The sequence below is a fragment of the Paramisgurnus dabryanus genome, chromosome 24 (genome assembly GCF_030506205.2).
Source record: "Paramisgurnus dabryanus chromosome 24, PD_genome_1.1, whole genome shotgun sequence".
Lineage (NCBI taxonomy): Eukaryota > Metazoa > Chordata > Actinopteri > Cypriniformes > Cobitidae > Paramisgurnus > Paramisgurnus dabryanus.
This window is the reverse complement of record NC_133360.1, coordinates 14,795,806-14,849,526: the sequence shown is the minus strand read 5'-3', so window position 1 is coordinate 14,849,526 and position 53,721 is coordinate 14,795,806. Positions and strand designations below refer to the sequence as shown.

The window sequence follows — 53,721 nt, the reverse complement described above, 5'->3', positions numbered from 1 at the left end:
TCAGAGGGACAGTATCCCATCTCAGGGTATCACTCACAACATATCAGGACAATCTGATATGGAGTTTGTAAAATACAGCTGTTCAAAATAATTTAAATACACATTTTATTTTAAAAACTCTGCATCAGATTGACTTGATATTGTGTGAGTGACACCTTGAGGTGGTATACTGTCATTCTGAAGTGAAATTATTCTCTGCAAACAGGTAGTTTCCTTTAAAAATCTATTTGATCTTATAGAAATAAACATGTATTTAGGTTATTTTGGAGAGCTGTATTTTACTAACTCCATATCAGATTGTCTTGATATTGTGTGAGTGACACCTTGAGGTGATATACTGTCACTCTAAAGTGAAATTATTATGTGCAAACAGGTAGTTTCCTTTAAGCATCTATTTGATCTTATAGAAATAATTGAATATTATGCTATTTTGGAGAGCTATATTTTACAAACTCCATATCAGATTGGCCTGATACGGTGTAAGTGACACCCTCAGATGGTATACTGTCACTCTGAGGTAAAATCATTCTGTGCAAACAGGTAGTTTTCTTTAAGCACCTATCTGATCTTATAGAAATAAACATGTTTTTAGGTTATTTGGAGAGCTGTATTTTACAAAATCTATATCAGATTGTCCTGATATGTTGTGACTGATACCCTGAGATTGGATACTGTCCCTCTGAAGTGAAATTATTCTGTGCAAACAGGTATTTCCTATAAGCACCTATTTGATCTCATAGAAATAAACATGTATTTAGGTTATTTTGGAGAGCTGTATTTTACAAACTTTATATCAGATTGGCCTGATACAGTGTGAGTGACACATTGAGGTGGTATACTGTCACTCTGAAGTGAAATTATTTTATGCAAACTGGTAGTTTCCTTTAAACAGGTATTTGATCTTATAGAAATAAACGTGTATTTAGGTTATTTTGGAGAGCTATATTTTATAAAGTGCATATCAGATTGGCCTGATACGGTGTAGGTGACACCCTCAGATGGTATACTGTCACTCTGAGGTAAAACCATTCTGTGCAAACAGGTAGTTTCCTTTAAGCACCTATTTGATCTTATAGAAATAATCAAGTATTTATGATATTTTGGAGAGCTGTATTTTACAAACTCTATATCAGTTTGTCCTGATATGTTGTGACTGATACCCTGAGATGGGATACTGTCCCTCTGAAGTGAAATTATTCTGTGCAAACAGGTAGTTTCCTTTAAGCACCTATATGATCTCATAGAAATAAACATGTATTTAGGTTATTTTGGAGAGCTATATTTTACAAACTCTATATCAGATTGGCATGATACAGTGTAAGTGACACCCTCAGATGGTATACTGTCACTCTGAGGGTAAAATCATTATGTGCAAACAGGTAGTTTCCCTTAGGCACCTATTTGATCTTATAGAAACAATCAAGTATTTATGATATTTTGGAGAGCTGTATTTTACAAACCCCATATCGCATTGGCCTGATACGGTGTGAGTGACACATTAAGGTGGTATACTGTCACTCTGAAGTGAAATTATTTTGTGCAAACAGGTAGTTTCCATTAAACAGGTATTTGATCTTATAGAAATAAACGTGTATTTAGGTTATTTTGGAGAGCTGTATTTTACAAACTCCATATCAGATTGGCCTGATACGGTGTGAGTGACACATTAAGGTGGTATACTGTCACTCTGAGGTAAAATCATTCTGTGCAAACAGGTAGTTTCCATTAGGCACCTATTTGATCTTATAGAAACAATCAAGTATTTATGATATTTTGGAGAGCTGTATTTTACAAACTCCATATGAGATTGGCCTGATACGGTGTGAGTGACACCCTCAGATGGTATACTGTCACTCTGAGGTAAAATCATTCTGTGCAAACAGGTAGTTTCCTTTAAGCACCTATTTGATCTTATAGAAATAAACGTGTATTTAGATTATTTTGGAGAGCTATATTTTACAAAGTGCATATCAGATTGGCCTGATACGGTGTAAGTGACACCCTCAGATGGTATACTGTCACTCTGAGGTAAAATCATTCTGTGCAAACAGGTAGTTTCCTTTAAGCACCTATTTGATCTTATAGAAATAATCAAGTATTTATGATATTTTGGAGAGCTGTATTTTAAAAACTCTATATCAGATTGTCCTGATATGTTGTGACTGATACCCTGAGATGGGATACTGTCCCTCTGAAGTGAAATTATTCTGTGCAAACAGGTAGTTTCATTTAAACATCTATTTGATCTTATAAAAATAAACGTGTATTTATGCTATTTTGGAGAGCTGTATTTTACAAACTCTATATCAGATTGGCCTGATACAGTGTGAGTGACACATTGAGGTGGTGTACTGTCACTCTGAAGTGAAATTATTTTGTGCAAACAGGTAGTTTCCTTTAAACATCTATTTGATCTTATAAAAATAAATGTGTATTTGGGTTATTTTGGAGAGCTATATTTTACAAACTCTATATCAGATTGGCCTGATACAGTGTGAGTGACATATTGAGGTGGTATACTGTCACTCTGAAGTGAAATTATTCTGTGCAAACAGGTAGTTTCCTTTAAACATCTATTTGATCTTATAAAAATAAATGTGTATTTGGGTTATTTTGGAGAGCTATACTTTACAAACTCTATATCAGATTGGCCTGATACAATGTAAGTGACACATTGAGGTGGTATACTGTCACTCTGAGGTAAAATAATTCTGTGCAAACAGGTAGTTTCCTTTAAGCACCTCTTTTATCTTATAGAAACAATCAAGTATTTATGCTATTTTGGAGAGCTGTATTTTACAAACTCTATATCAGATTGGCCTGATACAGTGTGAGTGACACAATGAGGTGGTATACTGTCACTCTGAAGTGAAATTATTCTGTGCAAACAGGTAGTTTCCTTTAACTCTTTCACCGCCAGCATTTTTAAAAAAAGTTGCCAGCCAGCGCCAGCGTTTTTCATGATTTTCACCAAAGTTTAATGCCTTCCAGAAAATGTTCTTCTTTAAATATATAAACATACAATATACCAAATGAAAGAACAGACCCTCTGCTTTCAAACAAAAAAAACCGTTTCATCCTACCTTTAGTGGTTCTTTTGCAATCAGCTTTTGAATATGGGTAGGTTTTTGCAAAAACACCATATTTTGAGCAAAAAGCAGAGATAATTCCATTTTTATGACGGACTTTTCATAGAGATCATATTCAGAGCGATCTTTAAAACAGACACGGACATGCAGCAGCTTGCCATAGGGCAATACTTCCGGTTTTAAAAAGTTGCGGAAGGGCACCACCTGGTGGATAATAGCGGTATTGCGGAAAGACGGAAAATCTCGTCATTGGCGGGGAAGCGTTTTCTCTTAATTGACGAGATATCTCGTCAATGGCGGGGAAAGAGTTAAACATCTATTTGATCTTATAAAAATAAATGTGTATTTGGGTTATTTTGGAGAGCTATATTTTACAAACTCCATATCAGATTGGCCTGATACGGTGTTAGTGACATATTGAGGTGGTATACTGTCACTCTGAAGTGAAATTATTTTGTGCAAACAGATAGTTTCCTTTAAACATCTATTTGATCTTATAAAAATAAACGTGTATTTGGGTTTTTTGGAGAGCTATATTTTACAAACTCTATATCAGATTGGCCTGATACAATGTAAGTGACACATTGAGGTGGTATACTGTCACTCTGAGGTAAAATAATTCTGTGCAAACAGGTAGTTTCCTTTAAGCACCTCTTTTATCTTATAGAAACAATCAAGTATTTATGCTATTTTGGAGAGCTGTATTTTACAAACTCTATATCAGATTGGCCTGATACAGTGTGAGTGACACAATGAGGTGGTATACTGTCACTCTGAAGTGAAATTATTCTGTGCAAACAGGTAGTTTCCTTCAAACATCTATTTGATCTTATAAAAATAAATGTGTATTTGGGTTATTTTGGAGAGCTATATTTTACAAACTCCATATCAGATTGGCCTGATACGGTGTGAGTGACATATGGAGGTGGTATACTGTCACTCTGAAGTGAAATTATTTTGTGCAAACAGATAGTTTCCTTTAAACATCTATTTGATTTAATAGAAATAAACATGTATTTAGGTTATTTCAGAGAGCTGTATTTTACAAACTCCATATCAGATTGGCCTGATATGTTGTGAGTGACACCTTGGGGTGGTACACTGTCACTCTGAAGTAAAATCATTCTGTGCCAACAGGTAGTTTCCTTTGCACATGTATTTGATCTTATAGAAATAAACATGTATTTGATCTTATAGAAATAAATATGTATTTAGGTTATGTTGGAGAGCTATATTTTACAAACTCCATATCAGATTGGTCTGATATGTTGTCTGTGACACCTTGAGGTAGGATACTGTCACTCTGAGGTGAAATTATTCTGCGCAAACAGGTGGTTTCCCTTAAACGTCTAACTGAATGTATAGGACATTTTCGAACTCTCTATTTTAAAAACAGCATATCAGACTGTGATGATACTGCAGGGGTGACAACCTGAGATGGTGTACTATCATTCAGAAGTAGAATGATTCTGTGGAAACAGGTAGTTTTCTTTTAATATCTAACTGAATGTACAGAAAATACAGAGTGTATAGGACATCTTAGAGGTGTCTATTTTAAAAACAGCATATCAGACTGTGTTGATACTGCATGAGTGACAACCTGAGATGGTGTACCATCATTCAGAGATGGAATGATTCTTTGGAAACATGTAGTTCCTTTAACATCTAACTAAATATATAAAAATAATACAGCATGTGTTGGATATTTTAGAGCCTTCTCATTTAAATACCCTATCAACTATATAGCAATGCTCTGTCAATCCCCTGAACAACCCAGCATCTAGTAACACTAACAGCCACCCATAATGCTGTATCAACTACCAATCATTCACTCACTGACTCTCTATTATATGCATAACAGTTCTGTGTTAACTACCCTGAACAGCCTAGCAATTTAATAAACCACCTAAAATACCCTAGCAAAGGCCTATCAATCATTTAGAAAGACACAGCCTCAACGTCGCAATTACCAAGAAAACATAATATCCTAGCAACCAATTTAAATACCGTAGCCTAGCAACAGCCCAGCAATCACATAGAATGTCACAGCAACAGCCTAACAACCACCCTTAATATGCTAGCAACTTTATAGTAATCCACCATAATATCTCAACAACAGCCTAGCAATAACCAATAAAACCCTATCAACAGTCTAGCAATCACCCAGAAAACAAGAGCAATAGCATAGCAACCAACCAGAATTCCACGACAACAACCTAGAAACCAGAAAGAATGCCAGAACAGCAGCCTAGCAACCACCCATATAGCCTAACAACAGTCTAGCAATCACAGAGAAAACCATTTAAAAAAACCTTAGTAACAGCCTAGCAACCACACATAATGCAATAGAAATAGCCTAGCAAACAACCACAATACCTTAGCAATGATTTAAAAGAGACACAGAATGCAACAGAAACAGCCTAGCAACCACCCATAAATCCCTAGCTACGATTTAAAACAGACACAGAATGCAATAGAAACAGCCTAGCAACCACCTATAATACCCTAGCAATGACTTTAAACTGACACAGAATGCAATAGAAACAGCCTAGCAACCACCCACAATACCCTAGCAACGACTTAGAATGCAATAGAAATAGCCTAGCAATGATTTAAAACAGACACAGAATGTAACAGAAACATCATAGCAACCACCCATAATACCCTAGCAACGGCTTAAACAGACACATAATGCAACAGAATAGCCTAGCAACCACCCATAATACCCTAGCAATGAATTAAAACAGACCCAGAATGCAATAGAAACAGCCTAGCAACCATGCAAAATGCAACAGATAAAGCCCTGCAACCACCCATAATACCCTAGCAATGACTTTTAACAGACACAGAATGCAATAGAAACAGCCTAGCAGCCACCAATAATACCCTAGCAACGACTTAAACAGACACAGAATGCAACAAAAACAGACTAGCAACCACCCATATACCCTAGCAACAGTCTAGCAATCATATAGAAAACCAAAGCTATACCCTAGCAACCACTTAAAAAGCCCTAACAATAGCACAGCATCAACCAGAATGCAACAAAAACAACCTAGCAACCACGCATAAAACCCTAGTAACAGCCTAGCAACCACACAGAATGCAAGAGAAACAACCTAGCAACCACCCATAATACCCTAGCAACAATTTAAAGAACCCTAGCAACAGCCTAGCAACCACACAGAATGCAAGAGAGACCGCCTAGCAACCACCCATAATACCCTAGCAATGACTTAAAACAGACACAGAATGCAACAGAAAAAGCCTAGCAACCAAACAGAATGCTACAGAAACAGCCTAGCAACCACTTATAGAACCCTAGCAACCACATAGAATGCAAGAGAAACCGCCTAGCAACCACCCATAATACCCTGGCAATGACTTAAAACAGACACATAATGCAACAGAAACAGCCTAGCAACCACTTATAGAACCCTAGCAACCACACAGAATGCAATAGAAACAGCCTAGCAACCACCCATAATACCCTAGCAACAGTCTAGCAATCGCATAGAAAACCAAAGCTATACCCTAGCAACCACTTAAAAAGCCCTAACAATAGCACAGCATCAACCAGAATGCAACAATAACAACCTAGCAACCACACAGAATGCAAGAGAAGCAACCTAGCAACCACCCATAATACCCTAGCAACAACTTAAAGAACCTTAGCAACAGCCTAACAACCACACAGAATGCAAGAGAGACCGCCTAGCAACCACCCATAACACCCTAGCAATGACTTAAAACAGACACAGAATGCAACAGAAACAGCCTAGCAACCAAACAGAATGCAACAGAAACACCCTAGCAACCACTTATAGAACCCTAGCAACCACACAGAATGCAAGAGAAACAGCCTAGCAACCACCCATAATACCCTAGCAATTACTTAAAACAGACACATAATGCAACAAAAACAGCCTAGCAACCATTTATAGAACCCTAGCAACCACACAGAATGCAAGAGAAACAGCCTAGCAACCACCCGTAATACCCTAGCAATGACTTAAAACAGACACATAATGCAACAAAAACAGCCTAGCAACCATTTATAGAACCCTAGCAACCACACAGAATGCAAGAGAAACAGCCTAGCAACCACCCATAATACCCTAGCAATGACTTAAAAGAGACACATAATTCAACAGAAATATCAGCAGATTAAGTGAGAAACTTTTATTTTGAAATCATTCCTCTCGTGCGTTTACCGTAATGTCTCATTTATCTGCACACAGAAAAAAAACGGGGGGCTAGTTTGACCGTCTTTTTCGGAGTGGCGGCTGGCTTGACCGCAGTCACATTCATACACCGACGGCGGTTACATTACGTGTAGCATAATGTGTAACTAATCTTGTCAGTACTTGTCAGTACTTACCTTTTCCAAGTTATGTAGATGAGCCCGCACGTTTGTATAAAGTTGATGTTTAAGTATTGATTACATTGATAATAAACCGTATATGTACATTTCGATGCTAATTAACTCTTCATTCGCGCCAATTATGAAAGTGGGCGGAGCCATTTGACCTCTGACGTGTGGCTACAGAATGGCGAGATTGGGCCTGGCTTCATCACAATTCACCTACTATGCCCTAAAGGTATATTTAGGGGTTCAAGCCCGTAGGGCTGAAACCCTATTGTAATTGTTAAGATTTTTATTTATTATTATTATTTTGCCGTAAAACGGAACGTGCAGACCAAACCGTAAGGCCTAGAGACTTGAAACTTGGTCAAATGGTAGGACCCAATTTGGGGAGAGGTTGATAGAGTATCAACCCGATTGGCCTATAGGTGGCGCTATAGCGATAACAAACGCGTTGATGATCATAACTCCCACAAATCTTGTCCAAATGTCAAGTGTCTTATATCACTGGAATCCTTGCGTCAAGTCGAACAAAACGTATATCTCCGATTTCATTTCCGCCATGGAAATTTTTTCGCTATTTTCGATTTTGTCGAAAAAAATAAAAACGAACTAGTCCTAGGTTTTTCATCCGATCGGAACCGTTCCAGTGCTGTAATATTCCTTGGAGTGTGAATATGAAAAGTTATTAAAAAAAAGTGGAACTTTAGACTCGCCGTCGTCAAGCCACGCCCAAACGCCCCCAATGGGCGGAGCCTCTTGAACTTAAATGGCTATAACTTGGGATTGGAAAGAGGTATCAACACCAAATTTGGTACACATATACAATGGACTATTCTGGGGTCACGAAACAAAAATTGCGCCGCTTGACCACTAGCTGGCGCTATAACACCACCTCAACTTTGAAGGTCTGTAACTACAGAAATGTGCGACCGATCAACTTGACATTTGGCACCGGTGCTCCTGGTCTAGGGTACTATCTATGTGTAAAAGGAAATTCGCTTAGATCAAAAAACATGGCCGCCATCGGCCAATCAAGGAAAAGCAGCTGTTAGACAGGGTTAACGGAGGCCGATCGAAACGAAACGCGGTGGGCCTGTTTGTCTCTTGGCCATGAAGGTCTGTGCAGAGTAAGAAAAAATTCGGCCTCCGGGAGGCGCTATCACGTTTTTTCAGTGTTTAAGTGATTGTGTATTATGCAGTGTTTCAGATATCAACAAGATCTTCATATCATTTAATAGAGGTACTTACAATGAACAACTTTTCCTCAAGAAGCACTTGTCTCAGTCGAATCGTTTGTTAGATATTCATCATTTTCTTTTAAACCTACTTTTGCGAACTAGTCCTAGGTTTTTTGACCGATCTGAACCAATCCAGTGCTGGAATATTCCTTAGACACTGTATATCAATAATTATCAAAAAAAAGTTGAACTTTGCACTCGTCGTCGCAACACCACGGTTAAAAGTACGAAGAGGTGGTGCCACAAATACTTAAATGGCTATCATTTATGATAGGAATCAGATATCAACACGAAACTTGGTACACATATGCATAGACCTAGGCCCAGGTCATATGCAAAAAAATGCAGAGATTGTCCACTAGGTGGCGCTATAACATAAGAACAAGGAATGATGACTATAGCATATGTATACGACACATAAATATTTGTCCGACCTACTTGTTATTTTGCACATAACATCTGCTTTCAGATTCTTATAAGGGTCTATTAGGATAATTACATATCTTAGAAAACATGCGACCAACAGCCAGCCAGCATTAACCATGTACGTGTCCAGTGTAATGGTGTGCGATTACAACTAAACTGATGGGCCTGTTTGTCTTATGTTCTCAAGTGTCTTTGAGGATTTTTGGCTCATCATTCCGGAAATATTTGCATCTAGAACAACGGGTGTTACGTTAACTGTACCCTAGATCAGTGGTTCACAAAATTATTCCTGGAGGCCCACTGCTCTGCACATATACAAAAGTCTTCTATTTTAAACAAATCATATTTTAATCTTTAATCATAAGTAGAGATTTTTATGAACTGAACTGATTGTGTCAGATGAGAGAATCATACAAAATGTGCCGAGCATTGGGTCTCGAGAAACCACTGCTTTTCACTGAGTTTGAAAGTACTGCTCTAGATGTTTATGTTTATATGAAAAACAATTTTGTGAATTTACTGTACTATATCTATTTTATTTTATAATCAAATCATCAAAATGTATTAAAACTGTTTTCTATTAAAAAAACAACAATAGTATTAAATGACAAATAATCGAGTAATAATTATAGTTGTCATCATCAAGACTTTTCACTGTATTATACATTTTATTTTGAATTCAAGTGAATGTGTCTATTAACTTGAAATAAAATCTAATTATCTCTACTTCTGTTATCAAATTAAAGTATGAACAATTTATATATATTAGTTTTACAAACTCACTACTATAATATTACAATCAAATAGTTTTAATTAAAACTTGTTTAAAGATTGAACTGCAGATTGGTATGGTTTACATCTAGGCAAATATTCATTTCTACATTCATTTCTGTTCTTATAAAAAAGTTATAAAAAAATGTTTCTAGAATATTTACTCCATTAATACATAACTCAGTATTATGTAAGGAGTTACAATCATAAGATGTATAACATTGACAGAGTTGAATAAGTCCACTAGGTATGGCATCAAATACAACTGCAAATTCCTTAGCAGTTACTGGAATCTTATAATGATTGAGGAATTCACAATAATTAAATAGGTGACCATCATCTTTAAATAACTGCCTCACTAATATTATATTATTATCATACCAATTTCTATAAAATAAGGATCTGTTTCTTGTATAGAATATTCTTGTTATTCCAAATAACATATCTATGTGGAGAAAAGTTATGTTTATATATGAGCTTCCAAGATAAACAAACCTGTTTATGGAAACCTGACAGTTTTATGGGAACCCTTGTTTATATCAAAATTGTATCGCAAAAACAATTCCAAACCACCCAATTTCTTTAAAATCTTTTCTGGTATGATGTTCCATATACTACCTTTGCAACTTCAGTAACTTTTTATCCACTTATTTTTAAAAACACAGTTAGCAGTATTAAAATCTAGTAAAAAAATGTATCCTCCTTTCTCAACTGGATTACATAGAATTGACTTTTTAATGAAATGCGATCTGTTCTTCCATATGAAATTAAACAAAATAATATCCAACTCTTTTATAACTGATTGTGGGACTTCTAATGCAAGAGCTGTATACACTATAGTTGTTAAAAGCTTTCACTGCTGGGTCTGTCGTTCATACGTAGATAACTCAATTAGCTGGATTTCATTGTTGACGATTTAGCTTCATGTTGAATTATTTGTTTCTTCTAAGGTCATCCTAGAGTTGTTGTTATAGTAACATGTCCGTAAGGATAAAACTGCTCGGGATTCAAATTCAACTCGTAATAAAAAATGATACATTTAATATTTTAGTAATGTTATTTTAAAAACTATATAATATAAAAAACATAATAAAGACTGTGTTTTAAGGACTAGTCTGAAGAACAAGTAGTCAGTTAGGGCTAATCAGTCTTACTATTTGGATTTAAATATAATTTAAAGGGACACCATGAAACTTTTTGGCCACTAGGGGTTGCTAGACACGTATTTTTCACTTCTAGCGCCCCTAGAGCCCACAAGCGCCGCAGCACTGTCGCAAAGGAAAGGAACTGGCCAACCTTAAAACTAAACTAAAAACTAAACATTTAAAATGCTAAACGATCAGCATTTTGAGACAACAGGGAGAAACGCAGTCATGTTACAACTTTCTGATGAGGAACTCGTCGTGGCAGAAGCCATTTCTCAATCTGAAGGTTGCAGCCTCCGGATGTCGTATTTCTAAGCTGTATACGTCATCAAGACTCTCTTATTTCACAATATTAACAATTACAAAGTTGACTATTATACATAGTTAATCGTAAATTGTTGCAGTATGCTTATGACTTGCGAATGTAATGCTCAGTTTACCTTAATAACCCAGGCTTGATGACGTGTGCAGCCTGCATATTTGACCTCCGGAGGCTGCAGCCTTCCAATTCAGAAACGACCAGACGTATTTCCTTGCCTTTTTCCAAACAAATATTGTTGCATCCTCTCTCTCTCCCTCACCACCAGGATTTTCCGCAATGGCGCTCGTTATTCCTCTTTTTTGTGTGAAAATCGCTCCAAATCCAAGTAAACCCATGCGTTTAGGTCTGCCGCTTTGTAATACGTCACGCGAGTGACAGCGGAACGCAGCAAATGAGGAAGAGAGAAGAGAGAAACGCTCGGATCTGATTGGTGAATGAGTAGGGTTTGGTTTTACACTGTGAGCAAGTTTGACTGCTGTAGCATCTTGGATTGTTAATGTAAATACCATAGACACAGTAAAAGAAAGGTAAATACGTGAACACAGCATCTGAATACAGGGAACTATATGCAATATAATCGCCGTAATTTATAAAGAACATCGCATTTATGTATGAATCAACAGTTTATATAAAAAATTGCCTTAAAGGGGAATCGAACCCGGGTCGCCCGTGTCATAGGTCCATGACACTAAAGACTGTGCCACAGAGTCACATAACAGAAACTGCTCTCTACACTCATTAAGTAGCCTCCAGCAAAATTCACGTTAAAAACAAATTGTGTGGAGGAAGTGACGTATGCCGTAAAGCAGTCGAATTTTGTAGTTTTTTCTGTGCTCTGGTTACTACCAGAAACCCTAAGTTTTAAAATACGAGTAAAAGTGATACAGACCCCGTCAGGCTATGGTAGACATGTCATTCAACCTATTTAAAGTCGATGTACTATCACAAGGGTCTTGAAAATTTATTATGAAGGTTGAAAAATTACATGGTGTCACTTTAAATAATTAAAATATTTTTTCACGTGATAATTAAAACAGTTATGTTCAATCGTGAAGATAAAAATGTATGACTAACTTTGAATACTAGTCTTAGAGATTAATGTTACTGACCATTGGTTTAAGGGTAGTTCCAGACTAAAATTTAGGCGTAAGTTTTAGTTGTCTTACTTGAAAATAGCTTACACTGGCCTACCTGTATATATATCTGGGCTATAGTTTTGTCTTAAGATGTACACCATTAATGTTTTTTAAAAGGTTTGTTTGTAAAAAAGTACCTAAATGTTTTTAAATAACTAATGGCTAGTCATGCATCAATTTAACCTGTGGGAAACAACCCAATAAAGTTATAAAGCTTCAAATGTTGTCTTAGAATTCTTCAAATCCTAAAGGTATGAAAAAGATTGCTGTAAATATGTGGGTTCTTAAAGAACAGGCCAACATTAGAAATAATAACTAATAATCATACATAAAGAGAATATTTATTTGGTTATAAGTAGCTTTAGTATTCTAATCTATTTTCCATGACATAAACATGTCATGATGTGTCTTATAAAGTTTTTAATAATTGTTTATAGAATTATTGCAATGAAATTGTAATATTATGATGCAATTGGTTATTTTAAATGTAAATGATTTACTGAAAACTTACACTAGCACAGCGCATGTGTGAAAACAAATAAGTGCTTAATAGGAAATCTGACTGACATTTGCTTAAAGGTGCAGTGTGTAATTTTTTGAAGGATCTCTTGACAGAAATGCAAAATAATATACAAAACTAAATTATCTGGGGTGTATAAAGACCTTTCATAATGAACCGTTATGTGTTTATTGCCTTAGAATGAGACATTTTATCTACATACACAGAGGGTCCCCTTACATGGAAGTCGCCATTTTGTGCAGCCATGTTTCTACAGAAGCCCTTAACGGACAAACTTTTTTATTAAGTTTTCTCCAACAATGACCTGTTTGACCGGTGGCGGCTACCGTAGCTTCTCTTATGTGTTTCAGAAGCAAGAGGTGAGCAGTTGACTGAGCCGTTGGTTGCAATTCGCAACCTCAACACTAGATGCCACTAAAATTGACACACTGCACCTTTAATGTAATCATATTTGTTATTAACTCCATTTGATATAAACAACACATCTGGATCAGTTATGTATGGACATAGCCAGTTGTTAAATATAAAACAATGTAGAGCTTTAGTACGATTTTTAGGCCTACTATAATATGACAGAGGCTGTCATCTGAAATACTTGTATGTTTGCACATAATATCTATGTTAAAGAATATATATGTTCTATAAGAACAATTACTTTTGTTTAAAAAAAATGTCTAAAAGATTTAAACAAGCAACCATTTAGTAAGACCTACAGAATAGATCTCTATGAACTAAAATGACTGTTTAAGATGAGAGAAACATACAAAATGTGCAGAGCATGTTTGTGTATATGTTCCTTTTGTGGACTAAGCCATTGGTTACAATTCGTGACCTCACCACTAGATGCCGCTAAAATTTACACACTGCACCTTTAACTTCATGATTTTACTGTTATAATATTAAAATCACATTTAGTGAAAGACTAACACTTTAATTGTTCCGAATTATCAGTTTTAACACTCATGTCACTTTATGATAGCTGTGAAATGTGAACAGAATTTTGGAGGCACTTACACAACATTTGCAGTAAGAATTATATTTTTTTGTTTTTTATAAAAAAACTACATTCCAAATGAGTGTGTAACCATGTCAATATTAAAGCTCCCGTTCTGTCTGTGATTTTGAAGCTTTGATTGTGTTTATAGTGGGCAATATAACATGTGTTCATGTTTTTCACGTTTAAAAAACGCGGTAGTTTTCACACAATTTACTTATCTGTATAGCGCTGTTTTCACTGTCCTCAAAACGGGCTGATGTCTTCCTTGTTCTATGAAGTCCCTCCTTCAGAAATATGTATCGAGTTTTGATTGTGTAGTTTGTTAAGTGTGCTGTGATTCCATAGCAGCTAAGCTTAGCAGAGCCGTTTGAGCCAAAGCAGGTGACTGACGTATTCCTGTGGGCGGAGTTTAGTCAACGAACTGTTTTACTGACGTCATTAAAGCAGGAAATAGAGAGCTGTAGTCCAAACCGGCCATTCGTTGTAGGCTTTTAAAGAGGAATTCTATTGAAGAAAATGTATCGCCTTGCAGTGAACTTTGAGCTTTATCATTTTACAGGTACTATTTATGCTATTATAGCAACATTACATGCAAACTAGGGTTTAAAAAATGGTATCAGGAAGAACTTGAACTTTAACCTTTAAGTATTGTTCTTTAACAGTCTTGTTTCTCCTACAATATACAATGCAGAATATCTATATGGCCATGTCCTTAAACGTCTTGTGATCTAAATGGCTTGAACCCCGGTAATTGCTGCTTGCAGCTATATTCTGTTATTGTTATGGGAAATTATGTTCATTTGAGTACTTTAACTGAGATGGGACATACTAAATTTATTTTTGACTACTATTTAGTACTGATAGTATTCGAATTGGGACCCAGAGGAGGAAGAGCATTAGGCCTATCTGATACGCGTCAGTTACTTTAAAGAGATATTTATCATGTAATTGTAAAATAATCCGCGTATGTGGGACATTCATCGGCCTATATCTAACAGAAGAGACTTTTTCATGCTTTACTTGCAATTTAGCCCATCCGGTAAATCGCTTTAAAACGTGGATGCAGATTAATCCGTCGCCACAAGATGTCACTACATCTTAACTGATTGTCGAGCATAAACTCCAGAAGACTCAACGTAAGTATCGGTGATATTTGAAGTATTCGTGTGTTTAATGATATGTCTAATGATAAAACTAAAAATATCAATTTCTACATGAAAATATGATTTATTTAAAACTGAGATTCGCGGTTAAACTACTGCTCTTACGAAAATTAACCATGGTTTTATTGTGGTAAAAGTGTAGTAACCGTTTTTTTTTTTTTTTTGTATTGATTACTATCGTCAAAACCATGGTTTTACTTCACTAACCATGATTTAACTACGGTATTCGAAAAAATATAGTTGTCAAAACCATAGTTATTTTGTGGTTACTGTGGTTTTACAATAGTAACCATGTTTTTTTGTTGTTGTTTTTAACTGTAGTAAAACCATAGTAAATTTTCGTAAGGGTGTAGGATGGTGCATATACTCACTTCATTTGTTTGTGTATGAGGGCCCTGATATTTAAGTTTTAATTAAGGCTGTTAATGTTATTTTTTCCCTAATAAACACCTAACCCACATGAAAAAATAATAGTATTTTCTATTCTAAACTGTAGTAAATTTTAGCATACTGTAATACGGTGGTTTTCAAACTGGGGTCGTGAGATGGTGCAGGGGGCCCTATAGTTTTATGACATTTTATAAAATACATTAATTTATCAAAATTATGTCTAATTAAACCTCAGAAAACTAAGGCTACTAACCAACAGCAATACATTGTATAATTTAATACATTTAGTTTAATTCAAATTTTAAGTTTTATAATGTTTGATGTTATAATTTTTTATTGGGGGGGGGGCATGACGGGATGCACTGTGCACAAGGGGGGCGGCACGCTGAAAAAGTTTGAGAACCACTGCTGTAGTATATTAGTAATTATTAAACTTTTTTAATGTTTAGACTATAGTATGTATGCTGTAGTAACTATACTGAATTGATGGTAATGTAAATTGTAGTATATTGTAATATATTATAATAATTCCTACATTATGTTAATGTGTACTATAGTGTTTTAAGTTATTAATTATAGTCAATTGAAAAAGTGTATACAATAAATGTAATTATAGTTATTACTACACTTTGATTGTGTATTTGTTGTAATAACTATAGAGAGTTTCAGCAGTAATACAACATTAACCAACAGCTTTCGTGGAACAAACATAACTTCTGTTAAACTTCCACAAACAATCAATAACAACAGAGTCATTTTAAAGTAGTTTATCTGTGATAACAAGCAAAATAAATAACCATTAAATGGTTCAAATCATAGACACGTAACCGTGACAACGCACGTGTGTCCGATGAAACCGTCTGTAGTGAGGCTATGCTAATATTTACTAAAACGCTTAAAAACGCTAGTATTTGGGAAGTTTTTGCTTAATTTACTATAGTAAATAGTAAACTATACTATAATTGTTATTACATATGTGGATAGTCAAAAAACAAAGAATAATAAAGATTTTGAGGATTTTAAATTAATATTTTAAATGCAGTCAAAACTATTGAAGGACGGTCATATTGTACATGGAGGTGCTAATACATTTTTATATTTCCTCATGTTTTCTCACTACCATAAATGCTGTGAGGCTGTGTGTTGGTTGCACATTTCTCCCCTAAATGCCCAGGACACAACACAAACTGCACGAAAACAGTGAATTTGGGGATATTAATAATTAAACAGAAGAGAGCAGGCAAAGGGCTTACATTGTTTTCCACTCAGGGTGTTTTTTCTGTCCGAACAGATTGAGCTGGAAACAGGGTCACGGGATCAAAGAACCCCCTAAAGCAGCCCATGGAGTTTTTGGAGATACCAGGGCCCACTCAAAGTATTTTCCTTATTTTCTTGCAAAGCATATGTGTGTGTGCAGAGAGAGCGAGATTTCACGCTATGACAGGACTAGATAAACCCCTGCAGATTTCTCAACAATGAACTCCAGGAGGTATGTCTTAAAGAGAAAATATGTCTTAATCGGTCTCTGTGACAGCCTATTATTACCGAAAGTCAAATGACATTAAAATCAGACCTAGATTTTCGACGCTGGTTTTTGGAATAGGCTGTCAGTCACACTTGCCAGCCACGAAGAAGGTAATCGTAGCATTCCGGTCTCTATTCAAGTCAGGGTATGCCGGTAACTATTCCATATGTCAATAATTTGGTCCCGCTCGGGACGACCCCCCTTTCATATGTTGATTAGAGACCTTGACCTTTCACCCCCCCAAACCTCACATCTTCATATCGCCAGTGGCCCCCAACCCCTTTCCGCACACAGAATGCTTTCAGGGGCGTGCCGCAGCCCCGAAGCCTCGCCTCTGGACATCTTTCGGTCCCTGGAGATTGAGTGTGAGGTACCTTTAAACCACTGCGGCAAAAATCCCTACCAAAACTCTGCAGTCATTAATATGCAAAAATGCAAATGAGTGGGTAATTAAGAGCTGGAGCTCTCTGGAGGCTCTTTGATTGCTAATGAATTCTAATCTGCAAAGAAGGGGGGAGGGGAACGAGTGGAAAAGGATGAAAGAAACAAACAAAAAAGACAAAAATAACTAAAAAAGTCAAGTCTAATACAGTATACGAGTCACCTATGCAAACTACAAAATGCTAATTTATGCACTTGAGTCGTGTAACGAAACCTTACCCGTGACCCGATGACCGCAGTCAAACGTTTGATGCTAACAATTGACCTTAGTTGAAGTATTAGGGCTGAATTTGAGGACTCAACATGCCCAAAAGTACCAAAGGGCCTTTGAAAGACTAAACAATAATACTGTAAAGCACTGCAAGTTGACTTGTGTCGCGTGTCCTTTCAACAGACATCGTGTTTTATAGTATATATCACAGGAAAGGTGCGTTCCTGAGAAAGAAAGAGAGGTCAGGTAGCATGGCTGTCTGGCAGCACCAGCTGTGTTGTGGATAGGAGATGTTATTTCATCACTTTTCCAAGCGAAAACACCCCCCTCTCTCTCTCTCTCTCACTCTCTCTCTCTCTGTTTCTTACTCGCTCGTGCAGACACACACAAACATGCTGTTATTGTTACTGAAGTAATCCCACGACACCCACAATCTCCCTCTCCACCCCTCCACCCATCAATTTCTACTTCTTTCTTTCATTCGCCCTTTTATTCCTATCACATTTTGACATGATCTCCTTGTTAGGTAACTTAATTCAATAAGGAGATGAGCATATGTGTATGTATGGGGGCTAGTTGTCACACTGTTTTTTTTTTTTTTAGAAAGTCGTTCTCTGTATAGGTACAAACCTTCATGCATTGTCACACTGTATAGGTGTAAAATGTCACAACTGGCTCTTAAGGCAACCTAAAGGTGTTTCAATTTAAACAATAAAGGAATTATGGAGCACAAAGAATGAATCAAACTATACAAAAAATAAAAATAAAAATATGATTTTTTTATGATATACTAATATACTTTATAAAATAGTTCATTTTTACATAAATGCATATTAGCATGCCTTTATATGTTTACTTGCTAAAGCTATAGCAAAAATATAAGATTAGGTTTGATTTCAGTCATTGATTTCACATTGATTTGATTGATTACCTTACTCAGTCAATATTAAAGATATCAAGGTTATATTTTCGAAACCAATAATATCAAAACCTTAATATTAGTGACAACATTTTATGTGATAACCAGCCTCAGTCTCATAACTATGCTTTGCAAAATTGCAAATCATTATTTACCAAACGTAGATGTAAACATTATGGGATTCTGAAAGAGTTAATGAACTTATACTGCATCTCGCTCCGTGTCACATTTAGCTTGCGCGACCGCAGGTCGGTGTGGCGGGAAGCTGGAGGTCTTGGGGTTTGTAAACAGGAAGTCTACGCTACGTTCACTGTACCTGATGCGTGGGTGACAGAACAGGGGCTGCCCGAGCAAAATGTGCAACGCTGAGATCCAAAAATGGCAGGTGTGTCAGAGATAGGGGAACACATGATATAATCTTACGAGACCCTTGAGAGTGAATTGGTTGGAAAAACACATAAACTGAGGCTGGCACGTTGCACCATTTTTTGGAATCTTACCAGCATTTGATGTGGTGGTGAATCTCAAAAAACTGTCAGGAATATGTGTAGGTCGTATTTCGCTACAAAGGTGAAAAGAAACATATGTTAAGACCTTATTATGACATTTAAGCCCCCCCCCCCCCCTCAATTCTTATGATTGTAGCGTAATGTAAATCACCATTGAGCGTAACAACAATTACAAACAAACTCAGATTACAGAAATACATGAGGCTTAAGGTGAGAACTTTATTTTTTAAATTAAATAATAATATTTAAGGTCCAACATATCCTCAACCCATACGATTGTTTTGGTCGTTTGTCCATTTCACCAAATACGACCAATAGATGCAATTCTTAAATTAGCGCCTCTACTGGCAGCAGGTGAAATATATTAGGGTATAAAATAATATTTTGGGGGGTCATTTTGCTTTAATGACATGTACTGGGATAAGATTTTCTATTTAAACTGCCAGGATTAATTGTATTTTATTACACATTACACTGTTCAGGCATTTAGGGCAAAATAACGTACACATTTATTTATTATATGATATAAACACAGCATACAAAACCAGTCACAACTTTTTAAAAATATACTTAAAATATCCCAAGTGTACCAAGGTTAAACGATCAATTTATTTGAAGAAAAGATGCAAAAGTGTTAACAATCCGCTGTAAATATCAGATCCGGTGTAGACTGATTCAAAAACTGCCGCCAGAAGAAGCGATGATACGTCATTTATGATTGTGAAAAGGCATTGGCTCTCGTGTGTCTCATGACCAATCGCATCATTACTTCAACTAAGAATTTGAAGCGCGTCAACTAAGAATGTGAAGCGCTATTGGCTCTTGTGACCGACTCGTCATGCTAGTTTATGTTTGAATGAGATCTGATTATGCGTTCTTCATAAGTAATCGTATGGCTTCAGCTCGCAAAGTTTGCAACGTGAATGGTTTGTAATACTTTTATACTGTTCTATGCAATAAATACCTGACTGTACTTTTACTTGCGTGTTGTGTTTTATATGGTTGAGAAGTGGTTGGGTTTAGGGTAAGTGTGGGGTTAGATGCTTCAAAATATCTTTAAAACCATAAATGTTTATGAAACCGTTTCTACATTTACAAATTCATAAAATTAAATGTATAATCTGATGTATAAGGCAAAAACCTTAAAACGTAACAACAGGTTTTATAAGCTACTGCTACTAGAGGACATTAATCACTTAAAGGAATAGTCTACCCTTTTGCCATATTAAACTATGTTATTACCTCAACCTAGACGAATTTATACATACATATTTTTTTTCAATGCGTGCACTGTACAGCACGTTGTGAATGTGTTAGCATTTAGCCTAGCCCCATTCATTCCTATGGTACCAAACAAAAGTTTTATTTTGTGCCACCATACTTACTCGTGTAAATACTTATGTAACAGTCTTTAAATAGGGAAAACACGGAAGTGTTTGGTGGCTTCCCTGTTTGGTACTATAGGAATGAATGGGGCTAGGCTAAATGCTAACACATTCATGACGGGCTGTACAGTGCACGCATTGAAAAAAGATAGATATGTATTAATTCGTCTAAGTTGAGGTAATAACATAGTTTAATATGGCAAAAGGGTAGACTATTCCTTTAATACGTCACTTTACGTCATAATAAGGTGCTTCCACAAACGACCTATGAGGTCTCTTAAGGTCTTAAATTAGACTTTATTGTTCTTATGCACATAAAATACAATCTAAAAATGAGGAGCTCCGATGCAAAATCCGCTAAACGCCACTGTCTTCAAAAATGAGATAATGATATTAAACGAATGCTCTCTGCACATATTAGATGTTCATCAAATACATTAGCTTCAAATCCCTAATCCCTAAAATTAATCCTAGCCTCAGGCCATTCAGAAATACCACTTTGTTTGCAGAATCCGCTAAGCACCATGTCGATTTTAAGTCCTCTAAGTGAAAATGAATTTGATGAACGACGGCATGCGAAACCTTGTGAGTACTAGGACCTGTATACAACCCGAATGTGGCAGTCAGATTTTTGCCACAAAAAAAAATCTTGCATGTACTTAGAGGGTTTTGCAGTGTAAGACCATCAAATTTTTAAATATCAATGGAATGACTAAACTGAATTTTTTAAATTACTAACCAATAACATTTTAATTGCCATTAAAGTGAAATGACTGAACCTAAACATAAGACCCTGAGAAAAAAATGCTTATTTACAAGAAACATGTCAGATGCACTTCAGATACACTAGGTTTTTATGATTATGATTGGTTTTCTGCTATCATTTTTGAGGTACTGAAGCACCGAACAACATGGTGAGGAAATTATACTTTTCCCATGCACGGTGCAGGGGTGCTGTAAAGGTGGATGCCTAGTTTTAGTGTCCTTTGACTGGCATCTAATCGAGCAAAGTCAGCGGGGGTCAATTTACCTTGTGCAGGGCGAGCAAAACAGATAGATAGTCCACGCTCTGCCTTACTGCTTCCCTTCTGCTCAGATAGACCCAGAACATGGGCAATGAGCCAAAGCCATCAATCTGTGAAGTAGAGGTTCAGAAAATGCTTCGGTGGAGCTTCTAAATAGACTATTATATCTAGAGTTACCGTAAATGTGGCCACATTAAAAAATATTTATAGTATGAACAAAAATTCCTGTTACTGATGAAGAATTCTGCTTGGGATCGTCACAAAACCTTCACCGTTTGAATCGATGGGGGTTCGTGGGGCTTCTGGGGGTTGCGGGGCTTGGCCTAGTTTCATGTCTGATCACTACCGTATGCACCAAAGATCTTACCCTCTGCGGCAGGTACTGCAGCACGATGCACCCCAAACATCTGTGTGATGCGGCAGCCACGCGAGGAGTTTCTTTGAAGAGCTTGCATGGCTTTTAGTGATGTAAAAAGAAAGAAGTAAATCAGAGATTAGAGAGAGGTTGAATGCATGAAAAGGTTAGGGGTTCATACTGTGCAGTGATGTAGAGCAAACAGAGATAAAAGGTGGGTTGTGTGCAAAGATGACCTGGAAATGGAAAACTCTGGAGATGCATGCAGCGAGATGGTTTGGGTTCAAACCGACTGACTGCAGGTGTTTTGTTCTGCATAGTTGCACTGATAGCATTTTGATGTGTTTGATAGTATTTTTGTTATTGAGCGAATCTCGCAGACACCTTCATTTCCCAGTTCTCATTACCGTAATACGCTCAGATGCTTAACTTATGAGTTTGTTTGTAATTGTCATTATTCTCTAAGATGATTCTCATTAGATTCTCATTACTATAATTCAATTATCCTATCTGAGAATTAACATAAATTAATGACAACAAAATTAACTGTCACAAAGTATATATTATCTTTTTTTTATATTATTTTACAGTAATGATATTGACTTTGACTCCAATATTGAGAATTAGGGGCAAAATGTACTTCGGAAAAGAAAAAGAAAGAATTTTTATTCTTTTGCAACCGATACCGTTTTTTCGCATTTGTTGATTTTTCACATTTGTCATTGAATTAATTTAACGACACGTAAAATCAACCAAATAAATAAAGTCCTCAAAGAAGCGCTTTTTGATCCATTAGAAAAGTGATTCATGTATGCATATGGAAAACATGAAAATACTACTTGCGCTCTGTTAAGCCGAATAAATGCATGCTGTCACGAATCATTTCCGTATACCGATTTAATGATAATTACGTGCTAATTTCATTATATACATTTAATTGTGTGGTATATTATTATGCCAGGGAAACATGACAATAGCAAAACAATTGTCTTTATTCAGACTTTTTACACGGATAAATATTTTATACGCTCACACAAATGTATGAATGATTAGCAGAAACGTGTGAAACATATGCTAATTTTACTTCTACATCTGGTGTTAATTACAGACAGAGGGCGGGAGATGGCTGGAAGGAGGATTCACCAGAATCTCTTAGATAATGAATCCTACCATGCGTGGAAACAAGATATTATCCTGAACCATCATGATTTTTTTTGTAATCTTTCACATTTCACGGGCACTTTATGGATTAGCCCTTGCGTAATTTCCTGTATACTTCATCACGATTTCCCTCCATGGCGACAGATCCGTTGTTTGCGATGCCTCAATCTACATCTTTTTTTGTCCCATAATCCCTTGATGTCTTACTAAACGGCGATGCTTGTTTCCTTCAAGATTTTCTTTTGTCTGTTTTAACCCTCCTTTCTATGACCCACTGCGTGCTCTCCATGTCAGGCCCAGCTGTTACTACAAACTACTTGGAGAACATACAAGCCAGCTAATTTCTCTCTTGAAATCCCACTGTTCGCTGTGAACCACAACCCGACCCACGACAACTGGCTTAACTTGAATAACTAAAACCGGCTATACCATATGATGTGTAGCATGCATGCATATAAATCTATGTGTGGTCAATAGTAATAGTAATTGTGCTGTTCTTTGTGCTAGTAAAGGTATGTGTTTCCCAGCTGTATTCCCTTGCCGTACAGCACCATTGTCCACTAGATAGGGCCCTTGGGGCTAATTATTACAATTTACTGTGCCTTTTGTGATTCAAGGGAGATCCTTGTTATTATTTTCTAATTTTGATTCCCCCTGCTGTGGGGACCTAAACTGCTCATTTTATGACCCTTGTCTTCTTAAAACAAAATTTACATTTATAATTTTGACGGATCCTTGTATCCTACGCTGTATAAATGATTAGTTGACTTTACTTAAAAATTAAGGAAACCTGTTGCGTTAAAAATTTAAGTAAGCCATTTCCATACTGTTACGTATCCTCTGGTACGTAAGGTTGTTTTGACGTTGTTGCATATGTGTATCAGAGGATACATAACAGTGTGTTGCTCTTTGTGCTATTAAATGGTGCTTAGTTACGCAATGGGTTTCCCCCTTTTTTTTTAGTAAAGTCAACTAATCATTTTTAAAGTGTACAGTAAATTCAAACTTACACATCAGCATTTGTGATCGAACCCATGATCTTTGCGTTGCTATCGCAATGCTCTGCTTGCATTGTTAAAATGCATTGTTTTTCTTTAAATCCATAAAACTTTCCATATTAGATTTTTATTTATGGTTATATTACATTTTTGAATAACAGAATATTGAAATTCATGTTGATTAAACACTTTAGGCTGCACTTTACAATTTGTAATCCTGGTGGATTGTTTAACAAATTACAAATTCACAAATAAACATGCCATATAAATCAATAATTCATTATAACATACAACATATGAATTCTCTGTATAATACATTATGGCGTACCATACAAAATACAAGTACACAGTTCGCATGCATGGTTTGAAATGGTGTGACAGGTGAAGAGCGAAAAAATTTTATATTAATGCTATTTAAAAATAATACTACCTTCTTGGGGTTATTTTATATCCTCTACATTTCTTTTTACAATTAATCGTGAATTTACATACATTCTTGACTAATTTCCACAATTTTTAATAATATTTGAACATCCAAGCATCGCTTTGCTTGACCTGATTAATAGATTAATAGATAAGTTCTTTCTTTTTAATGTGAAATTTAAAACGTCCTGACATCTTCTACACATGGGCGCTTAAAGCGGATCACTTAATCTACGTTTTCCAACGATCATCTCTCTCTCTTCTTCTGGCCATGCTGCATGGCCTCCGTCCCATCCCCCACTACACACTCTGTTATGATCCCTGTATTCTGTGATCCCATGCTCCACTCTCCCCCCTCACTAGACCAGCTCTATGAATCAGCCACAGGGAGAGACTGAAATGATTTTCTGGTTGTGGTTAGGTTCAGAGCTGGAAATAAATGTTCAGTAGGGGAAATAATTGCTGTATGAAAGTCAACAGAGAATGTTGAGTTTTGTAGATTTAGTTTCACATACTAGCTTAGTTATCTAAAAAATAAGCTTATTATGTTAAAAATGCTTTTTTATGTAATAACATGTTTATAAAGCGTTAGTCACAGCATAACAGTCAAAGTTCTTGTTTTGTTTTTATTGTTGTTTATATGACTATGTGCCGTTTTTATTTTGCGTTTAGACAAACCATGCTAAAATTCTTCATTCAGCACTGTTGCTAAACATTTTCTCCTTAAAATTTCAGTTTTCCAAACACAGTGTCATACAAATGACGTCACAAACATGTTATCACATCATCACAGTGTATCAGTAGCTTGATAGATATTATGTGTGGATGCAATATAAGCGCCGCTGAAACAATTGCAGGACTGCTGCTTCAGCTCTACTTCAATGATGCTAACATGTGCAGTGTGAAAGATCTGACCTGTTAAAATCAGCGCTAAAAAATTTGTGCTACAAATGTCCAGTTCACTTATGCATTGTGTGAAACCTGTGATATCTATGATGGTGCGAAAGAGTGGAGGCGGGGACTAATCAGCATATTCATAGATTTGCATATACTTAATTAGAGTTACATTCAAGCTGTCTTTAATTTCGGTCACAGGGTAAAACTTTTACATATGGTATAATGATTATAAAAAAAAAAGAGTTTTAAGTAAAATTATCGACTACAGGGGGACTTTAATAAACTGAACTTGGGCTGTAATTAATAAAAAAATTCTCACTTTAAGTAAAACATTTAAGTTGAAAAAGCTTAATTTTTAGGTGTAGCAAATTAAGCTACTGTTCAAATAGATCCAACTTTCACTTCTTACAATGCATGTTTAAGTTTAAGTAGAGGGATCTAAAACAGTTAACTTGTTTTACCTTGTTTTAAAATCACAAAAGAAAGTATATCAGGCTTAAACTAAGTCCTGGAAAAAGATGAATTTTAAATAGTTTTTTTCTTGACATATCAGCATCTAACAAGCCGAAAATTGGTAGTTTTTTTATGTACTATAGTATTTTTCATGTGGCGTCAACTGTCGTATGTTTTGGTGCGGGCGCCAGCGTTAACCTGACTAATAAAATTACGTCACGCAGGCAGGCTGTTCTCTAGCTAGCCCCTTCAGTCAGCCTCACTGAACACACAGCGTTCGTCAGAAAAAATGGGCGGGTCTGGAGTGAATATATCTGCGACTATTGGTCCTTCCAACTGCTCGTCGCTTTTCCTCGCCTTTCTATTGGCTAGCAGCCTGTGGGTTTATCTCTCCATCTCTCGCTGCTCCTGTATAAATGCTGCTTACTTTTCTAGCATCAACCTCCGCCGGAAATTATAGTTCCTAACATCAATCCTTATTTTCTGAAATCATTATTATACTAGAAGTGATTAACAATTGAGTAACAACCACAGTGCGCGTCCTGACACAATTTCGCGTTTCTGTCTGTGGACTTTGTCGAAAAAAATCTTGACTTTCCTGGGCTCGTGAAATTGGACACCCTAGCGTTTGAGGCCCCTCTTTCCATGCGGAGGAATACATTGTTGCTGCTCACAATGTGGATGGAGGTGGTCAAGATGTCTACTAGAAGAATGAATTTACCTCAATTGTAACAACATAAAGGAAGTCGCGGCGCGGGATTGTTTGGATACAGACCTGCAACATTGTATTTATGGCGTTGATGTTTTGTAGGGCGATGTCAAAGGAGGAATAACATACATTGTTGCGCCTAACCAACGCTTTTAATGTGCCGCGCTTCAAATTCGTCCAAGTTTTATGGTTTTTCCCTACGAGACTCAACATTTCTTTTTTACTATTGGATGTGAGGCATCTTAAAAACAGAGGTAATGCTTGTTTTGGCTGTTGTGTGGTGTTTTAAAGGGTTGCAAACTCAAGTGTTTCAGTCTCACATTTAGATCAGAGAAGTCACATTAATGCATGTTGAACTTCCATCGCCCATTTAACAAGTTTTTGGGATGTCTGGTTATGGAAGTGGGGGGATGCGGAGTTTTTGCGTGGTGGCTGTGGTGGGAAGTCCTGCCCAGTTTTTTTGGGCTGGTGGTCTTTAACCCACTTCTATCCTAACAGAAATGACTCCTTTGTCCTTTTATCAAAGTAAGGATTAGTTTTATGGGGCGCTGACCGTGACTTTGTGGGTTTCACGGAGTTTCCTAAATAGTTAATGGCAAGAGCTGTCAGTGCAAAATATATCTCTATATTACTAACATATAAAAGTTACTTTAATTTGTGTTTATTTTTATTGTTTTTTCATTTCTTGCAATCTCATTTAGTATCGAGTTTGTAGTGCTTTGTACCCAGATCTCCTTTCCACCAAGCCTTTGGTTAATTTAGTTACTTCGTTGCATGTTTTTTGGCAGGAAATTCCTCGTGCCCCCCACCCCCACTCGCCCTCATCAAATTGCTAGTCTCTTGAGGAAAAGTTGACATTTTGTCGCGCTACTTTTATTAACTCGAGATACACTCGGGCTTTGTACCCAGTCTAGGTCGCCCATTTATCACAAAACACATGAATAATTCAGAATTATCGACCGGACGCCTGGTTAATATCGATAATTATCCTGCTGTTATCAAAATGTACGTGCGATCTATTACCGTGGCCTTTCGCTTTTTAAAATGGTTTGCTATCGGGATACAATAAGTTTACAACTGTGAATAAATATTGACATTGTTCCAGTCTGGGCAAAGCTTGACCCTACTTGCACAAAGAAAGCGACGTGACTAAACATGGGTTAAACATATCTACACATTGTAGCTACGATATTAAAAGCTTTTAAACAGACGTTTTTTTTTTTTTATCCGTTAAGCTAATTTAGTCTCGTGCTCAGTGGTAACCCTGTTGCGCTCGTTTACTATTGACCACTACATTAATTGCAATGGACTAAAATACAATTTTACTGAGGAAAAAATCTAAGGATAATATTTTCTATTTTTTTAACCATCTGCTGTGTCTTTATTATATATGAGTTTTATACCGTGGCCTTCACCTCTAACGACGCCCTGGGTTGTTCATATCAGATCAAAAAGCTCGATGTTGTAACATGTATCAGCTTTTACATGAAAAATATCGCTTTACTGAGCGGAAAATATATTTTTAATGCGTGGCTGGACTTGGTTTGCACGGACTTGAGGGCGATTCAGGCCCCGTGTTATCTTACCAAGGGGCCACTTTCTATTGGTTTTCATTTGTTTGCGTCAAAGAGCATTGCGATGAAAAATATGTACTCGCACTTATTTTAGTTACTGTCCTCTAATGATGTCATAATCCAACTGTTTAAATAAATTATTGGCCGGTGAATATAAGGACCGCAGAAGCACACCACCTGTTGGCATGCAGTAGCATACAATGCATCATATAAGCTTGCTGTGTGAAAAAGTTTATCTTTCATTGTAGTGAAGACAAAAGAGCAATTTTGTTTGATTTTTTTTGTTTCGTTTAAATATATACCTCCATGTTTGATGGTTTCCTTTTATGCAAATCGATTGGACCGATAACTATAACTCGCACGATGAATATAGATGTACAATAAGTTAAGGACATGGATTTGCATTTTCCGTGTGGTGATATGGTTTCATGGAAACTGATTTAATTTTATTGTCGATTTATTTGTTTCATTGCTGGTCTTACGTTGCATAACAAAATATATTGCAAATAAAAATAATCGATGTGGCATCACTGGGTTTAGTACAAATAAACAAGCACTGTCTTTCTAAAGAGTAGGCTATCACCTGAACAGATCGAGCAAGTGATGCTAACCTGTTTAATATTTGGCGTAAAACACATTCAGTTGTTTATAATCAACATGCGTTATATTCAGGCAAGTTTTAGTTTAGGATTGAATTCTTGTGCAGTAATAACTTGGCAGTGGTCTTTCCGGAAGCATCCGGAAGCAATATGTAGTTAATGAATTCATTTAAATGTTTGCTTACAAAAGCAATACTGTTTTGTCATTTGTGATTGGTTATAAGGAGTTTGTTTTTTTAATTTAACATACAGTTAAGCATAGCAAGGGTTTTGATTAGGGATGCACCGATATATCGCCCTGTAATCAGTATCGGCAGATAAAAGCATTTTTCTCACTATCGTACATCCACAGATCATGCATCAGAACTCATGCTGTGTGATTATTTTGTATTGTGTAATTATGACAAGAATTGCAGAAACACGAAGTAAAATACAAAACTATCGGCATCAGCGGATGTTATTCTAAAGGGCGAAGTGTGGTCCGTTTTTTTTTTTTTTTATGCGTACACAAAGGTTTTGTCATCTGAAGAATGCAGGTGTACTGTACCCGCATTGCTGGATTTTTGAAATCTTGTGTAAATTTTACGTGTAGGTCGCGTGTGCAGGAAAAAGGAGTATAGCACAGGAGATGCAATAGGCAGGTGTCAAACGTCTGCGTACACTTTCAAGTACAATAAACTATGCTTTGCAAGATCGTACGCACATGTGGAGCGCGCAATCGCATAAACGTTAATAAACAGACTCCACCGTACAGAAAATTTCAATCGGTGCATCCCAAGTTTTGACCGATTCTTCAATATTTGGAATAAAAGTTGGACAGTCTGTTTTTTTAAAACCTATATTGATATACCAATAATTTGACTACCCAGTCTCACAAGGTTTCATGATATAGTCACGTAATTTGTGTGATTATCACGTACTGGTTACTCAACAGCTTTTTCCTATTTTTAAACCATTGTCGCTTCGGTTTAGGGTTAGATTTGGTGCTTGCTTTAGAATGTCACTTTATACATTCGTTTATAGCATTTTTTTTTCTGATTTATTTTTTATATGTCGCCTGGTGTAAGGGTTTGGGTAGGGATGTCATTTTATGTAAATCTAACCCTAAACCGAAGCGACAATGGTAAGAAAATAGGACAAAACAGTTGAGTAACCAATACGTGATAATCACACGAAAACGGTAATTCGTTATACGATCACAAAAAAACGCGACAATTCGTGATGATATCACGAAAAAAGAATCAAAAAATTACGTGACTATATAACGAAATTTCGTGAGACTGGGCTGAATTTGAATATTGGAGGAGGCATGTCCCTGTAGTGTATTTTACGCCATACATTTTTACGTTAAAGGCAATACACATCGCTGCCAGTCGCTATCGAGTTTATTATTGCTAATGTTCTGTAATTTATATGTACAATACAAGTGCTCCTATCTGCCCTTCCACACAACGACACTTCATGTTTTTCTCATTAATCTGTTGTTTAGATAGCTCAACCCAGCTGTGTGTCTGTTTCTCTCCTTTAGAGTGCTTTAAAGACAGAGGGGTATGACTGAACCACAGCAGAGGATGACCACAGTGGGAACAGATAAGGAACTCAGTGACCTGTTAGATTTTAGCGCGGTAAGGCCGAGAGTATGGTTACTAGCCAAGATCTTGATTTTGCCATTGGATATGATCAGAGAATTTTGGAATGCTTAAAATTTCAATTTGTTCATGCCTAATATGACCGTTTTGTCATTTTCCTATTTCCTCTGCCCTGATTGAAACTCGCATCACAGCAATTGTAAAGAGGGTTGTTGGTGGCTATAAACATTTGAATGGATTATTAAATCATATACCATCCCTTCAGAGGAAGTACTGTTTGATGTACATTGCTCAAATGTTTACAGGGTTTTAGTTTATGTGACTGCCATTGAAGCATCTTAAATACAGCAACCATCGCTCAATACTTTGATTTTAATGACCACAAATCTTTCATTAATCCTAACAGATATATGACCCTGTCTGTGAAATCCAGTCTCATAATCTTCAATCATTGATTTAACATTGATTTTAATCTTTGATATGACCTTCCTCAGTCAATATTTAATATATTAAGGTTATTTTTCACACAAAAAAAAACAGTAAACCACCAACAAATGACTTAATAGCAGAGTTTTCACAGACATGGTCACATATTCCTCTCATTCGATTTCGATTCAGTGGTTAAAATGTATTCTTGGCAGCCATGCCACCCTGAATAGCATTAAAAAATAGCGAATATAAAATGTTAATCGCATGATTCAGTGAATGGCTCAACCATGCTTAATTTATTGCATTGGAAAACTGCCACCAACTCGAGCAGCAAATCAAGACAATACATTGATAATCAGACGTGCCAGTCCAAATGCATTATAATCTCACATCTAATTACAAATGGTTGATGGTTTAGTTAGTCCGCATACTGCATGTAGCACCATGAACCTTAAAGACGCAACAACCAAATTATTTGCAGACTATGCGCCCAAAATCTGGTGTTGTGAAATACATCTCGCGTTAAAAATGTCTACCACACCAGAAAGTCCCTTCCTTGCACCCTGCACTATGTGCTGCTTCTGGGTTTCTCTTTGCACTTCAAAAACACAAATGCATCATCCATCCACGTAAACAGGTCCTTTTTCTGTGGTACTTGTTCAATAGCCCTGCCCTAGCATAATACTTTTCAGATTGACTAATTTTCCTCCGAGTTACTAGGTTTTATCTGCCAAAAAGCACATGTTCTTTAGCATAAACTTTTGAGTTGACTTTGCATATTGTGAATTCCTGAAAATGGTTCAGAAAAATAATCTATGTCTGTAAGCGCCTGTTGAAATGAGCTGCCTGCCGCCATGCTTAAACTCTTCCTCTCCATCTCTCTGCTTTGCCGTAGATGTTTGCACCCCCTGTGGCCAATGGTAAGAACAGACCAACCACACTTGCCAGCAGTCAATTTGGTGGTTCAGGTAAGCCTTCGGTCCTAAATGCTTTACTTTAATATCAACGTTTGTTTGGACAGAAATGCATTACTTTAATCGCCATATATGTAAATAAACACCATCATGAATGGAAAGAGGGGTTCTTTAGAGGAATTACGGTGGTGTTTTGACCAGTTGCTAAGTGCTCGCTCATCTCAACAGAGAAAGAGGACATGCTTCTTCTTGTTTTCCTAAACCCCCTCTTTTATGAATATACCTCCGACTATCCAAAGTCAAAGCTCGGGGCAGTTCGGATCCCTTTGAACCCGCTGTGTAGTTAAAGCACCTATTGCACAAACTTGTAGGAGTTTACGTCGTAAAAATGTTGTTGGGTCGAGAAGAGGGGTGGATTTCTTGCGTCGTTGGATATATTTTGGGCAATCTTGTCGTTTTGGTGTACTTGTAGTTTAGATGTGTATATTTCATAGTCTTCTATAATAGTAAGAAGTCCAGAATATTGTTTATTAAAAAGTCGGCTATATTATTTTTTTCATAACTAGTTGCACATACCAACAGATGTTTCTTTTTGCCACCCGTTGTTTGCTCACATTGCTCGCATTCAAAAAGTTTTCCAAGGCCTGAACTTGCGGCGCGTTTGAGTCTTTCTTGTCCGCTTGTCTGTCTCCAATCGACACTCCAAACATTACTCTGAACAATCTGAGAACAAAGACTTCAATAAAGGCCTTACGGTCTCCAAACGATTCCCCCACCCTACGGCGTAAAACACTCCTCCCCCCACACAAGAAAACACTTTCTCCCCCTGCCAACTGACAGGAAATGGACCCACTTTGAAACAAAGCGCTCTCTCGTACCTCCCACCACCCTGCAGGAGGCCCGCATTAAAACAGCAAAAGAAGCATGGTGAAAGATCACCGGCACTTCGGTCCGCCACGGGCCGAGAGCGATGACACAGCAGAGCCGAGGTAACGTCTCGGTTTGAGATTTTTATTGCGAGAGCCACCTGACACCGAGGTGACCCCCCGACTCCTAAATCTGTCACTTGTTGTGAGACTCTGCTTGAAGATCTCCACATCAGTCAACATTAGTTTCACCCTATGAACTCGGGAACAGGATGTGACACATTTTTTGAATCGCTATTGAGAAACAAAAGTGTAAGGGACAGCGATTGGTATTTCATTGAACACTTGAAGGAATGTTGGGGGTTGAGCTTTATTAAAAGCATTTTTAGCAAGGATTTGAGTTTTGACAAAGATGGCATTGCATTTGCAATGAATGCAAATCGGCCTTAAAAGAGGAAATGTAAAGCTTGTGTTTTGGTAAAGCTTCAATGAAGCGTGTTATTTTGAGCTTTAAAGTTGTTGTTTTTTTATTATTATTTTTGTGGAGACACTAAATGTTGAAGTTAAAGGTTATGCAATGTAATGCTTTTGCTTTAGTCATGCCAGTTGAAAATACTAGAGAACTTCAGGTATAGATAAAACATAATGTTAGTTAACAGTTCTGTTACAATAGTTTCATGTTTAATACATAAAATGCCTTGTGGTTGTACTTTCAGAAATGTCTACGTAGTTTTGTAGGCCCTGCGTGGCTTTCATAGAGGATTTAGTGGGACGTGTGTTTGAGTTATTAGTAACATTGCCTAATTCACATCAAAATAACAATTGTGCATTACATTTATGACTCTACATTGTATGGTTCAAAAGGATAGATTTTTTCTTTTATGCCAAAAAAACATTAAGAGAGTACTTAAAGATCATGTTCCATGAAGATATTTAATACATTTTCTAACGTAAATATATCAAAACTTTATTTTTTTTTTGAGTGAATTCAGTTGCTAAAGACATCATTTGGAGAACTTAAAATGTATCTATATTTAACCCTCAGATTCCAGTTTTTCAAATAGTTGTATCTCGGCCAAATATTGTCCAATCCCAACATACCATACATCATTGGAAAGCTTAATGAACTTTCAGGTGATGTATAAATCTCAATAAAAAAAGGACCCTTAAGATTGGTTATGTGGTCCAGGTTTACATTTAGGTACTTAGCAGGCATTTTTATCCAGTTATGTATAAGTTATCATCAAAAGTAAGTTTTCTTGAATGACCTAAATCATTGATCCACCTTCGATTATGATAAATAATCAGGAACAACTTCTGGCAGTTTGGGCTGCTATGCAAACTGTAAATCCAGAAAGTATCTTTAGAGGAAGTGCATCTGTTCCTCAAGACAAAAGTGCTCCGAAGGGTGCTAATTGCATTAAGTCGTCTCCTCCCCCGTTCTCGGGCATAGCGGAGGTGATCCCGGGAGTGCTTGCATGGGAGGGCTTCACTAGGCGTCCCCTCGCTCACCTCTACAGCTGCCCAACACGTCAACTACTGAGGACAGCGTTAGGAAAGGACAGGGCCTATTTCCCCCGGTCGCACCTCTGCACATTTGCACATACACAACTTGAGTTTTAATTCTTTGAGGATATTGTTTAATTTGGTTGATACTTTTTATATACTACATTTTCACCATTAAAATATGCACGGAAGCTGACATAACATGAATTCAGTCTGTACTAGGTATACATAATGATTAATCACGATTAATCTATAGCAGAATAAAAGTTTTGGTTCAGATGATATATGTGTGTGTGAACTGCGTATAATAATTTTGTATAGATAAATGCACACACATGCATGTATATATTTAAGAAATGTTTACATGTGTATATACATTTGTATATTTATGTATGATTTATATTATATATATATATATATATATATATATATATATATATATATATATATATATATATATATATATATATATATATATATATATATATATATATATATATAAATACCTAATTTATAAATGTACATTGTTTCTTAAAATTATACATGCATGTGTGCATATTTATATTTACATACATAATTATTATACACAGTTCACACACACATATATATGATGTAAACAAAAACTTTTGTTCTGCTATAGATTAATCGCGATTAAGGGTTATGCATCCCTAGTCTGTACGCTGTAAAAATTCCTTGTTGCACATACATTTTTACGTTTTTAATCCATTTTAATTTAACATTAATTTAAACCCCTTTTGACTTGTGAGGTGTTGATATACATAATAAAAACAACTTGTGCTAATTGAACTAAATTAAAAATACAGTTGAAGTAAGTTCAAGAAAGTTGAAAGTAATTGCAAAGTTAAGTTGATTAATCCTAAAAATGTAAGTGTTACAAGACATTTTTTACAGTGTGCTTTAATCTTTACAATTTTTATATTTGCTGTGATTTGAACTTGAATTATTGCATCCTGCATAGAAAAAAACTAATTTGAGAATCTATAAAGGAATTGATCTATCTTAAGTGCAAGAAATAGCAATTCTACATACATATCTGCCATTTCCAATGCATGTTATCCGCAATTAATTTGTTTGCATTGTATCCTCCCAGAAATCCACATTTTGTCTACATAACTAAATTAAATCAGTTTAGTTTTCTAATACTGCCAATTATATAGAGCCCACAAATGTAACAATGCTACGGACACATTGTAAAAATGTTGTATATGGTCTTTCAACATTGCCACTTAATTTTCTCCACATAAGATCATTCTGTCATAGAGATTTTTTTGACTCACTCACTCTGTGCCCACTTCATTTCCCATGCTGCCTGCGTGGGCTTCATAGATCACGGCTGTCAGTGTGGATGTCGCTATTTGCTCTGCTTTGTTAGCTTCATCACTCATGCTCGGCGTTCAGTGGCCGCTCTGGCTGAGACCCCCTCTTCTCTCACACATTTTTAATTAGACCTCAAAAAAAAAATCAAAAGGAGAGTATGAATATTCATAAACCAACTGCATTAATATGCACAATTATGCAAATCAGCGCGCAATTAAGCCATGTGTCTTTGGAGAGCTTTGCATTAAGGCATAACGCAGGAGGGAGAGGGGAATGTATTATGAGAAATTTCTGCTCCAGTACACTTTAAAACATTCCCGCAATGTTTTTGTGAAAGTCAATGTTTTTATATATATCATAGTAAGTGCAACAAGGATTACATGGGTTTTTTTTTTCGATATCCCAAAAGTGGCAAACTTAGACCCCTGTTGTCTTGAAGGTCTCCGTTCACAATTATACAGTGATGCTAATTTGGCGAATCTTTGATCAGGGTTGTTTTTGTTCTGCTTTCCATGATACACCCCCCCCCACACTTGTCTTAATGAGATCCAGTGACTGAATGAATGCTCCCTTTATGGTCAGTGATGTTGAAGCTTGCTGAATGACATGGATATTAGTGTGGTGTGATGGATTTGGACAAGATCCAGAGTCTGTCCGATAAGCGCGGAGACCTGGCCACCAGACGTCCAATGGCTCTTACGCATGAACAAAGAATTAGGTGTAAACGTGCACCGTATGCTGGAGTCGCAGATTTGATCTGACGCCTTTTTATTGTTTTGCTTTTTTAGGTATGGATGAACGTTCTAGTCCCTGGGCTGGCGGTGAGAACAGTCCTTCTTTCGGCCAGGTACGGGTAAGCACAAAACCAATCCTAACTTGCGTAGTTTTTTTCTGATAGTGTGGTTGGGCCACATTTGTATTTTCTCAACTTGACTCTTCCAGAGTTATGGAGAGGGTTACGGCGAGCATGATGGACTGTCTTCTCCATTTCTTGGCACTGGGATTAGTGGTGAGTTTTACTAATAAGTGTAAAATAAATAGTTTTTACCATTTATTAGCATCATCATGATTGATTTTGCTACATTTGTAGGTAAGAACGAAAGAGGTCCGTACTCTTCCTTTGGGGGTCAGGTAAGTTTAACTACGTTTCATAACCTTCTTGGACATTAATAGGGGTGATTTCCCAGACAGGGCTTATTTTAGTCCCAGACTAAAATGCATGTTTTAGCCGTCTTAATTTTAAGACATATGTTAAGATATATCAGTGCCATCGTTTTGTCTCAAGATGCACACCAGTATTGTTTTTTGTGTAAACTACTTAAATGTCCTAATACATAGTCCTGGATTAATGTAAACCTTGTCTGGGAAACTGCCTCTTACAGTTTTAAACCCATAAGTCCTAACTCGAATCTTTTTCCCTTTAGCCGGGGTTCCTGCCCTCAGACATCACCATGCCCTCCGCAGATGCCATGTCTCCATCTGGCCTAAAATCCAGCTCTCAGTTCTACCCATCATACCCCAACAACCCCCGTAGACGCCCCTCGGAAGGAGGAATGGGTAAAAACAACTACAAGGGTTGCATCAAATTACCATGAATCATTTTCATGGAGTAAACTAATGTCTTGTTTTCTTTGCAGACCCCCAACCAAAAAAGATCAGGAAGCCATCAGGACTGCCATCTTCTGTAAGTGGTATTTCCTAAGCTTTCTTGCCGTTCACCACCTGAAGTTTTACACCGTTTAATTGGGCTATTGAACTGGAGTTATACATCGAATTAGTGCCCTTTAGCAAAGGCAAGAGGATAGTTTATCAGCTTATGAAGTTTATATCCTAATGGTAAAATGTCATGTGTGTTAAGAAATGTTCTGTTGATACCAAAAGAGTTCAATGCGAATCAGTGTGAATGAATGAACAAGGACAAACCTTTAAGAAATAGACACCCGGTTTGAGAAATTGGCAGACTTTTTTTGTGGATGTTTCAGCTGACAAAACATGAATACATTTTGAATAATTTCCAACATTTTTGTAAAGTGGTCACAGATAAGAACCTGTAGATCTTATGGGGCATACACACCAAACGCGAGTTCAACGATTTGCGTGAGTAGATTACATACAAAGTCAGTGCAAAGACACGATCAGACGCGTCTTCGCGCAGGGCGATGCGAATGAGGTGATGCGAATTAGGCTATTTGGGCGGCGCGTTTGATGCGAAAAAAAGGTATATTCGCCTCAAACGTGTCTTTGCCCAAGTTGAAAATATTCGCGAAAAAGTCACATGACGCAAAGTGACATCCCACGAGTAATCTAGAGCGAGTAACGCGATGCCCCGCGTTTGATGTGTAAATAGCTTTAGACTTGTTTGCGTGAAAAAAATAAACTAAAGCCCGGAGTATAGTCCTAACGTACGCAAACGTATTCGCACAGCCTTTCAAAGCATAGTTTATTTGACTCATACATGTACACGGATGTTCGACGCATGCGCATTGCGACAAAATGCAATGCATCTCCTGGGCTACATATTACATTATCCTATACGCGCATACATGAACTACGCGTACAATGTACGTAGGGTTTGCATCATGCGCACTGTATGCGGACCCTCGCATATATGTAATAAGTGGCCAATACTTCGGTCTTAAAGTACAAGGATGTACTTAATGAATTGTGTAAACCTTTAACCATTACAAGTGGACATGGAATACCAGTGTCATACTTGATATACCAAACCAGTGGGATGAGTAACTGTCATTTCTTAAATAAACCCTGTCCTCCAAACCCCACTTTAAAACACTACGTTTCAGATTCGCCCACGAGCCCCCCCAACTCCACCAAAGTGACCCAGTTGTGATTCCCCTTGCACCTCCCTCGCTCATATTTTCTCTCTCACTCTCTCTCTCTCTCTCTCTCTCTCTCTCTCTCTCTCTCTCTCTCTCTCTCTCTCTCTCTCTCTCTCTCTCTCTCCTTGTCTTAGCTCAGATTAATGGCTGCTGATGAGCTAAGGTTCTCTGCTGCTGAATCCCACTCAATAACTCTGTGTAACTTCCTCTTGTGCAGCCACAGCATTCCTGCGCTCCCCCGCTACTTTCAGACATGGTCTTCAAAATAATACTTTATGAAAAATAAGCGAGTTCGACTGCAAATAAGCGATATTGATCCTTAACGTGTCAGGACTTGCCATGACCTCGTCGAGTCCAATAAACAGATCATTGCCAAGAACGGGGCCAGTCACATGTTTTTATTAAAATGTATGGATTCGCCAGACATTTAAAGCGACAGTGCTTCACGCGAAGCAAGTTTTTTTTTTCTGGGAATCGAACCCACAACCTGGAATACCATTGAATGCAATCGCCATGCTGTGCCAGTTAGACTGCTAGTTCATTTCCCCTCTCGTTTGTTCTTTTTATGTGGTTTCTACATAATCGACCAGTCTATTTTGCTCCACTCGTACCGCTCCTTCAGCAAGACCTCTCCCCCCACCGTTCTCACCCCTCCCCTCTTCAGCCCAGCTGCCTGTGGAGTTGGACGGGCTCCAGCAGCAGGCAGATGGCTCTGTAATTAGAAGTGCATCTCTCCATTCCCATCCCACTTCTCCCTGTTAAATCAAATTACAGGCAAAAGAGAAATATCGCTTTGCTGGATTTGTATTCTCTGCTGGCCCGAAACCTCACGCACACCCTCCCTCCCAAACGCTTGTGCATGTATGCACGCAAACATACAAATCATACGTGTTTAAAACGTGCTTTATGGAAAGCGTGCCGTTTGCGGGTTGTGATTTTGGGTGAACTTCCAACATTGAACATTTGCTGTTGAGTTTTTATACTAATAATAAAGAATTATGGCACACCTTTCTTAATAAACACATTCACTCATTATACTACATTCAGGAAAACCAATACACTGGCATATTTTCCATACGAATATTATGGGATATGACTTTACTAAGGCTGACAGATATATTGAAATATCGTAATACATTGTAATATACATATCGCAGTTATTTTCAATAACTGCATGCTGTTTATTCTTTAAAAAGTTATGTTTAGTCAATGTTTTAGGTCGATGCAGATAAAGGAGAGATGGTCGAGACCAAGAAAGTGATTTATTTCACAAAAATCATATAAAAATGTATGTTTGTTATTTAAGTAGCAGTTTTTAAATATAATTTTAATAGATTTTACAACCTAAAAATATTATTATACTGCATATCGCATTATTTAGCAAGTTATCGCATTTCTTCTCAATATTGGTGCAGCTCTTGCCTTACCCAGGGTGCTTGCTTGACTTGGACTCGATCTTAGCGATGCTGTCCTCCCTCTCCTTTTTTGGCTCATGGGAGTGCGAGAGGAAGCGCCGACTGTGCCATGAGATGGCCGTGGCGCATTTCCCAGCATGCTCTGTTCTCTGTCCCTGCCACTTTTATCTGAGGGGGCACTATGGAAACACGCGTACACGTCATTTGTACCAAAAACCGTGAAATGCTCGCCAGCTTCAGGGCTACGTACCAGTTGCACACTTTTTTTTCTATTTTGTTTTGACTCGTACAAATGTTTCCTTCATATACCTTTTTACAATCTCAGGTTTATGCTGCCACCTCTGGTGATGATTATATCCGCGACAGTGCTGCCTACCCAGGCTCCAAACCTGGATCTGTGTACCCAGGATCCTTTTACATGCAAGGTGTGTACATTTATATGCATACGGGTGATTCTCACGAAATCCAGATTTAGAAGATGTCCAGCATCAGAATTTTTAAAAAGCCCTTGTAGCCAATTTTTTTTTTTGCACATATAAGATTAAGGTCTAAACTTATAATCATCATTTTTAGAGGATTTAAAAAATATTTCCTATAGAATTATTTACTTTTTTTTAGATTATCATTATCAAAAATAGTGATAACCGCAACATGATATAACATTAAATATATGCATTTACAAACTCATGTTTCGGTAATGAGAACTAAAAAGTTGTCCAGGTACTATGACAAACAAAATTTCAACTTTTATCTGGAAAGAAAAAATAAGAACTGCTTACCTGGTAGCCATCTTGAGTGTCACAGTCAATTATGTCCCTTCCAACTATTTTATTTTTGAAAATGTTAGTTCATTGAGGGCTTAAACAATGATTGAAAATTGTTGCAGAGGATGAGAAAATTGGTCTGGGACACATTTATATTCGTTGTTATTAATGTCTCTACATTTACCAATGATCACCAAATAACACATGTTTCTTAACTGTAAATGTTTATAGTATAACATGCACTGAAGCTTTTTATTTTTTTAGATTTTATTAAATTATAAATATTTCCATGTCAAAGAACCCAAATCCAGTCATGGACACGTTGCGGTAATGAAAATTTCCCCTTTAAATGTGGAAAAAAACTATTGGTTTGTATGATGTCATTTGAAATCATGTTCAAAATAGTACATGAAGAGATGTTTGGAAAACTGTATGCTTCTTATTTTAATAGCATTCACTTTTTTTATCAAAATGTTTCTTGACACCTCATAAGTCTAATTTCGCGAGAATCACCCATACTCCATTCTAATACATGTTTTAAGCATGATAATGTTTGCATTTCCACCGCTAGTATTAATGTGTGCATTTTGCTTTCAATCAAGCGTGTTTGCACACATGCAGATTATTAATGACTAGATAATTATCTTGTTGTTTTATTTGTCCTAAGCATGCACAAAGACAAATGTTTATACGGATGATAATAATATCACATGCTGTAGACTGGTAATATTGATCCATCCCATCTGCCCATGCGTTCGCAGAGGGCCTCCACTCTTCTTCGGACCCCTGGGCCCCCCCTGGATCCTTAGGCCAGTCGGGCTACACGGCTATGCTGGGGAATTCACCGCACATCAATCAGCCCGGCTCTTTCTCGGCTATCAGTCCACAGGACAGGATGGTATGTTTGCAAGGGTTGAAATATAATGCAGTTGAATGTAATTTTTTTTAAGGCCACAGATGTATCCTTATTGTCGTTTTGTACTGCTTTTTTTCAACAGAACTACCCTCTACATGCAGCGGACGTCAATGGTTTCCATTCGGGTTCTGCAGCTTACAGCCACACTTCATCCATGAATGGAACAGACAGCATTATGGGTAAATTACAGTGTACGTTTTATTCAGTCATCTCTAGTTTGTGAATCTGCCTTATATAATATATAATAATGAACAAGTAATTACAATCTAACTTGATTAAAGTTGGATGTCTGAAAAAACATCTTGACTCGCTTGAATTATTTGGAGAAACGGTCTTCCATCATGTATTCAGATGTTAAATAGCCCTTTTTAGCACATTGACGTGGTAATGAATATATTAATATGTCTTCTCGATCTCTCTCACAGCCAATAGAGGGTCCGTCGCAGGCAGCTCGGGTGATGAGATCGGAAAAGCTCTCGCTTCGGTGAGTGAGGTTTATTAATCACTAAAGTTAATGACAGATCACATTGTTCACTCAAAGGATTAGTCTATTTTCTTTAAAAAATCCAGATAATTTACTCACCACAACTACAAAATGTTGATGTCTTTCTTTGTTCAGTTGAGAAGAAATTATGTTGTTTGAGGGAAAACATTCCAGGATTTTTCTCACTTTAATGGACCCCAACACTTAACAGTTTTAATGCAGTTTAAAATTGCAGTTTCAAAAGACTCTAAACGATCCCAAATGGTCTCATCTAGCGAAACAATTGTCATTTTTGACAAGAAAAATAAAAAATATGCACTTTTAAACCACAACTTCTCGACTATCTCCGGTCCTGTCACGCGCCAGCGTGACCTCACTTAATTGCGTAATGCTGAGGAAAGGTCACGTGTTACATATATGAAATGCACATTTGCGAACAATTTTAAACAATAAACTGACACAAAGACATTAATTAGTATCATTCAACATACAACAATGTTGGAACGGTCCTCTTTCTCCACACTTGTAAACAATGGGGCGTAGTTTCGCATACGTCATTCGTGACCCCTTGACGTCATGACATATTATGTGAGGACGCGCTGGCGCATCACAGAACCGGAGATAGATGACAAGTTGTGGTTTAAAAATGCATATTTTTTTATTTTTCTTGCCAAAAATGACAATCGTTTCGCTAGATAAGACCCTGATGCCTCGTTTGGGATCGTTTAGAGTCCTTTAAAACTGCAATTTTAAACTGCATTAAAACTGTTAGGTGTTGGGGTCCATTAAAGTCCATTAAAATGAGAAAAATCCTGGAATGTTTTCCTCAAAAAACATAATTTCTTCTTGACTCAACAAAGAAAGACATCAACATTTTGGATGACATGGTGGTGAGTAAATTATCTGGATTTTTTTTTAAAGAATATTGACTAATCCTTTAAATTTCAGTGTAATTATGGATTATTTTTAGCATGTTTTTTAAGCGTTTGAACCTAAAGTGCAAATACAGTCATGTGTTTTGTACCATGTGTCTGACAGATCTATCCTTCGGACCACAACAGCAACAACTTCTCCTCTGCTCCTTCCACTCCTGTGGCCTCCCCTCAGGGCATTGCGAGTAAGTCACATGTGCCATCTCATTTTGTAAGACCTAGATCAGATTCCTAGATCGTTTTGTGTTAAGTTACGCACGTAGATGTTTGCAAAGGAAGCCAGAAGAATCGTTTATCGTTGCCTGTAGTTTCATTGGCTTTGAAAGTGGGCAGGTTGAGGCATAAATGCAAAGGCATAAATGCAAAGCTCCTGAGCGCCCTCTGCTGTCATAGTCAAGTTTTGCCTATTTTTCCTCATCAGCTACAGCTCAGTGGCCAAGGCCTTCCAGTCAGACTGCTCTGTCTCCAAATTATGAGGGTGGACTACATGCACTGGTAGGTATTTAGTTTTAAAACCTTTTGCACACAATTAACACACTAAGCATTCATAAATGTAAATGTCAATCATGTCCTTCCACAGCAGAACAAAATGGAAGACCGTCTGGAGGAGGCCATCGACGTGCTGCGCAGTCATGTGGGAATTCCTGGAGCCCACGCAGACATGCACAGCTTACTGAGTGCCGTCTCGACCTCCAGTGGACCCATTGGAGTTCACCCTCAGCCCTACTCTAGTAACCCTGGATTGCCTCTCAGCAACAGACATCCTGCCATGGTTAGTAGACGACTCGTATCATGATCCAACATTTGAGCATCATGAAATTTGTGTGCTTTCGTCACTAAATTGCCAGCTCTAGTGTAATTGACTGTATTTTGAAAAAAACTATTATTTTATACTTAATTTGAAAGTATGTGGTGTTAGCTTTTTATTCAAAACAATAACACAGTACATTTGGGAATAAAGTGTTCCTAATAACTCTCCCTGGTTGCTCCTCTGCATCACAGGCTGGAAGACACCATGACGACAACGCGTGCCTTCCCGCAAGCAGCACCTTGTTGCAGTCGGCTCACGCTTCGGGCACCCCGCAACCTGTAGGAGCATCGGAGAGTTTCAACAACAGTGAGAAGCGATTTTCTTTTCTTTCTGTAAACAACAGATTGTTGTTAGGATGTGTTTGTTTATTCGCTGCCTCTGGCTTCAGGTCTGCCTGGAGGTCTGGGCCACGCAACGCATTCGTCAAACAAGTCTGAAATTAAGAACGAGGACAAAGAAGACGATGAGAACTCCTCCGTTGCCGATAAGTCTGAGGAAGAGAAGAAGGAAAGCAAACCGTCTCGCAACAGAACAAGGTACAAGAACGCTGACTTTGTGCCCACATTAATCCAAAGGGCACAGTTCATGCAAAAATAAAAGTTTTTACCTTCACTTACCATCATGTTTGAAAAAACTTTCTTCACAATATAAGAATATTAGTGATTGACAGCCTCGGGCACCATTCACTTTCATTGTACAGTTGTCTGTGAAAGCAATGAAAGTGACTTGAGGCTGTCTGTCCCCAACATTCTGGAGGAAAGTCATATGGTTTGAGTATCATGGTGGTAATTTTGGATAAGCTGTCCCTTTAAATGGCTTTCTGTAAACTTGATTGTTATTTGACATTTAAAAAAAGGTTTAAAGTAAGTCTATATTGTCTAAGCTAGATCCATCAAAAACATTAAGCTTTTGTTTGTTCAGTTGTATTCTCGCATGGGGCCAAGTTTGATTTCAAAGTGCCTGGGCTTGCCCAGCACGCATTGTACCATGTTTTAAGGTGTTCTTCCCTCCCCAAACTCTCACATTGTTTTCAGAAAGGAGGTGTTTACTCTTCAAGCCCTTTCAAGTGTATCAGACCAGGGAGAAGAGTAAGTCTATCTCCCACCATAGAGTGCATGCTTGTTGAAATACTGGATGCGACTCGATCACTAGATCACGGATGGACGCTGTCCTGCAGAGTTTAGCGCTAACTTACACACCTGCCTGTAGCTGGTTCTGGAGTGTTTATATTAAGTTTAGAGCAAAATCCTGCAGGAAAGCGGCCCTCTATGATCAGCGTTTGAATGTCTGAATGTTATTATAGTAAACATGATGAATGTAGCATTGCTGTGAAGAAAATGATTTTGACAAAAGTGGGGCAAACTCTCCTGCCTTTTTGTATATGTTTTGGCGAAGTAGTTAAAACGTTAAAAGCAAATCATTTACCTCAGTATTTGTATCTATAAGTAAAAAAAGATGAAAGATCATATCTTACACTTCTTTCCATTCCATCATATAGTATGACTTATGCAGCGAGCGAATAAAAAAGCCATTTTGATTTTATTGAAGCTCATCCTTGCATAGCTTTGTATACTGCTCCCATGCATGAATTACTTGCAAAAATTAATTTAGCAAATTTAAGCCAGTTTTAGGTATTAAGCATAAAGTCAAAGTTTGGTCATTTTTTTTCGTACATTGTAAATGTAGGTCACGTATGCGCATACAGGAGTATGTAGTGTGTAGGCCACGAGAGGTGTTGCAGTTTGTCACAATGTGCATGCGTCGAACGGCAGCGCATGTGTATGAGTCAAATTATGCTTTGCAAGGCTGTTTATATGACTGCACAAAACAGACTACACCCAGGGCTTAAGCCTATAATTAATAAAAGGTGTGTGTCATAAGTAGGGCTGCATAACAACTAATCGCAACTAATCATTTGCAGAATAAAAGTTTTTGTTTACATCATGTGTTTGTGTATTGTGTATAATAATTATGTATATATAAATGCACACACAAACGTATAATTTTAGGAAAATAAAGTGTGTGTGTGTATATATATTAAGTATATTAATTCATATTTATATATAATACAGAGTTCCCATGGGTCCTTGAAATCCTTAAAAGTTTGTGAATCTGGGGGGCCCTGGGAAGTTTTTGAAAAATACATAGATACAGGTCTATTAAAGTGTTTGAAACTATTTTATGCAAGACGTTTTCTGAAATAAAATCCATATTATTCTCTGTGTAGTGTAGGATAAAATCATAAAAATTCTAGACTTTATAAGCACACATGCTATAGTGTTTGCTTTAAATGCTTATACTATGCTTCTGTATGCCAATGTTGATTCATACCAAAATGCTTTTTTGCATAGTTGTGTTTGACACATATAAATGTCTCGGGTTACGTATGTAACTGTAGTTCTCTGAAAAGGGAACGAGACGCTGCGTCTCCCTTCCCGTACTTCCTACATCCCTGTAACGCAGTCTTTGGCAATATTTCAGATAGTGATATACTTCCTTCCGCGTCACCCTGTCTTTGTCGTTAAGCCTCACCATTGGTCAAATTTGATATACACATTCAGACGCACTTACCCCTGGAGGCGCCCCCAAAGTGTCACCGTAGTGAGACAGTGCGAGTTCCCTCAAAACTGTTACAATGTATCTTAAAAGGTAACATGATGTAACCTTGTTCTCACTTGAAATGTGTCCCCACATTTAGTCCTTGAATTTGAGGGAATTGGACCTGAATGGTCCTTGAAAGGTCCTTGAATTTGATGTTAAATAAGGTGTGGGAACCCTGATAATATAAATTATACATAAATATAAAAATTTAATGTAAATATTTCTTAAATATACACTTGCTTCTGTGTGTGTTTATATACACAATTATTATACACAATACACACACATATGATGTGAACAAAAACTTTTATTCTGCAAACGATTAGTTGTGATTAGTTGTTATGCAGCCCTAGAAACATGAATTTCTCAGATGAGTCCAAATTTTTCTAACTTTGTTATTGTAGTGTATAAAAGGTAAGTAAGTTAGTAACTTTACACTTAATAAACCTAAGCAGACCCCTAGACTACATTTAAGCACATAGATTACAGTTTCAGAAGTTGTTAAACATGTTTTGCTTTACATAGCTGACAAGCACGTGTTGTCTTTTTAATTACAGTTAACTCTGTGATGTAAACAGAATTAAGCATTTACATTTCTGTCTCTGTAGCCTGGAAGATGATGATGAGGACCTGCCGCCGGAGTTAAAGGTCGAGCGGGAGAAGGAACGACGGGTGGCCAACAACGCACGAGAGCGACTGCGAGTGCGCGACATCAACGAGGCCTTCAAAGAGCTGGGCCGTATGTGCCAACTGCACCTGAGCAATGATAAACCCCAGACCAAACTGCTCATACTGCATCAGGCCGTCAACGTGATACTAAACCTGGAGCAACAAGTCCGTGGTATGTATTTTGCCACGGCGTTAAAAATATCCATAATGGACAAAACGACTCACTTTACAGTACAAAAACATTTGTCGTTCCTTTAACTGGCACAGCCCTTTTTGATTGGGGGGGTGATGAAAAGGTGATGTACACCTTCAAATTACTATAACTATTTTGGTCTTGTTTTAAAGAAGACACTTTAACGTTTTTTTACGGAAGTGTCTGGAGGTGAAAATATTTTTTATAGCATTTCACATTCAGTTCTAATAAATAAAAATGCAATATAGCATTATTTTTAATAGATAAAATTATCAAAAACTGAGGTTTGTGTTTGTTTGCTGCATAATCTTGTCACAATTGAATAAATTAAAGTTACTGCATTATTATTATTACTCCTAAAAGGTTTTGAAATATGAAAACTATATTTTTAGAACTTTCCAACAATATATAGTTTGTCGTGATAGATTTGCATTTACAGGAAAAATATTAAAGTAAACTTGGGTGTCCCGCTCATGGACAGCGCCAGTTAAAGGAATAGTCTACTCATTTTCAATATTAAAATATGTTATTACCTTAACTAAGAACTGTTGAATCATCCCTCTGTCATCTGTGTGTGTGCACGTAAGCGCTGGAGCGCGCTGCGACGCTACGATAGCATTTAGCTTAGCCCCATTCATTCAATGGTACCATTTAGAGATAAAGTTAGAAGTGACCAAACACATCAACGTTTTTCCTATTTAAGACGAGTAGTTATACGAGCAAGTTTGGTGGTACAAAATAAAACATAGCACTTTTCTAGGCGGATTTAAAAGAGGAACTATATTTTATGGCGTAATAGCACTTTTGGGATTACTTCGACTCGGCGCAGTAACACCCTCCCTCTCCCATTATGAGAGTGAGAAGGGGAGCGGACTTTTCAGGCGAGTCGAAGTACTCCCAAAAGTGCTATTACGCCATACAATATAGTTCCTCTTTTAAATCCGCTTAGAAAAGTGCTACGTTTTATTTTGTACCACCAAACTTGCTCGTATAACTACTCGTCTTAAATAGGAAAAACGTTGATGTGTTTGGTCACTTCTAACTTTATCTCTAAATGGTACCATTGAATGAATGGGGCTAAGCTAAATGCTATCGAAGTGTAGCAGCGCGCCCCAGCGCTTACGTGCACGCACTAAGATGATAGAGGGATGTATCTACTCTTCTTAGTTAAGGTAATAACATAGTTTAATATTGAAAATGAGTAGACTATTCCTTTAATGGATTAAAGCATTAGTTTAACCCAGAATGAAAATTTTGTCATTTTAATTTCTCTCATGTCCTTTCACAACTTCAAAACACAAATTAAGATATTTTTTAAGAAGTCCAAAGGCAGTAAAAACATCTTTTAAATAGTGATTATATGTTAATACACTGGCGCAATCTTCATTTCATTAAGCGACAAGAATATTTTTGGTGCTCAAAAAGTCTCCAACGCTTATTCACGAGAGCAGCACACGCATGCTTCATAAACGACAGCCTTAGATAAATATACATACATGCCCCATTAGCGGGTCAAATGAGGCATCTATATATAGCCATGCCAGCAGCCGTATCACCCTGTAGCCCAAGACTGCTTGCCCACTTAAGTGAAGTAGGGTTGAGCCTGGTAAGTACTTGGATGGGGAGACCTTCTAGGAAAACTATAGTGACGGGGACACTATACTGTCAAAAAGCACCGTCCTTCAGATGAGACGTTAAACCGAGGTCCTGACTCTCTGTGGTCATTAAAAATCCCAGGATGTCATTCGAAAAAGAGTAAGGGTGTGCCCCGGTATCCTGCCAAACTTCTGGCCTACTAATCATCCCCTCATACACTAATTGGCTATTTGTCTCCTCTTCACTAATAAGCTGGTGTGTGGTGGGCATTTTGGCCCAATATGGCTGCCGTCACATCATCCAGTGGATGCTGCACATTGGTGTTGGTTGAGAAGAATCCCGCTTTCATATGTAAAGCGCTTCGAGTGCTACAGAAAAGCGCTGTAGACCGTTTTCATCGGATATATAAATCTATAATTGATGCACAATGCGGTGTTAAACGCATGCATGTGCTGCTTTCGGGATCTAGTCGCAGGCATCAGGTCGTTTTTGTTTAAACATTTAATTACAGATGCTAGGGTGATCACAGTCATCTGTCTAGATCAGTGGTTTTTAAATGGGTGTCCAGGGGTCCCCCAGAAGATTCTTAGGGGCCCCAGATATTTTCAGAGAAAAACACAATATAGCCAATTATTTGGAAACAATTTGCTGTCTTTATAATATTAAATTTACTCTTTATCTTAAATGTTTTTATACAAAAAATATATAAATGGATATATATTTTTTATTATGGGGGTCCCTTTTATAAGGTTTGTCATATTTGGGGTTTATTGCCATTTGAAAACCTCTGATCCAGATTATAAAATCTCTGTTCACTTTCCAAGCTTTGGTTTCTAATTAAAACAGTTTTTTGTTGTCTTTATTTCTGTTCCTGTTAAACTTTGGATTTCTTTGGTGTGGTAATTACAAGGTTTCTTGTGTTTAGTTTCAAAGCTGCTATTAAAAACTTAATCATGGTTTTCCTCATATTAGACATTTTTACAATGTCATTGATAACCAGAAACATGCTGTAAATAATCAACTCCCTTCACTTTTTTTATACAGAACGCAACCTGAACCCCAAAGCAGCATGTCTGAAGCGACGCGAGGAGGAAAAGGTCTCCGGGGTGGTCGGAGACACTCAGATGCATCAAGGCATGGGAGGAGATGGACGCAACTCTGTTAGTCACATGTGATAATGTTGTAAGTCATTTTAGAGAAGTTTACTTCCTATTGTCATGTGTCACAGGTCATAAGAACTCAAGGGTGATGAAATGATGGATATATTAGGACTAAACATACAATAAATTCCACTTTATTTAGTGGCGTGACGGTAATTGTAAAATGAAGCTTAAAGGGATAGTTCACCCAAAATTAAAAAATGTTGTCATCGTCTATGCACCCTCTAAACCTGCTTGAGTTTCTTTCAAACACAAAAGAAAATATTTTGATAAATATTTGTAACCATATAGCTTATGGTACCCACTGACTTCCTTAGTAGAAAAAACGGACCATGGAAGTCCAGGGTTTCCCGCAGAAAATGTGTTAGTTAAGGTGGTAAGGTTGGGCAGGGGGCGGGGCCGGGGCGTGACAATCAAAGGGCGTACGCGTTATGATGAAAATTAAAATATTTTTATTTAAAACACCTCAAATAAGTTTTATCAACTGGCTATCCTCCAGACATGACGGACCACATCTTTCTAATTTCGGCCGTGTGGCGTGAGTGCACGCTCGCGGTGTGAAGCGCGTCCGTGCTATTCTCTGAGATGTTTTATCAACTGGCTAGTTATCCTCCAGACAGTGACGGTCCGGACCACGTCTTTCTCATTTCAACCGTGTGGTTATTGTCCGAGATGCACTAGACGGCCTTTTTTTTGAACGACCTAGTTAAGGCGGTAGGGTTTCCCAGCTTAGGCGGGTCGCCTGAACTGAAAAGTGTTGCGGGAAACCCTGAAATCAATGAGTACCAATGTGGTTACATCATTTATTAAAATATCTTCTTTTGTGTCCAACTAAATAAAGACATTTTATTGGTGAACTATCCTTTTGTCTGCATGCATTTGGTTTTTAAGACAAAATAACGCTTTCATTGCTATACTGTGTTAATGCAGAAGTCTAAATATTCCTGTTTTTCATCCATAGATCCAGTGAAATTTCTTGGGGCTCCTGGAAGAAGTGACCTGCAGTTTCTTCCACCGATCTCATTCTCTCTGTGTGCATATAGTGACTTGGAAAGCATATTGTCCATGAATAAAGAAGTGCACCCTCTAAACCCCCAGACACGCAAACATACCGCCAAAACTGACACAGCAGATTTTCCACGGTGATGACTCCCGACCGAAATGACCAGCACAAATGTGAAGAACTCTCTTTCAGTTTTTTTGTGTTTTCCTGCTTCTCTAAAACGATGGATCATAGGAATAGACTTCTGTCCACATCTGACGTTTTTCCACTGCAGAGTGAGACGAGACTAATGTCAGAATTTAATCATGGATTTGTGCCTAATTGTTACCTTTTATACAAGACGCAAACTGCTTGTATGGAACAAAGTTGTTTGGGAGTTGCTTGTATATGAGCAGAGTTTTTTTATGTGGTTTCTCATTCCCTACTGAATGGTACAGTCTTATGTGCGTTGTGTAACCAAACCCCACGAGAAAGGGGAAAGAACCTGTGGTGCTTTCGAGGACTATGTATCCCAGCATGCCTCTGCTCTGTGGGCCAGGGAGAAAAGCAATTCGGGCCATCACAGCTTTCCAGACTGCTCTCCTTATAAGCGGGAGATTTGTTTTGCATCCCCAACGTCACGGATCACCAGTTCAGCTCTCGCAATGCCATTGACTTCAACTTTGGCTAGCTCAGCCAATCAGAAGAAAGAAGAAACATGAACGGACATTTTCGGGGCTACGTCTTACCACATCTTAACAGACCATTCGCTTCTGTTACTAAAACGATGCTTGGGCTCTGAACGTTGCGTTTTTAAGCTCATCTACAAAACTGCCAAGTCGATCTTTAAGATTTTCCATTTGTATGCCCTTTTTTGGCCAGGATTTTGGTCAACGTTCACGCGTCCACCTTCACACTTATGTAATGGATGTTTTTTCGATTTGAGAAAAATGTAAGAATATATATAAATATATATATTTTTGTTAGTCTATACATTGTAGATTTCTAAATAACAAAAACATATTAGTTTGAAGTCTAGAGTCTATAGTGAATGCTCAGAGACATGTATGATCGAAATGGGCCGGACATTTTCAAATACCATGCCTATATTTTCAGAAAGTAACAAAATATGCAGGCCATTTGGGCAGAACGACCGGGAACTTTGTCATGGGTCCTGTGATGAAGGGAGGAGACCTCTATAGTATAGGCCAAAATGAAAAGGGGGTCCACCCATTAAAGATTATGTCCCTGTGATTTTTGCCACGACCTTGGGTATGTCCTCTGTACTCGCAAATGAAAGAGGGGATTCAAGGTGTGTGTTAACTTCCAAACCTTGCGATAATGTCCTACTTTCAGGGAAGAAGGGGCTGTATGCCGCAAGAAGTGTTCTTAGGGGATGGTGTGAGTTTTTGAGCCCGCTGAGTTTGGTCTCACCAATGCACACAATGCAAATCTTTTGAATGTAATATTCAAATATTCAGTCGTCATTTCAAGATCTCCAACCTGTTTGTGATACAGATGTCCATGTGCAGCTTCATAACCGTTTCATTTGATGTAACGTGTGCGTGTGAGATTTCCCGGATGGTTTCATTTGTACGTAGGATTAAATCGGTGTTAAAACCTGTGTAATTGTCACGATGTCCACAATGGATATAATTTCAAACATTTCACCGTCAATTTTGTTATCCAGAGGCGGTCGTTTTGAAGTATGAAACAATGAATTGTTAAACATTTATATATTGTGGCCTTCTTATTCTCAAGACTTGTCATTTTTTGAGAGTGATGCCTTGTTAGTGCCTAAACTTACTTTTATTGTAAACTTGACCTTTTACCTTTTTTTATTATTTGCAAAGAATGCAAAAATGGGTTTGCTTTGATCAGTTTTGTTTTTCTGAAAGTATTGGCATATAGCATTTAATCAGCAATTAGAAATATTGTAGTAGATACTTTCAACTTCATTTTTTTAATGCTGTGTTTGAGCACCTTTGGCAGTTTTGGGATTCCTGTTCTAGTCACCTTTTGGATCGACTGCACCAGATAAGGAAAAGGTCTTCTTTGGTTTATCAAATGGAGGGGCCAGAACACTAGACTTTCAAAAATAATCTTGTATCCAGCTAATACAAGCATCCATTTACACCGCTACATTTCCATAAAGTGTTGGACTTTTGTTTCGCCCCCTGCTTTATGCTTATTATTATTATTATTATTATTATTATTATTATTATTATTATTATTATTATTATTGAATACTAGGGCTGCTGGAGGGGGTTTGTAATGTGATTTAGGTTTACTGTCCGAAATTTCACTGAAGCAAGCGAATTGGTTTTTATTCCTTTTGGTTGCTAAAGCATTTTTTCCTGAGTGAACATTTGAATGAAATATTCATCGTGCACCTCATCACAGTAAATTCGCTGCCCATGATTTCCAGATGTGTGTGTGAATTTTACAAAACCTGGTGTCTTGCAGTTGCAGTAGGGACATGAACAATACTGTTGTTGTGTCTTCAGAGTGCCTCTGGTTTTTGTCTTTTTTTCTTTGTTTTTATAAATATATATATAAAGTAGGTATTGAGAACTGTCCTGTATATAACAGTAATGTAGCAATAAATGTGCCATTTTTAATAACAGAATTATACATTTTTTTCAATGTCTTGCTTTGGATCTTGTATACCTTCAAATGAGTTAAATAAAAGAAAACATTGTAATAAAACTCGATACTTGTCCTTTTGGGAAAACATGCGAGTTAAGGATATCCAGAATAGCATGATAAATGTCTATACTAACTTTTCAAAACAAAACTCTTAAACAACTTGCAAAGGTTTGACTCCTCAATATGAGCACTTTTTTTTAGTTTTTTCTTAAATAGTTTACTGTACCCTACTGAAAAGTCCAGCTAAGACCAGTATAAGCTGGTTTAAGGTGGCAATAGCTGGTTTAAGATGGTCCTCCCAGCCTGACAAAGTTGGTCAA

General features: G+C 37.3%; 1 protein-coding gene across 7 annotated transcripts; it reads left to right on the top strand.

The window, feature by feature from the left end:
- Nucleotides 1–26,306: 26,306 nt before the first annotated feature.
- tcf3b (transcription factor 3b) lies at nt 26,307–53,461 on the top strand. Of its 7 annotated transcripts, none has more exons than XM_065246547.2 (21): nt 26,307–26,831; nt 30,279–30,375; nt 31,664–31,736; nt 36,181–36,239; nt 36,335–36,401; nt 36,483–36,523; nt 36,817–36,949; nt 37,030–37,076; nt 39,970–40,069; nt 41,170–41,306; nt 41,407–41,515; nt 41,750–41,808; nt 42,847–42,925; nt 43,162–43,235; nt 43,321–43,512; nt 43,743–43,857; nt 43,940–44,087; nt 44,586–44,639; nt 46,761–46,993; nt 49,655–49,792; nt 50,732–53,461. In XM_065246547.2, the coding sequence occupies exons 2-20, from the start codon at nt 30,301–30,303 to the stop codon at nt 49,783–49,785; spliced, it is 1,926 nt and encodes a 641-aa protein (XP_065102619.1). In that variant the 5' UTR covers nt 26,307–26,831; nt 30,279–30,300; the 3' UTR covers nt 49,786–49,792; nt 50,732–53,461. The 7 variants fall into 7 exon arrangements, with proteins under 7 accessions (XP_065102619.1, XP_065102618.1, XP_065102624.1 ...); XM_065246546.2 differs by having other exon boundaries at nt 36,181–36,245; XM_065246549.2 differs by having other exon boundaries at nt 26,308–26,831; nt 41,407–41,503.
- The last annotated feature ends 260 nt before the right edge of the window (nt 53,462–53,721 follow it).

Coding starts and splice junctions, on each gene's coding strand:
- tcf3b (XM_065246546.2), top strand. CDS start 30,301: ATGACTGAACCACAGCAGAGGATGACCACAGTGGGAACAGATAAGGAA. Junction 36,524..36,816: donor ACTCTTCCTTTGGGGGTCAG/GTAAGTTTAACT, acceptor TTTTCCCTTTAG/CCGGGGTTCCTGCCCTCAGA. Junction 40,070..41,169: donor AGGATCCTTTTACATGCAAG/GTGTGTACATTT, acceptor ATGCGTTCGCAG/AGGGCCTCCACTCTTCTTCG.